Source organism: Vigna umbellata, chromosome 8 (genome assembly GCF_029865625.1).
Source record: "Vigna umbellata cultivar VRB3 chromosome 8, Vumbellata_1.0, whole genome shotgun sequence".
Lineage (NCBI taxonomy): Eukaryota > Viridiplantae > Streptophyta > Magnoliopsida > Fabales > Fabaceae > Vigna > Vigna umbellata.
In genome coordinates, this window is record NC_142172.1 from 33,247,790 (window position 1) to 33,308,737 (window position 60,948).

Here is a 60,948-nt window from a genome sequence, read left to right on the forward strand (position 1 = left end):
AAAAAAAGTTAAGTTATCTTCATTGATGGTGTGATTTGCTGTAATTGAGCCATGCATATGGCATGGTCCATAGGTCCCCACTAATTTCTGATAAACTTGAAACAAGAGGTCCCACTGATTAAGATTGAAACTTTAATGTCGTCCACTTGCAACAACAGCAATATATTTATGCGATAGACTAATTTACTTATAAATATGTAGCCGATGTTATTGTCGTTTGCATAGACGAGAGTTGATATAATATTGACGCAACCTAATGGATAGAGTCATATATATATATTTATTATAAGGTAAATTGAGAAAAAATAAAATAAAGAAATGGGAAGAGAATGAGACAATGGAATGATGAGAAATGGGTAAGCTCTAAAAGTTGGGGTCAAGCTTCATCTCTACATACCAAACCAGTAACGGCAATTTTGTAGTTTCATTGCTCTCATACTTTGTCATTATTTCCAAATCATGCCTTTGTTACTATCGATGATTATTGGCCTGTGTGAAAGAACCAGACACACTCAATCAATATATATATATATATATATACACATACATACAAACAATAACATAAATTCAAACGAAACTTCCGATTCACGTACAATTCATACAATCATACAAACAAGACCATTCCACATGTAACCAATAAACAAGAACCTTTGTTTTTTCCCACTTCCTTTGCTTCTTACTACGTACCCTGTGAGGACAATGCGTGTTTAATCTCTTTGTACATTTGTTATGTATTTTCACGTACTGTTGTGATACAATTATTGATTTTAAAATAATTACGACCGTAATTTTCAATTATAAATATATACTGTATGAATAGTTATAAAAAAAATGAGTACACGAATGATTAATAATGAGAGTAATGTTTATACAGTGTGATGACGAAACACACAGAACATAACACAAGAATGTTATTTATTTTTTCACGTGCATCGAGGTACAGGGGATAATGCGCTCTTATCCTTGTTCCACTGTAATTCCGTAAAGGCAATCTTTGTGTTATGGATGAAAGATCCTGATCAATCATTTTGAGGAAAAGTTTCACTCATGCAGAATTTAAATATGAGAAGGAAGTTGCACTTAGCAGATGTGGGACATTCGTCTGGTTGTATCACTGTGGTGTGGGGGCAAATAATCTGTACATTTTCTTTCCTTTTGTATGTAAATAAGCTTTATTCATGTCTAAAGCCACTGTACCATCCTCCATTCATCTATCTCTATATACACTCCTTATTTATCTTCACATCACTCCTTACAAATTCATTTTAGTTAGTTATAAATTAAGGCATGCTATTACGTTTATTACACTTTATATTAATCTAACAAATAAAATTTAAAAAGAATTTTCAATGCAATTTAATCACAAAATGAGATGTATCTATATACTAAGTTTCTTCACTTTTATAATAATATATTAACGTGATTTCTTATACATTTTGATTAATAATATTACAAAATTGACTATGATAGTTTATAAATTATACCAAGTCTTGGATATTCGTCTTAATAATTTTTCTGTAATAAAAAATAAATAATCATTAATATGAATTTTGAGTACCTAAATTTTTTATATTCGTTTAATACTATTATTTTTTTTCTTTCTTGAAAAAATATAAAACATTATATTTTTATGATATTTTATTTTTATATTCGGCTTCATAATATTATTTTTTAAATTCATATGATCATTTATTGTCATTCTATGATGATATTATGAGTTATAATGTTTCTGCCTTTCCCCGAAAAAGTTACCATACAAAAAGAACATTTTGTTAATAATTAACCTACTTCTGAATTGTAGATTTCTTGTTAGCTTATTCCTTAATCTATTCCCTGGTTTTTTCTTTGTTGGCTGTTGGGATTGTGACCCTGTTGAGCAAAATTTTTTAAAAAAAGCTGTAAAATATTTGTGCATTAATCTATTAAGAGGGAAAATGATAGAGGGTGATTTATGAAAGCTGAAAAGAGAAGAAAAGCATGGAGTAGGAAATAAAATAATTGTGAGAGGAAAGGTAAAAGGAGTTATATACACACATAAGGGGGACAAAAAGTGAAATATTATCACATGCATGAATGGTTTACAGCGGGTTTTATAATTATGAAGATGTACATCTTTTTCTTCTTTTTCATATGATCTCATACATCAAACTGTACGATATGACTCGAAAAAACACCTCAATCCATGAATTTATGATTTAGATGCTGCATTTGCCGACAAAGAGCAAACAAATAATTCCCAAACCCTAATAATAAAGTCCACATAATTTAGGGTTTGATGAGTCACTGCATTGCCCTTAAAAACCCTTCACTCACTACGTCACCTTTCTGACCCTCTTTTTGATTCCCAAATGGGACCGACGTCGTTGCAAATGATATGAATCTGCCCAATTCCTCATGTGCAACTGCTTATACGTCTTTGTTTGAACTGCTAAAAGTAAAATTTTCCATCAAAGCTTTTCCTTTTCCTTTTCACACACACATATCAATAATATATACATGTAAATATTTCATAATAATAATCATTCTCTTTCCTTGTCTTTTGGTATATATGGGAATGGGGGAAAGAGAAGATGGTTCAGATTTTTTCTTTCTTTCTTTATTTTCCTTTTGCAAATGTGATCAAACTTAGAATGCCATGGTAGATCCACTTGGAGATTATGAGCTCTTTTTGCTAAATAATGATAAAAAGAAACACCAGTTGGTTGAGTTGGATGTGCAATGATGGTTAAAGCTTTTAGCCTTTTACAACACTCCTTATTAGTTCTTCGTTATTTCAAAATTTGATTTTTTTTTATTTCGTTTCCCTGTCCTCCATTGATCACACTTCAATTATAAAAGTGGTAAAAAATTATAATGAATGATTAAGTAAAGCTGATACACTTTTTTGAACAGAACCCTGGATTCTAAATATATATATGTTGTCTCCTCTCAATAGACGAGTTAGCATAATAGAGTGGCTTTAAAAAGTTTACACGTACGTTTTGAATCATCTGGCACTTAAATATTTGTACAAAATTTGATTTATTTGGGTCTGAATTAGGTGATCGAAGATGACTTTTACTAATATTGTACAAGATAATAAAATAACTACTCTTATTAATGAATGGGGGTGGAATTCTGTTCAAGTAACATCCTTGTGCAAATCACGAACGTTATTTTGTATGCTAAGGATTTAGGCATGATATACTTATATTTGTTGTTTTCCTATGCTTTTATAAGTTGTTGTCCCAAAATAAATAATCTAGAATATTTATTCTTTCATCTTGTCACTCTCTTAATGGCGTTTATATACATTTATTAAAAAGGAGCATTTTTATTTATTTTAAATAAAATTGAGACCAAATTAAAATCTTTTTAGAACTGTGTTACTACATTGAACAAAATGCTTAAATATGAGAAAAAAAAACTATTTAACAAAAAAAAACTCAAACTATCTCACAAGTGTCACCGATAATATTGGTAGAGTTATGATAATGACTATTTTTTTTTCCTTTTTTTCTTTCAAATTGGTAGTTGTAAGGTAAGAGATCTAAATTTTAATATTTCCTTTTCTGTGTGCCACCAAACAAGTGTAAATAAGTGTGTGAGCAGCCTCAAAATTAAGAAAGCATTGCTCTTTCATCACTGAAAATAACTTAACCCACCTATAAACTATCATGGTAAAATAATTTTTTTTTATCAATCATATAACTATTAAGAGTACTTGAGATAGTTCAATCCATTTACAGAAAATAGTATTTCTTACTGCATCAAACTTCTTCTCAATTATATACGAGATATATGTATCCTTCCTAAACTACTAACCTATCCACCCATTAATGTCTTCATCCCCTTTTTAATACAATGGACCAAAATCCTCATTTTACCTCCCAAAAACATTACAACCCTTTTACTTCATCACCTTCTTATATGTGCTAGCCCCCATTTTCTTTTCTCTATTCTCATGTGGATTCTTTTTTACATTACAAGAATATTTACACTACAAAATTACTAAGATATATTTTTATCAATATTAAATTCTTTGATAAATTTTTTCTATAAAATTTTACAATATATACCTTGGTATTTGACTGTCAATTTCCTGTAAATTTCATCAGTAATTTATTATTCTTTTTATAAACGAATTTTTTTAAGGTAAAGTCATCAATACATTGAGCGATAAATTTCTCGTTTAGTTGGATGAGAATTTTTAAATATTAAAGGAGAGTTGGTTTGTAGAAGAAGAGAAGAATAAGAGAAGGAGAAGGAGGAGAAAGAAAAAGATAAGTCAGAGTCAATGACAGTGGCGGCAATGACAACAAAAACATATAGCAAATATGCAAAATAACAACTGACATGAGAAGAAAGAGGGAAAATAAGAGGAGAAAGAAGAAAAAAGAAGAGAAAGATGAGGAGGGAGGTGGCAATGACAAATGCTGCTACTACTAACATAAGAGAAAGAGAAAGAAGAAGACCTAGTTGCAAGTTTTATTGATGAATTTTATCGGTGATCAGAATCTATAGATAATTACTGACGTATTTGTAGTTGTTTGTAATTAGATTTTGTGATCTATTGTAGAATTTATCAACCATCATTTTACTAGTAAATTTTTTTATCATCAATAATTTGTCCATGAACTCAAATTACTTATGAATTTTTGTTATTATCATCTTATAATGTTATTTGTAGTTGAGTGTCTTTTTCCCTAGATACTAATTAAAGCTAAGTATGTGTTGTATTGAAGAGCATGTTGCTCATACAGCTAAATCCTTTATATGCTTATTCTTGTTGAATTCTCCAAAGATTTCCATTTCATCTCCCAAACTTCCAACATAACTTATTTCACTTCCAGCATGTTTTCACTTGATCATATTGACCAACTACATATTCCAGCCAAAAATTCATGCGTGCTTACCACTTTGGTATATTAGTAACTAATTTTAGTCACTTATTTCTACTTTAGGTTTCAAAGTTGTTCTTTTCAAGTCTTTTTCTTTTTAACTGTGGTTCCTTATAATGTATTAATTACGAATAATTTTTTTTTCTATCAGTTTTTGGACTAAATAGTATGGATTTTAATACATACAACATTTTTCATACGTCATTAATAATTTGATGTGTCAGAAAAACTATAAAAGATAAATTTGAAACCTAATCTACAGAGAAGAAAACAAAATTATATATGGTAATGAAACGTATGCAATGGACAACGACAAAGTCTAGTTTTAGTATTTCTTATACATTCGATTGATGCTGTTCAAAAGCTACAACAGGATGCATTTTGCACGCTATACGGAACTAAAAACAAACACCGACTATGAAATGGACCATGAATATTATACTAATAAGATAATAATTATAAATTCAATAAATTACATTTTCTTATCATTTCCCACATAGAACCCGCAACCCTAAAGTAGAATGCGACTTTAATGTTTTATAAAGTTAATATTAAAATACTTTAAATAATTATTAAGAATACCAATTTAAAATTCACACATGATAAATTGGTAATAAAGTAAAATATTGAAAAGGCATGGAGTAGGAAGAAACAGTGGTGTTGTTTGCAGCAGAAGAGTGAGTGGTTGATAAAATGATAAAAAGAAAGTAATAATGAAAGGAAAGATAATCCAAATAGATTCCCTTGTTGGTGTAACCTGGAATGATATAGGATATAGGACCCGTGAAGCTGAGTAGATGTAGGACATGAGGCCCTACGGAAATTGCCAGGTGGACCCCATAATGCATGTCCTTCATTTCGCACTTGAATCTTGAAAGTGAGAGATAAGAGCGGGAATTTGGGCTATGAAATTTCCAGGAACCTTTTCACTTTGTTCCTTTCTAACAATGGTTTTTCAATAATACCATTAATTATATTATTAACATCATTCTCTCTCCACTTCCCTTCATCGACAAGATATATATATTATACTTCTTCTCTCTATGCAACTAACTTCAAATCATTTTTCTTTTGAAACTTTGCAAGTTACACTCAATGAAAAGTACGTGCAATCATGCAACTCTTAGATACACAATAGAAAAAGCGTTTATCATCACTTAACTCTGCGTAATGCTTCTTTAATGTTTGATGCAAATTAGGATGTAATTTTTAGCTTTTGAATTGGTGTAACAAAATGTAGAAATAGTTCTTTGCATGATAAAACAAAGAGACCAAATATATTATTAGGTTTTCGCCTTTCGGTGGTCTCAAATGAACCAAAAGGTTAGGTAAAAAACCATATATATATATGTGACCAAATCTTTATGGACTTTTCTTTAAAAACTTTTCTCACTTATTCATATTTTCTTTCTCCTTTTGGAAATACTAAATTCCTAATTTTTTTCATACCAAGAAAGGAAAATGTGATTAAAAATCCATTCTTTATGCTATTACCACCTTGTGTTTATAAAAATATACATGAAGTCTGTACCATTCTTTCTGTGATTTTTTTTTCTTTTCTGAAAGACACTTACATACATTCACCCACTTTCATTGATAAAACTTTCAGGAATTTATTGTATTTCAGAAAATAAAATCTGAAACAATGGGTGTGAGGAGAAATTTGACAGGGTGCAGAAAGAAACTTCCCCATTCAATTCTTCTATTTTAGATGGGTTAGTCTATATCAGGAACTCGAATTGTCAAGCTTTTTTTCTCTGCAGTTTCCTAATTTCCAACTGCATCCTCATAGTTTTTTGAATTAATTATTTTACCATTCATAAAAATTACATTTGGATATTTGTTTTAAAAAAAATTAAATAAGTTTTTCAAAATTTCTTAAATGAGATTTTCATAATAGAATTTCTAGAATGTGGTTTCTAAATAAAATGCATTTTGAAACAGAATTTTTTCAATAAATTTTGTTTGAAACAAGTTTCTTTTTTTCTTCCTCCCTTCAAAGAGTACAACAAAGATGAGAAACAAATAGAAGCAGTGATAAGGACAGTCACAGTAGAACGGTAGAAGTGAATGTTTCAGCACGGAAGATATTTTGGTCATTTTATAGTTAGTATGGGGGTGTAGGTAATAATTATCAGAGTGCAGGAAGATAAAAAAGTGATACTGTGGAGTGTAGAAAAATTTGAAGGAAAATACCCAAAAGATCTGGAGTGTTTCATCCTACACCTCCAACATCTCATCCTGCACCTCCAAAAGTTCCATTTTTAACTTTCTGACATATGCACCTCCAACTTTTCAAAAAATTTTATTTTTTAATAAATATATTTTTATTTTCTTCTCTCTCTTATTAAAGACACTTTAATAAATACATTTTTATTTTTTTCTCTTTCTTATTAAAGTTTCTCTGCACCATTTTAATAATAATCTAATTTAATTTAAAATTTAAATATTATTTAATATGATTTTATATTTTAATAATTATTAAAATATGATTTATATCATAATAATAGTTATATTAAATATATAAAAATCAAATAACAAAATAAAAGTAATAATGATAAAAATAAAAAATAAAATAACAATAACAATAATATAATATTTGCTTTAATATATTCAAATATATTAAATTATATTAAAATATTACAATAAATTAAAGAGTTATTAAATTTTAAATAAAAACAAAATTTTTAAAAACTTATTTATTGGATAGTTTTTTATTTAAAATATAATATATATTTTTATAATAGTTTTATTAAAATTACTAAAAATAATAATAATAAAAATAATAATAATATTTAAAATCACATTTAATATATTTAAATATGTTAAATTATATTAAATTATTAAATTAAATTAAATAATTATTAAAATTAAATAAAAAACAAAATTTTGAAAACTTCTCGGATACCCATATCCGATTCATACGTTATCGGATTTCTATTTCCGATTAAGAAATTTTAAATTTATTTTCTATTTAAACTTTAATAATTATTTAATTAAATTAACATTTTAATATAATATAATATATTTAAGTATCTTTTATGTGATTTTCAATACTATTTTTATTTTTATTATTATTAACTTTATTTTAGTTATTTTATTTTACTTTTTTAATAAAATTATTATAAAATATAAATAATATTTTAATAATATTAAATTAGAAAAATATAATAAATAATATTATTATTTTTAATTAAATTAAATATTTAGTAAATTTTAAAAAAAATCTATTAACATATTTTACGGTATCCAATAAATAAGTTTTTAAAAATTTTGTTTTTATTCAAAATTTAATAACTGTTTAATTTATTGTAATATTTTAATATAATTTAATATATTTGAATATATTAAAGCAAATTTTATATTATTGTTATTATTATTTTATTTTTTATTTTTATTATTATTACTTTTATTTTAGTTATTTGATTTTTATATATTTAATATAACTATTATTATGATATAAATCATATTTTAATAATTATTAAATATAAAATTATATTAAATAATATTTAAATTTTAAATTAAATTAGATTATTATTAAAATGGTGCAGAGGAACTTTAATAAGAAAGAGGAAAAAATAAAAATGTATTTATTAAAGTGTCTTTAATAAGAGAGAGAAGAAAATAAAAATATATTTATTAAAAAATAAAATTTTTTGAAAAGTTGGAGGTGCATATGTCAGAAGGTTAAAAATGGAATTTTTGGAGGTGCAGGATGAGATATTGGAGGTGTAGGATGAAACACTCAAAGATCTGTAACTTATTTTGCACTAGGTCCAGTTCATTTGGGCCATAGATCCATAAACTGTAAAAGTAGCTCCTAAGAATGAACTTATTTTCAATTTTTACATATTTCTTTTATTCCATTCTATTTTATCTACAAAAAAATTAAGACTTTGTTATTCTCACTCCCAGCTTTTTTTTTAAATAAAATATGACGAAAAGAAAATACTATAACGATAGAAACAAGAGTTTGTGTGTTAAATTTGTATGAAAACTTATTGTGTATGATTTTTAAAAAAATGTAAAAAAAAAGTGTTTGGCTATGTATATAGTGGAATCAACCTCCAACATTATATTTGTTAAAAAAATAATGAACTAATACATCAATATAAATCACTCTATAATTATGGAAACCATGTTTACTGAAAAAAAAAACTTGAAAAAGAGTGAGAAATCGCATAATTTATTAAAGAAAAATATAAAATTCAAACTTTTTAAAAAAATATGATCTTTGGAACACAGTTGTGTTTTGGAGTTAATTATACACATAACAGATATTACAGACATTTCGTTGTAAAGTTATTTATTTTTAATTAATGGAAAAATTGATATAGCTTTTAAAATATATATTTTCTTCTGAATTACATAAGATATATTTTTTAACTGATTATTAGTTAACAGAATATTTATGCATTTAGATTTGATAACAATATATCTTATTCTCACATATTTTCATTTATAATAAAAGATCAAAGATTACACAATTATTTTTATAAGGAATATTTTGGTATGAAAATTTTATTCGAGTGTGAAAAGATTTAAGCTTAGATCTACTTATTTCAAATATTTTGATTAAATGGATACTATTACACGTTTAAAAATTTGAATAACTTTAATAAACATTTTATACTAAAACTTATATGAAAAGATTTAAGCTTAGACCTACTTATTTCAAATATTTTGATTAAGTGGATACTATTACACGTTTAAAAATTTGAATAACTTTAATAAACATTTTATACTAAAACTTATAATTATAAAGAGTCGGATCAATAATTTTTAAAATTGTTACGTGAGTACCATTTTTAATTATTGAATAAGATGAACATCTTATATAAATACAATCTTAATTGTTAAATAAATATAAGATGAATATAATGATTAATAATGATATTTTATTTATTAAAGTAATCATAGCAAACAATAAAAAACAAAATGAGAAAAAATAGTAAGTTAATGTACTAAAAGAGTTTTTATAAATAAATATGAAAACAAACATCATACAATATTCATTCATAAAACAACCCTATTATATGTAATACTCATTTTAGACTAAAATATATGGATAAAGAATTAATGTGAAATTTTGAGGAGTCATGCACTTGTAGTAGTCTATACTTCTCTGCAAAGTCATTGCACTTGACCACACACAAGGTCAGTCCGTTGATGTCTTTAGCCAATGTCCCCTAGACTATGACCATACACCTCTCACCACATACTCCATTTTACTCTACCTGAGCTTGAGTGATTATTAAAATGATATGATTATCTCCAACGTTTGGACTCTCACATCAATGCTTATACTACTAAAATGTCACCATAGAATTTATCAGAGTCCATAATAATCATACATAGAAACCATGGTAAATCACTTTAAACAAATCAAAGAATTAGAAATTCACCGAAAACATACACTAGCCCTTAGAGTGACGCTAAATGTGAAATCTCTCGCAAAGGAGAGCATTTTGCGCCATAGACTTTGAATTTGAATCCTTTGATCGCTACTAGACATGGCACATATCAGAACATCTTCACTTGATCGCATCTGTAGCAAAACCACCAATTTCAACTTTAAAAACCTCTTGTAGGCAACCATGACTCATTTACCATACTAGCTACACCAAGGAAAACTCAACCCCAAACAAAACTAAAACCCTTAGTTCAAGCATGACTTTCATAACCCGCATTGTTGGAAGTCTCACATCGACTAGAGATAAGATCAAATTATAATATATAATTGGGGTGCAAACCTCACCATACAAGTTAGTTCTTTGGGATTAAGTTAAGCTTAAAACTACTTTATAATATGGTATCAGAACTATGGTTAGAGCTTTTTCTAACGAGATTTATGTGGGCATTCTGTTCCACCCATTGTTGGGCCACTATCGGACCACCCATTAATTTTACTCTCACGCTCAAGATGTTTATACCTCGGCGTGATTCTTTTTCTCTTTTTTTTTATTTAACAATTCAACAACCAATATCATCAATCAATAAATCTTCTCTCTTTTTTATTTAACAATTCAACAACCAATATCATCAATCAATAAATTTCAAATAGATCAACATGCAATTCAACAGTTTTAAAACATTAAAAATTGTAAGAAAAACTATTATCTTTCCTTACTTGACAGATGATTAAACAACTCTAAAGATCCTGAGACAACTCTAAAGCTCAAGGAACTTCATTTTCTCATATAAGCAAAGAGTCTTATAGAAGATTTAGATTTCACATGCAAAACATAATAGCTCACATGCAGAGAAAGACACACAACTAAGAAAAAGAGTAGAAACCAACGTACTCTTTTGCAGAAAATGATAATATGAAGTAGAAGATCTCACCTTAATGATCACTCAAAATGTCTCTGATATTCAAACAGATGAACAGGAGATAAGAACTTCAAGAAAGAAGTCAGAAAACTCTAGAAAAATAGTTTATAAAGATATGACATGTTTTAAAATAATAGAACTTTATAACAAAACTATTTATATTAAAATCTTTTAATATTAAAATAGCTTAGTTTCACTATTTTTAAACCAATAATACTTCTAAAATGTTATTGTCTAAATCTTTATACTTGGATCTTTTAATAAATTTTATTTTATTTTTTATTAAATCACACTTATGTTTTAAAAGATGTTAATATTATTTTATTTTCTTTATATTTTTAAATACATTTTAACAACTTCTACATCATAGATTTTGTTTTTTAAATTTTCTTATTTTTATAAAAATAAATACTAAACATTTATTTTTTTAATTGAAAAGATATTTTATTTTCATCTTTTTCATTCATTTGTAATATTTTTAATTTTGTATTTTTTTAAAATCAAACATTTTTTTATATTTATTTTAAATGATGTGAACGGAATTGTAGGTTGAGTAATAAATTAGTTTGATATTCAACTCTATTGTTTTGAATTTTCAAAACACTTAAGTGAACTTTTGAATCAAACTTTTAAAACAAAAGTTATACTAATTTATATATTATAATTTGACTGATAACAATGACATATTAATTCCAAAGAATTTAATTATGATAAGTATGATGTAATATTAATAAGTAAATTTACGTTTAACTTAATAAAGTTATATGTAATCATCAACCTTTGACATGATAATAATAGTAATAATAACAATTATACATAATTACTTTTATAAATTATATTCATAATCTTTTATCAATCCCACAACATTATTGATTAGTTAAAAATTAAGAGTATGTTTACTGAATAATTTACATGTGATTTTCACTTCAAAATGATTTGTGAAAATACTTCCAAAAAAAGCAGGTTAATGAAAAAAGGTGTCCGTATTTATCAGATCATAAATTATAAAAAAAATATTACATAAAACAATTTGTTAACACCAAGGAAAAAAATTGATTTGATTATCTCATCATGACAGGAAGAAACCAAAATTTACTTAAAAAAGAGATTATGTGAACAATCCATATTACTGATCATAACTACGTGCTAGACATCAAATCAAATTCAATTTACTAACATACTATCAGGTTTCATCCCTGAATGTCATCTAGATTCTCATATTGCACTTTCTTGAACCATCAATCCACAATCATTTTATATTCAGGGGTTGCTAGTACTCTTCTCTTAATTGACATTTGATGACATGTTGAAGATTAGATAGTGGAAAACTGAAAAAGAATGCTTTAACAAACTGAAATATAAAATCTTGAAGAAACATGAGGACTTTGCTAACACATGAATAAACAGAAAAAGAAAGAAGAGCATATTAAAAAAATGGAGATGTTTATCTGGTTTACTATATGAATTCACTCAGTTAAACCAAAAAAGTGTTCAGCATAGCTTGAAGATGGTTTCAAAAGTCATTTTCATCCCACTAATTTGGTATATAATCAAGAAAAGTCACATAAAAGTACTACCGGATATTATTCCTTTGAATAATGATATTCATGCACGTTTCATGAAACTACAATTGTCAGAAAATGTAAGAAAAAAATCAATGTCATCAAGTTTCTCATATGGGAAAATCCTGTACATTATGTCTGTTAACTTCAAAATGTAATAAGTCAGAGAGGAGAAGCATACATTTCCAACCTCATCATGACAAGAAACTATGAAATTCCTAAAATAAAATACCTCTACGATTTAATATAATCTAAAGGCTGGCAAATACTTTTCATTGACACAAGAATATCTATTTAAATGCTGTTCTTTTATTGAATGAGTCCAATGATCCGAGCTTTGACTACACAGCATTCTTTATACCTCTGTCATGAGCGCTATGGTTGCAAATTTTATTCAAGGGGTCTTTAAACGAGAGAGTGTCTTTTCTTTTCCCTTTCCTTTGTGTCTGCAAGAAAGATTCCAATGCTCTAACTGTTAATGGTCTGTTCCTTGTGCTCCTCCTTGGAATTATATCTTTTGGCTTCAGGTCCTGCTTGTCTTCCTGAGTTTTTGTCATCATCAATTCAGCATTTCCAGACATCAGTAGAACTTGAGATTCATTCAAGTCTATGGTATGTTGTGGTTCACATTTCTCCACTATATCACAAGAAATGCCTTTGTCCACACAAGCTCTAATAATATTTCTTCTTTCGTGTTCTAATTCTGCACTTCCTTTGTTGACATGTGGAATGCATGATGACTGAGAGGGTTCCTGTTTTTCTGATCCCATGATTCTTGCGGACTTCATAAAAATGTGGTCTGTCTCAACATCAGCTGGTGGAGAAAGTTTTAACAGTTTGATGGGGGGACCTGCAAGATCTAAATGACTTAATCTTGGTCTTCGTTTGAATTTACGCGGTATGCTTCTCTTTAGTTGATTTCCACTAGCCACACAGATCATCTGATTTTCAAAGTTTTCTGGCATATTGTTTGCATCATCATTAAGTGACTTAACATTCACTTCCTTTTGGCAACTAAAATCTGTGTTGTCTTTTCCTTTATGGCAATCGGCACTATTATTATTCTCTTTGCTGGGTACCATAGCAGCTTCTGTCTCTGCCGGATACATGTTGTCAAAGTTACCTTTACTGTGGTTTGCACAGTTAGTAGAAACTTGGTGCTTGAGGTAACACTGGTGATGGTTGTCAGGTTGACCATCCTTGTTAGATCCCTTTTCTGCTTTTTTCTCATTGCAGCCACCAACTTTTGTTTTTAGAACTTCCAGTTTAAGAAGATTTGGTTCAGCTATCACTTTGCTCAAGACATCTCTGACAGAATCAAAGTAATGATCACCTTTTACGAGTTTTCTCTTGGAAAACCTTTTAACACCAGGTAGAAGAAAGACCACAACATTTTTGGAACTAAGATGGCCTTGATTCTTTAGTTTCTCCGAGTGCCAACCTTTTGCCAGTAAGCGGGGCCAAACAGCTTCCCAGAATATATCATTACTTTTGGTCTTGCTGGATTGATAGTCTCCGGTCAAATGCTTGATTATATCACAGGGTCCAAGAGAAGACCAAACTTTGGTAGCTTGTATAGAACAAGCCTGAGTTTTCTTACCACATTCCATGGCTGGGCTGGTAAGGTCTTCCTTCCCCTTACCAATCCCTACAGCTTCCACAAGAACATCAAGTCCAACAGTAGACTTCAAAGAAGAGACATATTTCTCTAGAGAAGTCCTCCCCTCCGAATAGGACTTGGAAACCTGGTTATAAACATAAGCAAAGTGAGGAGAGAAGGGAATAAGAGTCCATTGACAATAAAGGTCTAAATAATATCACTGGTCCAAAATTAACACAAAAATAACTCGTAAATCAGATGTTTTTCCCAACCACTATATCTAGCAAGGAAAGCATTTCATATTAAGCAAATAAAATCCATAGTAACTTAGTGAAGTTGTAATACACATGTATTGGCGAGCATACACAATTCACTGTATTATCCAGCTTATCCTTAGGAAAATGATTATTCAGTCACAAAAATAAATAAATCACATAACACAGAAGGAAGTTAAAAGTAGGATGTCTATAAAATTACATGAGAATAAAAGATATTGAGATCGTAGGATGCATTGACACAAGCTAAGCTAATAATCAGGTAGCTGAAAAATACATATTGCAGTTCATCAACAATACTGAGCACAAGGGACAGAAAGAGAAAGAAAGGTTTTATACCTGTTGCAAAGCATCTTTACGTTCTTCTGAGACACGGCCAGTCAACCGAAACAACAGTTCAATATGCTTCTGACCAGAAAAAAGTTTGTCTCCTGTTATACATTTTCTCCCTTTTATTTTCTTGCAGTCTGACCATCTACAGTATTCATCGGACTTGTAAAACTTTCCATAGTAAAATGACAGTATTTCTCCCATCTCTTTGTTCTCTAGAAATCTTTTTATCTGAACAAAGTTTTTCCCGAAGATAAATAAACCAAGGAGAAAGCTTTTTACATCAGCATCACTCCACGAGTTATTCCAATTAGCTTCTGCTACTGGTACAGTTATATTGAATGCACCATCATTCTGTCCAAGATATCTCCACCCTTCATGTCCACTATCCTCCACTTCATTATGTGCAAGTTCTGATTCTTTTATCACGAAAGGAACTTCCACCTGATATTGATGACCAATTCGAGGACTTGACTGTGGTGCTCTATCTATGTATCTTACATCAAGAGCACTAGGAGGAATTAGCTTCCTTTTAGATGGACGCTCCATAATATTGCTGAAATCCTATCCAATTGATACAACCTGCCAAGCAGTATAGGCTGTTAAACTCATACTATAACTCTTTCAGCAATTGAAATATTATAAAGGAAATGTACATTAGATAACAAGCAGAAGAACAGGATTCACACGAGGCAAAACATGTACATTAGATAACAAGCTGAAGAACAACAGGATTTACACAAATCAAAACATGTACATTAGATACCAAGCAGAAGAACAGGATTGCACACATGCCATTTCCTATTTTCCTTGCCAGCAATTATGCAAAGCATCATACCTATTGAAGGCATTGAGATCTTATAACCATTAGCATGCATTTATTGAAGTTATTTTGCTAAAATTTTCATTTTCCTTTTTAAAATTATGCATGCATATTTTGCTATCTAACAGAATATTAGATACCAACTTGTCTTCACCTTACACTGTCACCATTATTAAATTCTCTAAAACTCAAACACTATATTAACTCTTTGTACTGAATGCTTGACTACTAAAAAATAAAACATCCTAGTTGCACACTGACAGATTTGAAAGGCGACACAAAAGACAGTGATGAATCAGTTAAAACCAATCAAGTGTAAATTTTTTTAATATAAATAGTATAACATATTAAGTGAAAGACGAGAGTGTGAATTTCAACCATAAAATTTAAAATGGGTGATTAAAATAGAACTCAATAATTTCAATCCCTCATGTATAGTTTTATTGTCAAATTTAACTCTCCTACAGAGACTTAAGTACATTATACATACACACACTTCCCCAATCTGCAGTAGGTTGATTGTCTACTATTGCTTTTGGAGATCAACTTATTGAACATGACTATAGTACAAGAAATAAGGAGCCACTATTGGGGAAGGAATTTTTCATGTATCATAATTCCAAGACTTCATTTTTTTTTTTCTGAGCAAAGGTAATCAAAACCTAGCTCAATTTAAAACCATCAACTGCTAGCTACAGAAACTCGAACAATGGCTCAAAAAACACACAGAAAACCCTACCATTCTCTTTGCCCAAAGCAAATTAAATTTGCCTACCCTACTCCTTCTCGAACACAGTATTCTTCCCTGACTGACACAACTTCAGAATATGATAACATTATATGACAAACACCGTGTTTATGCGATCTTATAAGCACAGGAAAAAAAAAATACCCTTTATGAAAAAATGATACCAATATAATAAAATCCATATCCTCTCACAAGTTCGTTCTGGATCAAAACTAAGAAGTTGATTACAGATTAAATAATTCAATACTCAGTCGTTATGCCTGAGAAAAAAGTATATGTAATCATGGAAAGCAGAGAATAATCAGTACGATGACACAGAGGTTGAGTACAACCCCACATGAGATCACAGCCATATATAATGGTAACAATCAATGGAAACATTATTCTTTGCCAAAACATATTTAAAAGGTTGTTTCTTGACATCTATAAATGACAACATGACATCATGATCATACACACAGCTGCACATGATGCTTGATAACAAGATGGATGAACATTTGTTGAAAACGTGAAAAGCAGACAAATATAATGCATACAAGAAGGCGAGTGACGATATTTGAAGATAAGTTGCACATACATTAAAACGTGTCAGAAAAGTTAATACACATTTCCGAAAAGAGAAGCTAAAGGTAACGACGTAAAGGAATGAGAAGGGAGAAAGAGATAACCTGATGGGTCTTGAAAGGCTAAATTCGATCACAAGCCAGCGATGAAGAGAAGAGCGAAGGGAAACAAATATAAAGCACAAGTGTGTAAACAAATGAACACTCGCTATAGTTATATAGTTATAAAACGTGACCATAGTTATATAGATGTTCTTAAAATTGACCCTGAGTTTACCTTATTAGAAAATCCTTAAAAATTTGAATTCATAGAATAAAATATAACATTTTTTAAAATAAATCTAAGAGTGATTTTAAATTAAAAAAAATCTAAATTTGTTTAATCGTTTAATTTTTTTAATTTAACCATATATATTGACATTTTTATTTAAGCAATTTCAATTTTTGCAACAAAAATAATTAATGGATTGTACTTTCAAAAGCTATTATTTGAAGTTCAGAAACTTGTTTATAATTTTCTTAATTTTTAAAACAATATTTGACGTTGTTATATATTTTAGGATTAAAATGGTGATTGATAAACTTAAATAATTTATAAGTGTTATATTTTATTGTAGATTTCGTTTATACGAGTTTTGGATTTAATCGGTATAGAATATTTCATATTATCTATAAGATCTTTTTATTACATTACTTAATTAACATTGGTGTAATATATCACTATAAAAAAGTAATTTTTCTATTAGTAATGAAAAAAAAAACCACAAATTTGCCAAAGTCATTCAGTGCAATATTATTATATCTTAGCTTCTAACAAGAACATTTAATAAATCTGATAAAAATCTTTAATAACAAAAACAACTATGATATGATTGGAACATTAGTTTAAAATAACAGAAAAAGTTATAAAATAATGACAAGTTCTGATTTTTAGTTTCTTATTTTAAAATGGTCTTACTAATAAATTGTATTTAGTTTTCTTACTGCTCATGTTTCAGTTGATATCTTATCTGTTCAAGAAAAGTTAGAATAAAATTAACTTATATACAAAATTTCAAGGATATAAACATTAATTACATACCTAGTTTACTTTAAAATTATATATTTCATTATATTAAATGAATAATATGTTTTGAATCAATTTTAAAGAGGTCTAATATATTTTTATTTATTTTTGTTAAATCTTGGCCAAAGTCCATTTCCTTTACATTTATTTTTGTGAAGTCTTCCCAAATTTTTCTTAGGGTGTTGCTTCCTCCACCATCAGACCTTTCTCCCTCCACCTCTCCTTTACTATTTTGCCCCTCAGTAAAATTTTATTTTTAGGGTTATTATTTTTTAATTTTACCCATTCACAACCTATTTCACTAATAACCTATTCTAGTCCCGTACATGAGTAAAATATTTTTCTTTCAGGACGTTGCTCCCTTCACCTCCCCGTTTTCTCCCTCCACCTCCCCTTTCCTCTTTTACCCCTCACTCTATTTTTCTATTCCTGATTTATCCTTCACTAAAAGTTTAGTTTTAGGGTTAAAATTTTATAATTTATGTCCATTCCCCACACATAACCTATTCATTATCTATTACGTTCATACTCTCGTTCTTATTCGTATTGGGAATTGTTGCAAGCGTACGTAACAAACTTGAATCTAACTAATCTGGAAAACTCTTAAATGGATGTGAGCATCCGTCAACAATGGATGTCAACATCCGTTTAGGATCGAAAGATATCAAGGCATCGTTTATGTATATAAGATTGAAAAGCAAATAAGGCCGTTGTGGTTTAATGAATTAGGAGGGAATGTGAAACAGTTATGGGGAAATAAGCACTGTTAAAAGAAAACGAATGAAGAAAAGGATGGAGGTTTACAGTTTTGTAAAAGTAGTGTTAGAAGAAGAAGATATGGTTTTGGTGTTTAAATTATAGTGGCAGCAGGACGTTGGGGTTCAAGTGATTAAGAGGAGTAATATTTTATTGTGAAAATGAGCATGGTTTTATAGTCATGCAGAGAAATTAGTAATTAAGTATAGAAGAAGAGGGTTACTGGTTAGGAGAGTTTGTAGTACAAATAAATAATTGAATAGCATGGCTAATTTAACATAAAAAGTAAGTTGAAGAAATAGTATGGTGGGAAGAAGAGAGAAGAAAGTGTGACGGAGGTGAGAAGAAGAGGTGGATGTCAAAAGAAAGCTTTGAGGGGGGGGGGGGTGGGCTGTGAGCAGAGTAAAAGTGAATATGTATGGTTTGGTAAATAACATTAAAAGTGAAAAAGTAAAAAGGTTAAAAAAGTAAAACAAAAGGTTGTTTTTGTAATTGATAAAAAATTGAAGAAAGTTGGAGAGGTGGAGGGAGGAAACGGGGAGGTGGAGGGAGCAACGCCCTTTCTTTCATTTTAACATTATACTTCTTTCTCTCTTTCTTTCATCGTTGTGAGATACTACAAGTTGCAAAAGTTGGTGGTGGTGGAAAGAATTATCAAGCAGTCTAACTCTCGTGGTGTATTCGCTCTCGTGGTGCAGTGCTTGTCGTGCTTCCTCCAGGTGCGTATTCGAATAAACCTTGAAAACAAACCCTAAAATAAAAAACGTAACCTTTAAACGGAGGTGACATCCTTCAACGGATGTCACCTCCGTTTAAAGGTTACGTTTTTTATTTTAGGGTTTGTTTTATTAGTATACATTCGTTGATGTATACTTCCTCACGTTGGTCGACGCTCTGGACGCTCCTCCACACCACTGCGGCGACATTCCTTCACACTACGACGGCAATGGAAGCTTTCAAACCAAAAAAAAACTCGAAAGAAAAAGGAATGTAAGCGCGGGAGGTGGGGAGGTGAAACGGAAATGGGGAAAGGGGAAGAGAGTTCGGTGGGTGGGTGCTGGGAAAGTAAAATTAGGGTTTCAAATTATTTAAAATAGGGTAAAAGTAAAAATCTTTTTAACTTAAGGATATAATTGTATTTAAAATAATGTGGGGAGGTGGATGAAGTATAGGGTGGTGGTGTTGCTCCCTCCACCACCACACCTTTCTCCCTCCACCTCCCCTTTACTATTTTGCCCCTCAGTAAAATTTTATTTTTAGGGTTATTATTTTTTAATTTTATCCATTCACAACCTATTTCACTAATAACCTATTCTAGTCCCGTACATGAGTAAAATACTTTTCTTTCAGGACGTTGCTCCCTTCACCTCCCCGTTTTCTCCCTCCACCCCCCATTTCCTCTTTTACCCCTCACTATATTTTTCTATTCATGATTTATCCTTCACTAAAAGTTTATTTTTAGGGTTAAAGTTTTATAATTTCTGTCCATTCCCCACACATAACCTATTCATTATCTATTACGTTCATACTCTCGTTCTTATTCGTATTGGGAATTGTTGCAAGCGTACGTAACAAACTTGAATCTAATTAATCTGGAAAACTCTTAAACGGATGTGAGCATCCGTCAACAACTGATGTCAACATCCGTTTAGGATCGAAAGATATTAAGTTTAGAATTTTTATGCATATGGGTTTTAAGGCATCGTTTATGTATATAAGATTGAAAGGCAAATAAGGCCGTTGTGGTTTTATGAATTAGAAGGGAATGTGAAACAGTTATGGGGAAATAAGCACTGTTAAAAGAAAACAAATGAAGAAAAGGGTGGAGGTTTACAGTTTCGTAAAAGTAGTGTTAGAAGAAGAAGATATGGTTTTGGTGTTTAAATAATAGTGGTAGCAGGAAGTTGGGGTTCAAGTGATTAAGAGGAGTAATATTTTATTGTGAAAATGAGCATGGTTTAATAGTCATACAGAGAAATTAGTAATTAAGTATAGAAGAAGAGGGTTACTGGTTAGGAGAGTTTGTAGTACAAATAAATAATTGAATAGCATGGCTAATTTAACGTAAAAAGTAAGTTAAAGAAATAGTATGGTGGGAAGAAGAGAGAAGAAATTGTGACGGAGGTGAGAAGAAGAGGCGGATGTCAAAAGAAAGCTTTGGGGGTGGGCTATGAGCAGAGTAAAAGTGAATATGTAGGGTTTGGTAAATAACATTAAAAGTGAAAAAGTAAAAAGGTGAAAAAGGTAAAACAAAAGGTTGTTTCTGTAATTGAAAAAAAATTGGAGAAAGTTGGAGAGGTGGAGGGAGGAAACGGGGAGGTGGAGGGAGCAACACCCTTTCTTTCATTTTAACATTATACTTCTTTCTCTCTTTCTTTCGTCATTGTGAGATACTACAAGTTGCAAAGGTTGGTGGTGGTGGAAAGAATTATCAAGCAGTCTCCCTCTTGTGGTGCATTCGCTCTCGTGGTGCAATGCTTGTCGTGCTTCCTCTAGGTGCGTATTCGAATAAACCTTGAAAACAAATCCTAAAATAAAAAACGTAACCTTTAAACGGAGGTGACATCCTTCAACGGATGTCAACATCTGTTTAAGGTAAAACGGATGTCGTCCGTTTTACCTTAAACAGATGTTAACATCTGTTGAAGGATGTCACCTCCGTTTAAAGGTTACGTTTTTTATTTTAGGGTTTGTTTTATTAGTATACATCCGTTGATGTATACTTCCTCACGTTGGTCGACGCTCTGGACGCTCTGGACGCTCCTACACACCACGGCGACGACACTCCTTCACACTACGGCGGCAATGGAAGCTTTCAAACCAAAAAAAAAAACTCAGAAAAAGGAATGTAAGCGCGGGAGGTGGGGAGTTGAAACAGAAATGTGGAAAGGGGATGAGAATTCCGTGTGGGTGGGTGCTGGGAAAGTAAAATTAGGGTTTCAAATTATTTAAAATAGAGTAAAAGTAAAAATCTTTTTAACTTAAGGATATACTTGTATTTAAAATAATGTGGGGAAGTAGAGGAAGTATAGGGTGGTGGTAGAGGGAGCAACTTCCTTTTTCTTATTGCTCTCACTTGTCCTTTCTACTCTCCTTCAATTTATCTTTTTAATTTGTTTTCATCATTTCTCGTCATTTCCAATAACAAATTTTACCTACTACAAAATAGTTCAGTACGAAACATTTTTATTTTATCAAAATTTAATGTAAAGTAGTTTTTTTTATTTACTTAAAAATACTAATATTCTTTAGTTATTTATATTATGCAAGTATGTGGTAATTTTACTAGTTTTTATGATCGAAAGGTATATTTTCTTCAACTCTTTTGATTTCACATGTTTTGGAAAACTTTGGTGTTATTCTCACTTTCTTTTTTATTTATTGGAATATAAGCAAATATTAGATAAGAGTTATAAGATTGATTTAGTGATATAATTTAGAAAGTAGAGTGGAAGATGTTATGGGTTCAACTCTCCCTGTTAATATTTGAGAATGACAAAAAAAAAAAGTGAACAAATATTTTATTTGTATAACTCAAAAGAAAGTCTCCCCTCACTTGTTATTTTTTCACTTTTCTCGAGCCAACCATCCACATTAAAATTTCATCTACTCTTGCAAGCCTCCTATGTGAATTGAAAATAAAAAGAAATTGCTAATAAGTGATAATTCAACAATAAAATAAAAAAAAGTGTTCTACAAGTACTTTACTTTCTACCAAAAAGAAAAAGTCTTATTCATTTTTATTATTTACATCGAAATAACGGTTCTTATGGTGATGTACCTGAAAAATACTAGAAGGAAAATTGAATAGTATTAATGAAAAAATTATTTTCGCAACATATAACACGTTGTATGCTTAAATGCTCGCCCTAATAAACATTTGTAATTGATTGTAGCTTTTTATGTGCTACTCAGAATATATATTGTAGAGTTTTGTAAGAACCTTCTTACTTGAAGAGTAATCGTTTAGCTTGAAAAGTTCTTGTATTTAGAAATAAAAACACAGCTGCAGGTTTTTATAAGAGATGCGTTTAGGTAAGAGAAGAGATAATTGTACAGTTATTTTTATATTGGTTCATTCCAACTGAGCTACGTCCCGTCTCCTCCACAGAGAGTTCCACTATAATTTTCACAAGATTACAACTGATTATTCGCACACTCCTAGTACTAAGCAACCTTGTCTAGATTTCCTTTGAGTATTTGCACCACTCTTAGTATTAAGCAACCTTGTTTAGATTTTCTTAACTCAATCTGAGTTCAGTTGTAAGTATTTTAATTTTCTCCAGAATTGCAATCAAAGATTGCTTACAAGTCGTTAAGACTATACCTCTTGAAGAGAGGATCTTTCTTTTATCTCTTTCTTACTATCAGTAAGCAGTATGATAATGAAGCTCGAGAGTATTTCTTTTCTTCTCTTTTCTCTTCTCTTATTCTCTTTTTCTGTTTAGATATATTCTTTTTCTTGAGCTCTTTCTCTTCTTCTCTTTTGAATGGATGAATATTTCATTGTATGCTTTCTTCTTGCTATTCTCTTGATTTTTCTTTTGAAGGTTCTTCTATTTAACGGCTTCTTGAATAAATGCCTGTTAGACTAAGCTTTTGCCTTGATTCTTGAGCAGGTCTTTTATTTGCTACAAGTAGTCTGGGTGCAATTGCGTCTGGCATAACGAGCACTTTTCTTAGACGGTTGTTTCCATGTTCGTTCTCTTGCAACAAGGTTAGAGCCATGTTGCGATAGAATTTTATAGAGAGACCACCTTTCACATCCAATGGATGAACCATTTTATAGAGAGACCACCTTTCACATCCAATGGATGAACCGCAGTGAACTGAGATAGATGAGTTCTACATGGTTCAACTATGCATATGCGAGGTGGAGTGATGCCCTCGTTACACTATTCGGGTGTAGTGACATCTGGAATGCATAATGACTGAGAGGGTTCCTGTTTTTCTGATCCTATGCTTCTTGTGGAATTCAAAAATTGTGGTTTGTCTCATCAGCCGGCGGAGAAAGATTTAGTAGTTTGATAGGAGGACCTGCAAGATCTGAAAGACCTGATCTTGGTCTTCGTCTGAATTTATGCCGCATGCTTCTCTTTAGTTGATTTCCACTAGCCACACAGATCATCTGATTTTCACAGTTTTCTGCGATATTTTTCCTTTATAGAAATCAGCATTATTATTATTCTCCATAGCAGCTTCGGTCTCTCTCGGACAAATGTTGTCAACCTTACCTTTACTGTGGTTTGCACAGTTAGTAGAAACTTGGTGCTTGAGGTAACAATGGTGATGGTTGTCAGGTTGACCATCCTCGTTAGATCCCTTTTCTGCTTTTTTTCTCATTGCAGCCACCAACTTTTGTTTTTAGAACTTCAACTTTAAGAAGATTTGGTTCAGCTATCACTTTGCTCAAGACATCTCTGACAGAATCAAAGTAATGATCACCTTTTACAAGTTTTCTCTTGGAAAACTTTTTAACACCAGGTAGAAGAAAGACCACAACATTTTTGGAGCTAAAATGGCCTTGTTTCTTTAGTTTCTCCGAGTGCCAACCTCTTGCCAGTAAGCGGGGCCAAACAGCTTCCCAGAATATATCATTACTTTTGGCTTTCCTGGATTGATAGTCTCCAGTCAAATGCTTGATTATATCACAGGGTTCAAGAGAAGACCAAGTTTTGCTAGCTTGTATAGAACAAGCCTGGGTTTTCTTCCCCCATTCCATGGCTGGGCTGGTAAGGTCTTCCTTCCCCTTACCAATCCCTACAGCTTCCACAAGAACACCAAGTCCAACAGTTGACTTCAAAGAAGAGACGTATTCCTCTAGAGAAGTTCTCCCCTCAGAATAGGACATCGAAACCTGGTTATAGACATAAGAAAAGTGAGGACAGAAAGGAATACGAGTCCATTGACAATAAATGTCTAAATAATATCACTGGTCCAAAATTAACACAAAAATAACCCGTAAATCAGATGTTTTTCCCAACCACTGTATATCTAGCATGCAAAACATTTAATATTAATCAAATAAAATCCATAATAACTTAGTGAAGTTGTAATACACATGTATTGGCTAGCACACACAATGCACTGTATAAGCCAGATTATCCTTAGGAAAATGATTATTCAGTCACAAAAATAAATAAATCACATAACACAGAAGGAAGTTAAAAGTAGGATGTCTATAAAATTACATGAGAATAAAAGATATTGAGATCATAGAATGCATTGACACGAGCTAAGCTAATAATCAGGTAGCTGAAAAATACATATTGCAGTCCATCAACAATACTGAGCACAAGGGACAGAAAGAGAAAGCAAGGCTAAATACCTGTTGCAAAGCATCTTTATATTCTTCTGAGACACGGACAGTCAATCGAAACAACAGTTCAATATGTTTCTGACCAGAAAAAAGTTTGTCTCCTGTTATACATTTTCTTCCTTTTATTTTCTTGCAGTCTGACCATCTACAGTATTCATCGGACTTGTAAAACTTTCCATAGTAAAATGACAATATTTCTCCCATCACTTTGTTATCTAGAAATCTTTTTATCTGAACAAAGCTTTTTCCGAAGATAAATAAACCAAGGAGAAAGCTTTTTACATCAGCATCACTCCACGAGCTATTCCAATTAGCTTCTGCTACTGATCCAGTTATATTGACTGCACCATCATTGTGTCCAAGATATCTCCACCCTTTATGTCCACTATCCTCCACTTCATTATGTGCAAGTTCTGATTCTTTTATCATGGAAGGAACTTCTACCTGGTATTGATGACCAATTCGAGGACTTGACTTTGGGGCTGTATCTATGTAGCTTATATCAAGAGCACTTGGAGGAATTAGCTTCCTTTTAGATGGACGCTGCATAATATTGCTACAATCCTATCCAAATGATACCACCTGCCAAGCATTATAGACTATTAAACTCATACTATAACTCTATCAGCAATTGAAATATTATAAAGGAAATGTATATTAGATAACAAGCAGAAGAACAGCATTCACACGAGTCAAAACATGCATTAGATAACAAGCTGAAGAACAGGATTCACTCGAATCAAAACATGTACTGGGAGTCAAACATGTACATTAGATAACAAGCTGAAGAACAGGATTCACACACCTGCCATTTCAGCAATTATGCAAAGCATCATACCTATTGAAGGCATTGAGATCTTATAACCCTTAGCATGCATTTATTGAAGCTATTTTTCTAACATTTTCATTTGCCATTTTAAAAATTATCCATGCATATTTAGCTTTCTAACAGAATATTAGATACCAACTTGTCTTCACCTTACACTGTCACCATTATTAAATTCTCTAAAACTCAAACACTATATTAACTCTTTGCACTGAATGGTTGACTACTAAGAAATAAAACATTGTAGTTGCACACTGGCAGATTTGAAAGGCGACACAAAAGACAGGGCTTTAGCACAGTGATGGATCAGTTAAAACTAGTCAAGAGTAAATTTTTTTAATATAAATAGTATAACATATCAAGTGAGAGACAAGAGTGTGAATTTCAACCATAAAATTTAAAATGGGTGATTAAAATTAGAACTCAGAATAATCTCAATCATCATGTATAGTTTTATAGTCAAAATTAACTCTCCTACAGAGACTTAAGGACATTATACATACACTTCCCCAATCTGCAGTAGGTTGATTGTCTACTATTGCTTTTGGAGGTCAACCTATTGAACATGATTATAGTACAAGTAATAAGGAACTACTATTGGGGAAGGAATTTTTCTTGTATCATAATTCCAAAACTTGATTTTTTATTTCTGAGCCAAGGTAATCAAAACCTAGCTCGATTTAAAACATCAACTGCTAGTTACCGAAACTCAACCAATGGCTCAAAATACACACAGAAAACTCTACCATTCTCTTTGCTCAAAGCAAATTCAATTTGCCTACCCTACTCCTTCTCGAATACAACATTCTTCTCAGACTGACAACTTCAGAATATGATAACATTATATGACAACCACCGTGTTTATGCGATCTTACAAGCAAAGGGAAAAAAAATGCCCTTTATGAACATCATACCAATATAACAAAATCCATATCCTCTCACAGGTAAGTTCTTGATCAAAGCTAACAAATATAACCCTTTATGCCTGAGAAAAAAGTATATGTAATAATGGAAACCAGAGAATAATCAGTGCGATGACACAGAGGTTGAGTACAACCCCACATGAGATCACAGCCATATAATGGTAACAATCAATGGAAACATTATTCTTTGCCAAAAATATTTAAAAGGTTGTTTCTTGGCATCCTATAAATGACAACATGACATCATGATCATACATACACACAGCTGCACATGATGCTTGATAATAAGATGGATGAACATTTGTTGGAAACGTGAAAAGCAGACAAATATAATGCATTCGAGAAGGTGAGTGACGATATTTGGAGATAAGTTGCACATACATTCAAACGAGTAAGAAAAGTTAATACACATTTGCGAAAATAGAAGTTAAAGGTAACGACTTAAAGGAATTGAGAACAGAGAAAGAGAGAACCTTAATGGTCGAATTCGTTCACAATCCAACAATGAAGAGAAGAGCGAAGGGAAACAAATATAAAGCACAAGTGTGTAAACAAATCAACACTGGCTCTAGTTATAAAAAGTGACCTTAGTTATATACATGTTCTTGAAATTGATCCTGATTTTACCTTATTAGAAAATCCTTAAAATTTGAGTTGATAGAATAAAAGATAACATTTTTTAAATAATTTTAAGAGTGATTTTAAATTTAAAAAAATCTAAATTTGTTTAATAGTTTGAGTTTTTTAATTTAACCATATATATTGACATTTTAAGTAATTTCAATTTTTGCAACAAAAATAATTAATGATATTTATTTTTGCAACAAAAATCTCCAATGTTTTCTTCTTTCTTCGCTCTTTGGTTCTATTTTTTTGTCTTCAATTGATTTTTTAATACGAGTATCTAATTTTATGTAATATTACAGTAGATTATTCAATTTTTTATGTTTGATATGAGATTAATCGTATGTTAAAGTATATTATTGTATTGAATTAGTCTTACTTTTCCATTGTTTTCATGTTTGTTGAACAAATGTATGTTTTAAAAATGAATATAAGAGGAGACAATAATTATAACTTATAGTATTGAATCTTTAATTGTCCGGAGTTTAACCACTTTTTATAGTTTATTAATGTGTATAAATGTTAATACACATGTGTTAAAATTCATTAATATTTTGCAACTATGTTATGTATTGATCTTTGGATGCATATTTGATAGTGGTTTTTAATCACTTTTTGTTTCATGTAACCTGAAAACCCATGCAAAATGTTAGTAAAATTTTGAAATTTTAGATATGTTGTTTTAAATTTATATGTTCAATAAACTAAAAAAAGGAATCTTTTTGAATTAGATAGGGTCAAACCTTGAATACAAAAGTACTCAAAGTGATCACTGCTGAAATTGTGTAAATAAGTTTTTGTGTGTGTGTGTGTATGTGTGTGTGTATGTTCAATAAACTAAAAAAAGGAATCTTTTTGAATTAGATAGGGTCAAACCTTGAATACAAAAGTACTCAAAGTGTGTGTGTAAGTGTGTGTGTGTGTAAAATTATGTGGAATGTACAAATCATTTTATTTTTTATTTTAAAAGTAACTCAAATTATATATGTTAATTCTTGATTTTATTTTAGGTGTTGAAGAACCATATTTTTGCTTGAGTTAGATTGCCGAACAATTTTTGATGTTCGAAATTAGATAAGAAGATAGATTAGAGTTAATAATAGAATTATGTTTAAGCTACTTTGTTATTGTATTGATCCTAAATTAGACTTTAATTTGAATGAGTTTTTTTAGTAACTAAAATCATGGTAACTAATATTAGAAATCAATTATACTCTAATTCATAAACTAATTTAGACTATAGTTTTTAAATTAATTTTGACTTTAGCTCATAAATTAATTAAAACTTTTTTATTTATCCAGAAACTATTTTATATATTAATAATTTTTAGTTTATAAAATAATATATAAATGAGTTAATAAGATGTATTTTTTTTAAATTAATCATTATTTAATGAATTTATTTTAGTGATTTTTTTTATATTTATCATTATTCTTCTATGACATGGGGCCCACACCATAACCATAAAATAAATTAGTAAAAGGATATTAATGACCCTGAATTCAAAGATAAAAAGGCATGATAATAAAGGCTGCTATACTTCACTAGCTTAGTCAAACCAGATGAAATAAGCATATAATTTTTCACATGTGTTGCTTTCATGTTTTCAATCTCTCACTTCCTTCCATGTACTCTCAAAAGTGTTATAGAGATTATTTTTTTTCCCACTTTTTAAATTAAAAAAAATGATGGTATGGAGAGAATTAAAGGTAATTTTTTTTTCTGTGGGAATAATGTTATAGTTGAATTTATTAGAAGGTGTGATACAAAAGGTGGCTGGTGTGACATTTATATTTTAATTTAAAGCAGGAAATTGGTAATGGAAAAGGAGGAAGAAGAGAGTGTTTTGAAAATGGGAGTCAAATGAACTCATCATTTAACAAAAGTATCATAACAACTAAATATATATGTAACAACAAATGAATTACTTTTACTATCTTATTATCATTAGGCCTAATGAATACGAGTGAATTCTCGTTTTTTATGTGTTCCATTGTTTTACAAATTCATGTCTCTAAAAAATATATATATATATATATATATATATATATATATATATATATATATATATATATATATATATATATATATATATATATATATATAATGGGAGAAATAAGAAGTACTTGTAAGTAAAGATTGAAACTAAGAAATAAAATGAAACCAATTCAATGAATGAATAAATAAGAGACTAAAATTGAAATTGAGGATAATTTTAAAAATAAATATCGACCTTAACAAATCAGTTCAAAAATGTATATACTAAATAAATGTATTCTCTTTATATATAGGTGTTTATATATAGGTGTAGTATTGTTCTTAATAAATAAATTAATAATTATATTATTAAGGGTAAAATAGAAAAATTAAATATGTAGATAAGAAGCCATTATAAAAAAAAAATTACTTAGCGCATTTTAGATACCTATATATTTAAATGAAATGTTTATATTTTACTTGATCTAGTATTGATGTTACAATTTATATTATCATTTATCCTTAATTAAATGTCATCATTGTCAAAAAAATAAATTTTATAAGCATTTTTTTTCTCTTTATTGATATACAAACATGTACTGTATATGTTTTGTACATAATTATAGTTATGATTAATAGTTAATAAGCATTTTAACAATTTAAATTATAATATTATTACATTTTATGATACATAAATATCTTTAAATATATATAAATTATATTTGAAATTTTGTAATATATTTTAAAATTATATTGTAGAAGTAAATTTATTTATTATTAAAATAAAATGTAATTAGATATCATAGATATTATATATAATAAGTTAGTGTAATGATTAGATAAGCATAGCTGAAAAATATGCATAGCTATATAATTCTTATAGGCAACCGAAAAACTGGTTACTATATTTTTTAATTTTAGTGACTATAATTATCAATACATCCTTAAATTGGTCCCCCTTGGAGGTAACCAATTTTTTAGTAAACTAATATTATTGATCAAAGTTTTGGTGACTATTTAGTGACTAAATTAAAACTGCTTTGAATTAGAATTTTTGCTACCATATATTTTTTTGTCGCAATTTCGGTTATTAAAGATTTTTGTGATTAATTTAACTATTTTAGTGATTGAAAAAGGTAGTTGCTAAAATCAATTATTTTTATAGTGAAGGTTCTAAATATCACAATGTAATATATTAAATGATGATTGAGGCATTTTATCGAATGAAGTGAAGGATAATCTTCTAAAGTTAGCAAAAAGGACAAATTTAACAATTGAAATAGAAAAAAATAATATGAAATATAAAAGTGGACAAAGTGGACAAAGAGGACGAGTGGACGAAGTGGACAAAGAGGACGAGTGGACAAAGAGGATGAGTGGACGAAGTGGACGAATTGGACGAAGTGGACGAAGAGGACGAGTGAACGAAGTGGACGAAGGTTAAGAAGTGAACAAAGTGGACGAAGTGAACCCCTCAATTACTCTCTCCCAAATTCATTCAAGTGAACAAGGCCTAAAAGAAACGTTCTTATGAAAATAAAAAAGTGTTTCGTAAGCCCTCCACATGAATCTATCGAGCAAATTCATATTATCTTGCATATATATATATATATATATATATATATATATATATATATATATATATTCAATCATAAATTCATAAGTATTGTGCTTCCTTAAAATTAGTCATAAGTAAATTTTAAATTAATCTAATTATTCAGAAAATGAAGCATACACACGTGAGAGATCATGATTCAACTCCTTTCACTAACACAGGTGTGATAGGTTTGAAATAAAAAGTGAGAGAAATTGTGAATTCTAACTTTTCCACTAATAAAATACTAATAATTAACAGATTAAAAAAAACTTTACACTCTCATTAATTAAATTAGTATTGTTTCTAATCGCAATGAAATTCCAACATATCATAAGACTTATACACAAGATATTTGAAAAGCAGTAATTAGTAACACTGAAACCAAACGAAGGAGAGGACGTTTGCAGGAATACAGAATACAATGAAGGGGCTTGTATTGTAGAGCGAGCAGTTGATAGAGGAACGAATATGAATATCATGCTAAAATCCAAATCAAAGTTTCTTCTGCACAAAATGGCAATTAAGTTTTAACTTTTGTATTTAGTACCTTGGAACGTGGAACATTGAATTTTGAGTATTGTGCATCACTGAATCATTGTCAAAGAAAAACAACTACAGGATAAAACAAACACAGTAATTTTTGTTTAGGGAATTTCCCCTGTACTTCTTCTTTTTATTATAATATTTTTAATTATGTAATTAACTCTAGCAATATAATCTGAACATATTTAAAGTCTAAATATTTATGTTCCTATTTAAACCAAACTTTGTATAAGATGTACCAACCTTTGGAAAGCATGAGACAAAGCTATACAAGATTCGCTCATGAAGTACAATCCAAAATGGAGATCAAACAATCAAACAAACCCCACTACAAAACTCAACCAGCCCAATGAAGGAAAATGTCCTCTTAATATTTATTCTGCTTTTAATAAAAACTTTCATATTGTATCCACGTTAATACTAATTTTTATTTTAATATATCTAATACTCTTAAGAGTTTGAAATAAAAGAAACTTACCTATATTTTTTACATTAAATTATTTGAGACGTATTTAAAAAAAACACACGAATATTTGAGTTCTAAATCAAAATAACACTGCAAATACAGCGATGAAGTGTATATATATATATATATATATATATATATATATATATATATATATATATATATATAACCATATTTATTTTTCGTGTTAAGCGAATATTAATTTCGCATATTTTAATTCCAGCATTGATTTGAGAATAAATTAAAAACTTATTAAAGGAAATGAAGCTTATTATTTTGGATGTATAGTATCAAATGTTTCTCCAAGTAATTTTTTTTTCTTCAGTTTCCTGCTGCTACTCGTATATTCCAACTGATAAGTATACGTTAAATATATTTGGGTGTTGCTCCCTCCACCCCCACACATCTCTTCCTCCACCTCCCCTTTACTATTTTGCCTCTTCCTCCACCTTTCCTTTACTATTTTGCCCCTCAGTAAAATTTTATTTTTAAAATTGTTGTTTTTTAATTTTATTCATTTATAACATATTTCACTGATAACCTACGTAGTTTCTTGTATGAGTAAAATATTTTTCTACAAAGCTTGGTGATCGTGAAAAGAATTATCAAACAATCTTCTTCTTGTTCTCGGTGCAGTACGTGGTGCAGTGCGTTTATGGTGTAGTGTCCTTGTCGTGGTTCCTCTCCAGGTACGTAGTCATAATCCTTCCAATAATCCTAAACCCTAAATCCTTCCCATACTTCCAATAGTCCTTTTAATATCCAAGCCTATAATCCTTGCATGAGCCGCAAAACGTAGTAAAATAAAAACGAAACGTAAAAGGAACACTGCCTATGGACGGATGACATCCTTCAACGGATGTCAACATCCGTTTAAGGCAAAACGGATGTCGACATCCGTTTTACATTTATAATACACTTTTATGCATTATTTGCTTCTAATGATTAACTGTATACGTGGATGGGAGAGATAATGTGAAAATCCCATTTGTATCTTGCTGTCTAACACAACCAAATTTAAATGAAATACTATCCCTGACAATAAATATATATCTCATTCTTCCTAATCAAAAAATGTTAATAGGGTATATGATAAAAAAAAGAAATGAACAACAACGAGATATGTAGAGGCAATACCTCTACAATTCTTCCTTTAGGAAGACCACCACCTAAAGCACAGTCCAAGGTCAAACAACCACTGGGAAAAGTTTCACTGCAAACATTCAAGATGAAATACAAAATCTGTCATGCCGTTTGATTCACAGAAAATAATGACAGGGTATATAAACTGATGTTTCTCAACAATTTAGGTGAGGTAGAAAACATATATGTGGAGAAAATGCATACACCAAAGCTCCACCAGCACTGCCCAGTCTTGTAACACTTCCCTTAAACGGATGTCGACATCCGTTTTGCCTTAAACGGATGTTGACATCCGTTGAAGGATGTCATCCGTCCATAGGCAGTGTTCCTTTTACGTTTCGTTTTTATTTTATTTGTTTATTTTATTTACAGTAATTTATATTTAAATTTATAATTTTAAATGTTATATATGGTTAGTTTTTAAACGTAATAATTTTGTTAAAATATGAATTTGTTAAAATATGAATTTGTTATAGGTGGAGAAGAAGCTTAACGGAAGAGAGAAAGGTAAACGAAAATGGAAGAGAGGAAGAGGTGCAGAGGGAAGTAAATCAGAAGTTTTAAATAAATTAAAATATTAAAATAATAAAAATAAAAAATTTTAACTTTTGAGGATATAATTGTCATTTTAGAAGGATATAATTGGCATTTTAGAAAATTGGGGAGGTGGAGGAAGAGACGTGTGGGGGTGGAGGGAGTAACACCCAATATATTTCTATACTTTAAGTTAATTCGATATTGGATCAGTTTAATTAATGTTCTCATAAATACATAATAAAAATTTCAACAATCATAAATTTTATTTATATTAATAGGTTTAGGCTTTTGGTTATATTGATGACAATTTGATCCGCGGGCACGGTTATCTGTGGATAAAATCTGTGGCGGACAGTTACGATAACGGATAACGGATATTTTAATACCTGTTTTTAAACGGATTGGATACGAGTAGTATACTAACCGTCTCGCGGGTACCCGCTACCTGCAAAAAATTAAAAAATTTAATAATTTATATATCTTTTAATTAAATTTAATTAAAAATAAAATAAAATTATATTTTATTAGGTTAAATTTAATTAAAATTAAAATTTAATTTATATTATATTATATATTTTTTTTGTAATTTTATTTTAAAAATGTATTAAATATTTTTTTTACGGGTATCCGCGGATTTTAAAATACCCGCAGGTATTTTTTAAACAGATATTCGCGCGGGTAACGAGTCAGATTGTGGGTAGACACTACCCTTACCCGACCCGCCCGTTGCCATCCCTAGTTATGATTGACTCAATCACAACCTATTTATATTAAATCTGATTAATAGGATAACTGAACTTGATCGACACATATTGGTTTTATCTCAACTTGGATAATCAGTTTCGTACAATTCGGTCGATATACAATTTTCTTTCATTTTAGATCATAGATATTTATTACTTTATATTTTTAATAAATAACAATTCTCTTATTTTTTTAATAGAAGACACTTATATTATTTTAAATTATCATAGTTACTAAAATTTAAATTTAAAATATGAAAATAAAAATTTAAGCTTTAAAAATAAAAGTTCAAAAAATTGTAAACAATAATTTAAAATTTGTTTATTTTTATAAATTAAATAAGAGATGTTAGTGACGCAATAGAAACATAAAAAATATTACTGTTTTATTAAAAGCACAAAAAAGTATTTTATATTTACTTAAAAATTTAAGACACTAATTAAAATTAGACACGACTCACACACTAATTAAATTTATTATACTTCTCATGACTTTGCTTAGTTATATTCAACCTTTCTTTTACTACAATGTGACGACATTAGATTCAAAATCAGTTTTAAATTGATTTAAATAAAAATCAGAGTTTATAAATATCTTACTTTCCAGCACTTCTAAATAGTTCCTTTTGAAGTTATTGTAATTTACTTCTTGTTCTGTTCTTGGGCATCTCGATCATAGAAAGCTTCACATCACCAAATTCTTAGATAATTAAAGTTTGGTTTGTTTTAAACCACAACATTTACTTTAATTAGAAAATAAAATATCTAGACACACCAACATTTAACTTCCTAAAATTTACTCTTTTTACAAATAAATACTTTAAATTGTAATTCATTCTCAAACTTTATCCTATTTGTAAAATACATTTTGAATTTTAATCTTGTTCTAATTAAGATATTTTTTTCTAGCAACTTTTGAGTTAAATAGTAATAACAATAATACAAATAATTTAATAAAAAATTTAACTAAAAAATATTATGCTTTATTCTTTTATTAAGTCATTAATTTGTTATAATTTGATGGAATATTGCTTGAACCAAAAAAATCCTAGACTATAAATACGTCCAATGTACCACATACAATAATAAGATACGGAAAATAAAATAACAAGATTAGATAGAACGAGCATATAGAATAGGATTCTTTATTTTCTTTTTTCTTTTTTTTAATATCATTATCAACAATGAATCTAATAAAAACTAGTTAGAAGAAAGAATAAAATAGAGTTCATCATTTAAAATTAATGAAACCATATTTATTTTTGCCACATTTATTTTTGTGTTAATATACATCATATGAGTGATGTAAATTCATGTTTTCCCATTACATAATTGTTTGGACTATGGGATTAAAGTTTCCCACAATTAAGAACAGCCGGTAAATTAATAAGTTTTGGTTAAAATGAATGAAAGATTTTCTGGTCATTTTAACTTGAATGTGAATTACTTTATCATGTATAATTCGATATTATTATTCAACAAAGCAAGCAATACTTTCCTACAAAGTTACAATAGTCAATCAATAAATCATGCCATTAAAGTTGAAAAAGTCCAACCTTATACACATGTGTAGAAACATACTTGTAATAAACAAATTAAAACTTTTAGAAGAGTTCACTTTCATTAATTAATATAATAACAAAAAAATTAAGATTGATCACATATTATAAATTATAATAACATAATTAAACCTGACAACTTTTAAAATAGCGTATTTTACTATCTTAAAAGTCTTACCTACACTGATTATAATTAAATTCTATGCAATGTGTGTCTTTTTATGTAAAAAAATAATATATTTTATATCCGATCATAATTGATCTTGAAAGACCTTATATATCAAACTATGCTCTTTCTGCATGGATGAAACCTTGAAGAAAATTTATGTAAAACAGTGTTACTGTAGGTACACATTAATTCAAAAGCAAAAGTTATTAAAATGGTGAGAGATGTATTGAAACCGAACCTTTTCATATGTTAAGAATCTAAGCATCAATTGGATTAGTTAATATTCAACACGAGGAATCTGATAAAGAATTAAAAACCTAAGGAATTCGAATTTATAAAAGATGAAATGCCATTGCCACAAAAGATTGTGAAAAACATAATTTAAGCTAAAGCAAGAGGTATTATAAAAGAATTATGGTATGTAAAGACTTCTTTTTAGGTATGTTTAGGTCGGATCTGTCCCAGAACATGAAAATGCACAAATGTGCTCCACTTATGTGAGCAGTAGGAACACTCAGATTATATTATTCTCCAATAACTAAACAAATTATAGATTAAAAATTACTGTGTGGGGACAAACATTGTACCTTAACTCATAAACTTCTATTCTAAAACACACAAAAAATTCATAGTAGCAGTGGTCTCAGATGTAGAATATGTGATTTGTAGTGTGCCACTCAGCTTTATGCCCACCCAAAATAGAAAGTAAACAGACTTCCATATTTTTAAGCAGATTTCCCCAGGAAAAACTGCAATCACATACATATATATGCCATTTAATTCATGAATTATCATTAAAAATTATCATGGATTTTGTCATCTTTTTCTCGTATCTTCTGCCATCTTAAGCCAAATTGTTCTTTAATTATTTGAGCTCATTTTTTCATCTGTTTCAACTTTAACACAAGTATTAGTTACAGTGGTTTTATGAGTATTGTTGTAAATTATGATGTCTCCATTTAATTATTTGGAGGATATATATGTTGTGTGTTTGGATATATGCAAGAGAATTTATAGTTTTTTTTTCCTCTTTAAACTGATGTAATATTATAATTCAACCATAAATATATTAGTAATTTATATCTTACTTAGACAATCTATATTTTCAACAAAATAAAAGCTATATAATACTAATAATAATGTATGTTTGAAAAATATTTCAACTACCTTTTAAATTTCTTTATTATTAGCTAAAATGTTCTTTGACTATATTAGTAGTATATATTTAGTAAAAAAAATATTTTAATATTTTATTATCTTTTTATCCTTAAAATATTAATTAAACTTATTCTATTTTTTTTTCAAAAATTAGGATTCTATTATTTCTTTTTACACTTTTTTTATCTTAAGAATATATAATTAATGAACAAAATTAAAACTTAAAAAGAAAATTAAAATAATTCATCTTTAAAAAATACAAAGAAAAAATTTTAAATTATCAAAAATATTTTTTCCATAAAGGTTAGTCAAACTTATATAAAAATTTCATATAAACATATTTATTTGTGTAATTTTATATTTATTAATTAACCGTATAAATTTCCATTAGCTTACTTTTTAATTTTTCATGTAATCCTTACCCTGTCAATTTTTCTATTGTTAAACATAAACCAAGAACGAATTTCATTCTGAAATCGAAAAACTCATCATTACCTGTGTAAAATTTATTCATCTTTTTCATTTATTAAGATGTTTTTTTCCTCTCTAACAAGATATATATTGCAATGTTTTTATGAAAGGACCTAATTATAATTCCTTTAATATATGTTGCGGTACAAAAAACATACCAGCATTTTCACATGTGACATTTGTATCGTGTTTCACAAATTGGCTTGAGTCACACAAACATGTATAAACAGATAATCTATTTAAAAGAATCAAAGTTTTTGTTCATACATAGATCAAAATCTAAAGTGTGCACTGTATCTATCTATCTAGCTATCTATCTGATTTTATAGGAAATGGATCAGGAGGAACAAGATAAAGCTTTGCCCATTGCAAATGTGGGTAGAATCATGAAGCAAAATCTTCCTCCAAGTGCAAAGATCTCCAAGGAAGGAAAACAACTAATGCAAGAGTGTGTTACAGAGTTCATAAGTTTTGTGACTGGTGAGGCATCTGACAAGTGTCACAAGGAGAATCGCAAGACCGTTAATGGGGATGACATCTGTTGGGCTCTAAGTTCCTTAGGGTTTGACAACTATGCTGAGGCCATAGCAAGGTACTTGCATAAATACAGGCAAGCAGAAAGGGAGAAAATCCAAAACAACAACAAAAAATATGAAGGATCAGCAACAAAATCTCTCAACCAAACTCAACTCATCCTTGCTCCACCACCACCACCATCACTCTCTAGGGTTACTCATGACAAGCTTCAAAACCCTCCCACCACAGATCAATCGTAGTTTCTGTGTTTTTCTCAAGATCGACCAAGGATCACGACAACAACCCTTCTAATTTTGTTCAATATTGTGAGGTAATTTTGCAACTGCACATCTGCTCAAATAAGAGGACTTCCCTTTCTACCTTCTTTAAACACTCTATCACTACTGTATTCAGCTTCTGTAATGTTGTATATTAATTATATGGGTATTGGTTAAGTTAAGAATAGTAGCTCTAAATTTTCTACGATAATCATTAATAAAAGTGATCTGATTTAGCATGTGTTGGGCAAGGCCCGTTTGCAGAAGTTTTTTACTTCCAAATGAAATCTTGGGCTGATTATTATTATTTGCCATGAGGTTATTATGAACAGTAGATTTCTTACATTCAATAACTATGGATTCAAGCTCAAGGGGAATTTTTTGTCAAATATATAGGGTTGATGAATTTAGGTTCTATAGTTAGATCCAGCTTTATGTACGTTCCTGGTTATTTGTTAATTATACCAGTTAACATTTTCATCATTTGAAAATCTATGTTTTACCAGTGATCTTATATGAACACAAAGGATTAATTAATAATGAGTTTTGGACCAACCAATAATAGAATCTGGTAATGGTAATGGTAACTAGCATCTAACATATTCTCCAAACTTTGCTAGGTTTTGAAATGGATTCAAAGGACAAGTACGTATACTCAATTCATAAATGAAATTCTTCTTATCATTTTTTTAGCATTTTGCACTTCAAAACTTCACTTTCTAGTTAATGAATTAATCGACTTCAGTCCATATCATCTGCTGCAGAATTAATTACAACCTTCCCGGCCGGTGATTGATGTTAATTTATTTAGAACATTGTTTACACAGAACATATTTAGTAGTTCAGTTTGGAGGCTTTGAGCAGTTATTTAACCATAGCAAAATCCAACATTTCCTTTCTACGTCTGCAATATGAAGTGAATGAACGAAGTTTATCAGTTCAACTAGATATGCTTGTGATTGATCCCCAACTTCTCCTTAACTGATATTACACATCATGAATTGTTAAATAGACTATATAGTATTGCCACTACAAGAATTTAACCGCAGGAGAACCACAAGTTTGTAACCCAAATAATGCAAGAAAAACTTAGGCAGTAACAGTAAAAAGGCTATGTATAAAATAATCCAAGACATACATGTACTAGGTTTTGATTTTCTAACCCTAGAACCGGGACCACTATCTCGTTGCTTTACATGTGCATAATTAACCGTGAAAATCGAATCATATCTCAGGCATGCCTGCATTCTTCTATATTTCAAATGAACAGTTAGGACATTCTCCCATTAAAGTTGACAGCAAATTCCTTCTCATTTTAACTTCTGTCAGAATTAGGGTTTCAGCAATGGCCTGAGATTTTCACCCAAGCGTTTGGGACCACTTCTCAACTACTTTACCTTATTGGATGAAACTCCCTCTCTCTCTCTCTCTCTCTCTCTCTCTCTCTCTCTCTCTCTCTATATATATATATATATATATATATATATATATATATATATATTTCCTCTCTGTGCACACACACAACACACACACAAAATAAACTTCACCACTGAGAGAAACATGTTTCCCGTCTGAGAAAGGCAAAACTAACAGTAGAGGGAGATCGTGGTTTTAACTTTTTACAATGGGCATTTTATATTAATGGCTAAAAACCGCAAAACCAAAGAGATTACAGAGCAGTTTAGAATTAATATTGTGAAGGTTCAGAAACCGCAAAACTTTTTGGACTATCCATACGAATGCAATGATGTAGTTGACCATATTACTTTGAAAAGAGCAAATAATCTCTAAGACTACGTATACATACCACCGGGTGCTGGAGCAGTAAGATATGGGTTGATTTCTTGATAGAATAACTGCATACATTAAAATTTGTAACCGGTTATGAATGAGGGAATGATTTGCACAATTGAACACTTTGAAATGAACAGTGTTCCCATGGGCTCCGACCACGAAATTGCGGCATCGAGATCCATAACCTTGCTGCATAGCATTCCTTTTGAGGGAGTGGGGACTGACACTTATCAACCATTATGGCAAACACCGTCAGATGTGCCTTTTTTTCAGGATCATGGGGGTTGTAGTCCATATAAGTTGCAGAGCCTCAACAACACAAAACCTTAACCAATAATATTTATATATATAACAAATTTAATTGCCGCGAAGCTCATTTTCAAAATGTTAATATTCCACGGATTTTAATGAATGCCTTTGGCAGTGCTACCACCACTGATCCATGCAGGAACTCTGAAAGTCATATTGTTAAAAAGCTTTAACATCGTTGGAAATATATATGAATCTGAAGTTATGAATTCTTATGGTTACTTCACCAGAACTTGTTAATTAGTTCTTCACCAAAATTTCAAGCTGAAAGCTTCTGTAATGTTCGAATTATATGCTTTAAGAAGAGATCAATGAGCTATCAGTATATTCATCACTGATATGGTATTTCAAGCATGGAAATGTTCCTTCTCTTCCTATTATCTATCGTATATGAGAAAAACGAATTGTTGACGAGTCTATTTTCACGCTATGATAATTGTTCATGTGCTGTTAATTGGATTTTTATCATGAACAGTCAGTTCTCTGTTTACTTCGTGGAACAACCGGCTAGAATCCATGCGAAACTGAAATTCATCAACCATTTTTCAACCCTTCTCTTTGAAAATCTAAGAGTTCTGACATCAGAGCTACCAGTGTGATCATTGTCTAAAAGTTCAGTACTATTTGCACAACGATATGAATTCATTTACATAGCAAGTTTTAATTAGGCACGCTGGTGAGATCTGAAAAAAATAGGTTATAATTATATCTTAAGCTTTGATGTAAAGACGTTGTTCTTTGTTTTTATTTTGAATCATATGAGAAAAGCAGCATCTTTCAGTTGCTATCTTGACATTAACTTGTATCTGTCAGTGTTGGAGGCTTAACATCTAACCTTTTCGCAAACAGCAAATTAACTCTTGCAACCAATCAAAGTTATGCTACTCACAAAACCTTAAGGTTCAGTCTGATTAAAAAAAAAAAAGAAAGAAAATCATTTCCAAAAGAAGTTAACTCTAAAACAACTAACTATACTGCAGAAAGATAGATGAAAATCTTATCATGAGAAAGAAACTATATTTTGTATTAACTCAAACAATATACTAACTAAAAATCAAATCAAATCAAATGCCTCCTTCCATCAAGATATAGAACTCGAATTGTATATAACCAAATGTTACATCAAATATAATTTCATCATTTAATATATCCTCAAAATAGGAAGTTGAATTGCATTAATCCAAGACAAACAACTCAGGCCGAGACCACCGTATTTAGAAAAACATGAATATCAGGGTTTAATAATCGAAAAAGGGGACTAGCAGAAAATCAATGATATGAACACAGAAAATAACAAAGATTCAGAACTGCTGATCTCTTCAGCAACTACTGATACCATTTACTCTTTAAGCCAACTGTGAAGATAAATCTCCATACAGGGAGGACAAATCTCCAAGTGTGAAGAAGAACTGTGCACATTTGTCAATAAAAAACCTAATTTTAGTAATCTTGATTTCTGGTTTTCTTCAGCAAATCTTCATGCGCCCGGTTTTCATCAAATTTTATGTGCTGAGAATCATCGGATTCTAATTAGATTTGGGTTTCGCAAAGACATTTGAGCACTGAAACTGTGCAAATGATCGAAGAAGATTAAATAAGATGAAAAATGAGATCTAGTTAAGCCTCTTCCGAAGGTAAACTATCCAGTTAAAGTTAAACGAAGAGATTCCTGACAGTAAGATAAGATTAAATGTAATAAAAGGAAAATACATAATTATATAAGTTCAAAATAATGAATAAGAAATTTCAATATATATATATATATATATATATATATATATATATATATATATATATATATATATATATATATATATATATATATATATATAACTAAAAGTAGGGATAAAAGAAAGATTGGACACACTGGTGCAAAAATAATACTTTTTATGTAAGGTGATTTGGGTCAAATTATGCTGCTTTGAAAACCACGTGGTTAGTAACAATGTACAAATGAAAATATTTCACCTAGGTTAATCATTTAATATAAAAAATATATATTTTATGTATGTTTAGATCATTAACAAACTTAGAAAGATAGTTTTTATTTTTTTTCAATGTCTGATTGAAGTATCAATCAATTTATAAAAACCTTTTTTTTTTATGTTAGACCAAGTTTTACCCTATGTATAAAGAAAATACAAGATATTTTTTAGTCTTTTAATCCAAGAACCGAGTAAAAGTTACATTTTATAGAAGTTCTTGAAATAACCAAGAAAAAGGTTTTTTTTTTAAAATAATTTATTTGTCATGTTTTTAATCTTATGGATATATTATTGATAAAACTTTTATGTTACTAAATAAATTTGTTATTTCGATGTAAGAAATAGCATGTGTGACATTTGATAAGGAAATTTAGGATATTTGAGTACGGATAGAAGATAATACAACATTGTACACGGTAAAATTTATATATATATATATATATATATATATATATATATATATATATATATATATATGTGTGTGTGTGTGTGTGTGTGTGTTTAAAACCTTTTTGAAAAATAAAGACTTTACTAATTGCATAATATTTATTGTAAAAGGTATTGTTAAGGTATCAATAAGGACAAAAGTAGCTAGTAAGGGTAGTATCAATTAACTACATGTTTATTTTGTCATGAGAAAGAAGAAAAATGTAGCCATCTATTATCTCATAGCTCACATCACTACCTAAAGAAATTGAATGAAAAAGGAAATATGGTTTGGAGGGTATTATGGATATCAATCATCTCAAGTATATGGAAGCAAAGAAACCAGATGATCTTTAAGCAAAGAGAGATAGATGTCAAGGAAGTATTTTGTATGGCCAAATTAAAAGTTAGGAATTGGTTAAGATACAATTAAAAGTTAGGGATTGATTAAGACACAAATTTTATTGCATGACATTATCCTACTTAGACTAGTACCAATGTTGGAGTGTATAAAAACACAGAAATAGTCATGAATATGGTACATAATCAAATTAGGAAATAACTATGCACAATGTAGAAGAACCATGATTAAGGTTGATGGGAAATTGTATTTGATGATTGTATAAAGATAGTGAGAGTAACACTGGCAATAATATGCACCACTATAACTATCATGAAATGAAATATGAAGTTGCATAGCAATACTAGTATAGGGGCAATATACAAGTGGGTGAATGCATGTATAGTATTTTCTTTTTTTATTTGGCAATAGCAAGACATGAAGACATGAGTAGGACAAAACTGAAGCAAGCTTATGATGCTATAGGTGTTCTTTTAAGAAAACTTACTTGTAATGTTTTGGGTAACATATATTGGGTTGGGACCTAATATAAATATAAATGGTTGATTTAGCTAATATATATATATATAGGAAGGATTTTCTTCATTTGTACAAGTGATTACGAAGTGTTTGTTTCTGTCATCATGTGTGCATGTCACATAACAAAACCAGTGTTATTGTAATTTGAAATATAAAAATTTCTATAATGATTCTTAAGTTTCACTATGTAAAGTCTAAAAAGTCTAGAAAGCTTTTAGTAATGAAAGATGTAGAAAATTATATGATGGAACTATAATTAAATAAACTCTTAGAAGAAAATCTAGATATTTCCATTAGAATTTTTAAATAATACTTTTTGTATTTGATATTTTCAAGTAAGGTAATTTGAGTTATCTTTCTTACTTCTTTTCATTATAGAATTTTTGTCAGATCATACTACTTTCACACCCAGTAATTTTTTACACCCAACTTACGATCATTATTTTATCTTATTTTTTATTTTTATTTTTATAAATAGAAGCTCTGGAGATCCCCTTCAATCGTTATAGGTTGAACTTATAGTTGTGCGTTTAACTAATGGCTTTTATCTTTAATATTGCCTTACTCGTATTATAAAGAGAATGTATATGTAATTTCAAAATATTTGTTAGTAAACTCATATAGTGTAGAGAAATAATCAAATAATACTATAAAAAAATGTAACATTTTGCAAAATTGTGTAAGATTAAGTTAGATTTATTAAGATACCAAATACATTAAGAATGTATTCTAATTAAATCTATTTTGACAATCAACATGAAAAGCTGATTGTGGGAATTCAGTTAAACATTCTTATTTAGAGATAGGATAGAGATTAATTAAAATAGCATTATTTATGTGAAATTATAATAGGTAATACCCATTAGATGTAAGATTTTTTCTTCCTTCACCCTCAGATTTCTTCATGCATCTTAATGGGTGTTAGAAAAATCTAAATTAGTATTTACTTGTGAGGATAAACTTTTGAGAGAGAGTGCATGGATGATTTTGAAAAGATTTAAGAGTAAAGTGTATTGTTTTTTTGAAAAGATTTAAAAGTGATTAAAAGTGAATTTAAAATTAAAATTACTGAAAGTTTATAAAAGATTCGACTAATGTGATAGGTTAAAAAAAATTAAGAGATAGAAAATAGAAATTATCAAATTGTTCTAATAATATAAACTGATATTTACGAGTAATATAAAAAAAATTCACTTGTAACAAAGCATGTTGGGAGAAAATGGTAAAAGTGCATAAAATAACCACAAATCCTCTCTAATAAATAAGATGGAATTTGGTGAATCTTACAAATTTATCGTTGACCTCTCACGCAAATCACTACCTATGAACACGAGAATCATTTTATTTTTGTCTTCGCTAGTATGCAACTACAATAAAATCTTCTCAAACAAACAAATTACAATGTAAAATATATTTCTGAATTTAAAAATATATTTTTAATTATATTGTCTGAAATACATTTATGAATTTATCAATCCAAATTATATTTTAAATTATGTAATAAACAACGTTCCTATGAATCATTTAAAATTTGTCAGTTGAAAGAAAATAAGAGTGATGAAAAAAGAGGTAAAAAGTAAAGGTGTAAATTCATTTTCTGAGAATTTAAAGTGTTAAAAAATTCCAACCAAGTTAGATTGTATGTATTTTGGATGGACAACCCAAATAAAAGTGAAATTGGACCAATTTTATCTTAATTAGCTTAATTCTAATAGCGTTAGGCTACTTATTAAAAGAATAAAAATTAACTAAAAATTATAAAATAAGGAATAAAAGTATAACATCTCAATTAAATAACATAATAGTATTAAAACAAAACATTTCATTATAATATTTAAAAAATAGATATTCCAAATAATATAAAATATTAATACAATCATCTAAAAATAAGATTATAATAATATAACATATAAACATCTTTAGCTTATTTTTCTGCTAATTGCAAAAAGAAAAAAACAACACACCATATTACCAACAAACGGTTAACTTTTTGACAAATATTTCAAATCATTGTAAAGTAGTAAAATAGAAGTTTAAGTATATTTTTTCAAAGGATTGGTGTTTGTTTGACTAATTATGATTATTTATTAATTTTAACTGTAATTAAGATCTTTTATTTATTCAATTCAAGAGAAAAAGCATATAAAACTACTAAAATTAAAGTTAAAATGATTCGGTAAAAACTTCACTAGGGATGAATTTCATGAACTAGATTTTATGCAAATAATATATCTCTAACAAACTCAAACATTCACATACTAGTCCTAATTTCTTAGAGGCAAGTTCTAAATCTTTATGTCAAAACAATAATCCCTTAGCTATTTTAATATAAGATTTGCATTAAGATAAGATGTCTAGAATGAACAAGAGATTAAGTTTGTTCCTAGAACCAAACCTCTTAATTGTTCTATTTATTTCAAAGTTCGAACACATTTTCCAATTATTAGATACTATCAAATAACATAATATTTCATCATGCACATGAATAATAAAGATAAAATATATGAATAACGTAAGAGATTATTTTACATAGGAAAAATTACAAAGAGCGTGAGTATATTACATTCAATCCCAATGAAATAGAAGTTTAGCTACTCTTATGCAGCTAGAACACAAAAGTTGGATGAAATTGATGGAATGAACACAGGAAATTGGAGTCTTTTTGCCCAAAAAGTGTCTGTTTTGTCTATAGTCTTGTTTGTGTTCCCACATTAAGAACTCCCTTTTTTCCTTTAACTCTCGACATTTTTAACCACTTCAGAAATTATCTTCTCGTTGGGTGAGTAAATACTCTCGTTGGGCAAGAGTTAACTTTTGTTTCATATCCAACTGCTCTATCTCTTTGAGCAAGACAAAATTCTCGTTAAGCATGTGTTTGGCATATTCTGTAGGCGAGATATTGAGTGGTTGAGCGAAAAGGTCCTGGCAAGAAACTTTCTAATCTTCTCCAATCTTCCATTTTCCTACACAATAAAACTAAGAAAGATAATCATATCAAACTAAAAGGAAAACATAAAAATCATACACCTTTCCATAAGAATAACACAACATATGAATGAAGACAAATAATAGGTTCAAATAAGTATGAATAATAAGTATGTATCACACTTATCACAAACACATGAGAGTAAGCTAATTTCAAAAGAAACATCATATATCAATTAAACATGGTGTATCAATAAACAAAGTAATCCAACCAACTATAAACATATAGCACACAATTAAAGACACTTATAACTCAATTTATCCGAATACATACATTGATATCCAACTCTGACAAGTTATGCACTTGTAATGACCTCTACAGCTCTATAGAGCCATTATCAATGGATTTCACCCTACTACACATAAGGTTAATCTTTCTCCCGTCATAGACCCCGAGAAAGCCCTTAAAATATGACCTTCTGTAATTCTCACTGGATAACTCCTTCTACTATATATGGGTTTGAAGGGTTATTGGAGTGTAGAGTGTCAGGATAACCTCAGTACTGAATCCCTACATCAATACATACATTAAAGAAACGTATCGCAAAAGGATTTCCTCCTTTGAAACTGAAAGAGAACTATCTTTTGATTTAATACAAGAAGAACTTGAGGGTGGACCTTTGCAATTCAAAAGACTTAAAGACATGAAGATCATGGATTGAAACACAATTATAGAATAAATTTTAAGCAATTAAAACATCTATAATATCTTTTAATTTTGTAAGTTTGTTGGGCGATCTGCCTATCTCGTTGGGTGAGAATGTCAAGTAGTCGTTGGGTGAGAGAAGTGTTTCGTTGGGCAAACATTACATTTCTATTTTGAATTTTCAAGTTACTTTTGGGCTTGATGTCTTTGAAATTTCTTTTAGGGTTTTTTAGGTGGCTTAAACATTTATGCCTATATATAGGAGCACCAAATACATTGTAGACACCTTGAATGGTCATAATATGAAAATTAGCTTTTCTTTAAGAGAGAATTCTTTTGGTTCTTAGATTAGAACTCTAGTTCTTATCGAAGATTGAATTCTTTGTGATAAATCTTGCTTGACTTATCAATTTGTTAGATTGTGGTTTCTCCAACTCTGATTCTTATCAAAGATGACAATCTTTATGTCAAATCTTCATTGACTTATCAATCTATTAGATTGTGGCATCTTCAACTCTATTTTATTCCGCATTTGATTTATTTTTCTTTGTGCCTCTTGAAGATTTAAATTCAGAAGCGATAGTACTCTTTTAAAGATCTAGCGTATCATCTGGTATCTAGAGCAAGGCGTATCACCTGGTATTAAAGCAAGGTTTGTGGTTTGATTTCCTCTTTTATCTTATTTTTTTGTCATATAAAGAAAACCCAAAAAAAAATTGAATGTTTGTGTTTTATGCTTTGTTTTAAAATTTTGTTAAAAGTACTATCTTGTATTTTTTTCACTCAAAATCCCCTAACGCTTGACAAAGAACTCGAGTAACTTAAACAAAGAGTGACAAATCAATTTTAAACAATGAACCAAACAAAACTAAACCAAACAAAATTTCAAAGTTGAATGTTTGTGTTTTATGCTTTGTTTTGAAATTTTTGACAAATCAATTTTAAACAATGCTTTGTCCAGTAACCCTTGACAATGCCTTGGTGTCCATAATTGTAAAGCTGAATGGCAAACTTGCTAGTCTTAGAAGGGAACACAATTCTGTTAGAAAATCATTGTCAAGGGATAGGACAAGTACTTTAAATGGGAATAAAACTCATCAATATCCTAATTGGAACGCAAATCTCATGACTAATGAAGACCTCAAAAACTACATTCAGTACTTTAAAAGGAAGGAAGAAAGGACGTTGCAAAAACTTGGAATGTTGATAAAAGAAAATAGAGAAAAAAAAAGGAACAAGAAGAAAGAGGAAAAAGAATAGAGAGAGAAAGAAAGAAAAGAGAGTAAAGCAGGAACACGAAAAGAACGAGAGGAGAAAAAAAATAAAGAGGAACAAGAAGAGAAAGAGAGGAGTAAGAAAAGAAAGAAAAGAAAGAAAACGAGGAAGAAGGAAAAAAAGAGAGGAAAAAAGAGAAAAGAAGTAGCAAACAAATAACAACATCTTAACTTCTCATTAGAAAAACATACTAACTTATCTTTTTTTTTAATGTCTAGGAAAGACTTGGTCGTTAAGGAGAAATGACAACAACAATAGAAAAAGAAAAGGATGATATTGCCTAAAAACAACTTGTTTATCAAGGAGCCATAAGATCAACAATGGAAAAAAAAATAAAGGAGATGTCAAAAAAGGAAGACACAAACATGAAAATATATGCACTTGACTTAGCTTGTTTGTCCATCCCAAAAAAACAGGTTATACCATTATAATACTAATAAGCAAAGACTCTTATTAAATACTCTAAAGGCACATGCAAGCAGAGGAAGCTTACATGCAAGGAGAAAATATATTTTAACCTAGAAAACGAAAAGAATAAAAGGACAACTTAATCTATCAGAGATTATGACCGGCTATCCTTTATAACTCAATACTCAATCACAAAGATGGTTTCTGATTATCAAACAAATATGATAGAAAATCATAAATTTGAAAAAAAGACATAAAATTCTAGAGAAATATTTATAAAAAGATAGTGATTTTATATAAAATGAATTCCATTTATTAAAAATCTATATAACATTTTATTATTAAAATACTATATAGTGTTCTCTTTTTATAAAAACTCTTTTTAATAAATTTATATTTTTAACTTTTTTATTATTAAAAAAATTATATAAATTAAATTTCAAGTTATATTTATGAAAAAAAAATTCCTCATTATAATTTAAAATATTTTTCATTTCTTAGTAAAACAAATTAATATTTTATTAAAATAAAAAAAATGTAATTCAAACAATAATTAATAATTATAACACTAAATCAATAATCCAGAAAAGTTTAACACAAACAATAACCTAAAAATCTTAAATAAATTGTGCCGAAAATATAAGTGGACATTAGAATTAGAATTTTGTTTTAAGAGGAAATATATTGCCAAATATAAATTTCATCTTGATAAATTATTTCGAAATATTAATATAAATAGCTTAAAAGTTATTAAAAGAATTATCTTAATAAACACATGTGAAATTACTTTATCAAAATTTCATATATAATGTAGATGAAATGTTTTATAAGCCTTACTTGTAGGTTATAAAATATGTACTGGAAACCAAATCAATTTCTCTTGAATTTCTATTTTTTTCTTGAGCAATTTCAAAATATCCATGGATATGCTTCTCCTATAGCCTCAATGAAGGAGAATTGGTAGCTGGAATTCGTTTACACCTTGAGGGAAGGAAATATATGTATTTATTTTCTTCTAAAACTTGAACTGGAATGCTATCTTTGAGGCAGCAACTTCGGATAATGTAATTTTGTTTGCAGGTTTATTTAGCTTTTGACTGATTTATCTCATGTATCAAAACACAGGTATTGATTAAATTTTCATTTAAAATCTAATTAGTTTCAAAACTTTGTTTCCAAAACAAGTATTTGAAAAATAAAAAGCTAAGAGCTGGGAGAGATTTTATCACCTTCCACTGTTATATTGCTTCTATACTTCAATTGCACTCTTCTTTTTTGCATCCCGATCCACGAACTGTTTGAATAATCTTGCGCCTCCAATTCTGTTCAGTAAGCACTACTTGACATTGACCACGTTACACTAATCACTCCCATAAATGAATGCTTCATTGATACAAGAGAATTGTACGATAATTCAGATCCTGAGAGTAAAGAATAATACTAGATTTTAAGTTCAGACAAACTTCAGCAGCCTTTTAAGTTCAGTCTTAGTCAACTACAGCTTCGAAAAAGAAACGAAAAGTAATTAACTCAAACATGCACACTGAAACCTATCCATCAAGCCTTCATTGACTGCATCAATAATTAGATATTATTCCTTCAGTATTCTTTTGTACATGATACTCTTAATTTCCCAAATCATTGGTTAATTTACGGAGTCTGTACTCAGCTTACCAAGAGCAGAACAGCCACTAACATATTTGATAAAAATGAAGCAAAATCAACCCTTATCTAAAAGAAGTAAAAAAAAATGGATCAATTCATTTGATTAATTACAGCTTCCACAAATCCCCACCCATCATCAGCATCAGGTCCCACCCAATATCCAGATATAACTATTTCAGTACAATAACCTACACCCAAATTATATGAATAAGTTTCATGTAGAAATCTTGTCCATGACATCAAGCAGCGAAGACAGCTTCCTTTCAAGGATAGTGTAAGTTTATTCGAACTGCTAGATCCGACAATTTTTTGAGCTGCATAGTATACAAAGTCAGATTAAAATGAATATTTGAGAACACAAACATGATAAAAATTTTCAAAAACACTCCCAAAACAATTATCATATAACCTCCAAAAGTTGGCTATGTTTGTATTCTAAGTTGAAGTTCAAGCTATCACAGGTATGTATGATAAACACCCGTGGTTATGTGGGTGTATGTAGTGTGGCTAACATTTGCCCAACATCATAAAATTATTCAGATTCCAATTTTGCTTTCTAATTTCTCATATTCATCACAGCATCTAGCCATGGACGTTTCTGATAAACAAATAAAATCCTAGTGGATGGGGGTAGCAGAGGACAACATAGACCTAGAAGAGAAAATTAACCCCGCCAAGAATGGACCCATGATAACTATGAAATCTGAAATAAATTCATGTCCAAGGAAGCCAAGACATTATCACTTTTACTATACAATTAAAAATCCAAAAAAAAAAAAAAATAGACAAAATTATGTACCGGAATGCTGCTTAGAAAACTTCAATATTGTATGTTTCACATAATCTAAGTATATCTAAATTTCACATAATCTAAGTAAAGCTAAACCATGTATATATAATACGCCGGTTTCAAAATCTAAGATGTCTGTTTGTCCATTACTTCGCCTTTTAAGAGTGAGGAAGAATGGCAGAATGAGATAGGTCCTCTTTTAATTCACAAAATTTGGCTTTTCTATTTAACCTCTTATTTTATAAATCTTCTTCCTCACTGATGATCCACCTTCACAAAAAGTAGCAACTAAGATGCAGATTCAAAACTCTAATCCAACCCAACCATCAAATGGCTGTAATAATTCCACCACAAAAGCGAACAGTTCACTTCCAATAAGATAGATGGATTAGATTCATTTTTGTATATTTTTGTATTAGTGTCAGTATCCATACTACACAGAGCATGACTCAACAAAAAGATTGCATACTTTACAAGTTTAAAGCAGACATATTTAATAATTATCAATGAAACATTACAATTTCTATTCTGCCAAATACTGAAAGATCCTGACAGTGAGTTTTAGGTAATAAATAAATAAATAACTACTAAGCGAGCCTGAGAATACTGGAGTTACACAGCGAAGAAGGAAGACCCCATCCCCAAACTCTGGTGTGTAAAGAATTAAAATCAAACTCCCAAAGTTATCAAACATTATGAAGTAAAATATAGTAAAGAGTTCTATCGATCAAGCTATTAACGGAGAAGCACACGGTTAATAAATGAGAGGTAGAAAAGAAAAACCTGTACGAATTGTTACTTTGCTTAGAAGTCTATCCAGAGCAAAATTTAGTTGATGTTGATGCACACCCTGATAGTAAATCATCAAAAGTAACCACATTTCATTCAACGTGAATATACAAAGAGAGAAGATAATTAGAAAAAAACAGGATCACAGAAACAAAGCAAGTTGCGTAGCATAGAGTTGTCAAGCAAGTAGAATTGTCAATTTTATACACAAAAATACAGAATTACAAATTGAACTGTTCATCCATTTTGAGATTTAATTAGCATCAGTACACCAAAATGAAAAGGAAAAGAATCACGAAAAGTAAAAAAAAAAAAAATCACTAGTGGAAGAAGCGAACGACAGTGTATGCTTTGGTACATTGTGGAATGAAGTTTAACGAAATTTATGAAAGCTAGGGTCATTTTCTGTTATGTGGAAAGTAGAAAAGGTGAAGAATTGCCTCATTGAGGGGTGAAGCGCACAAAGGAAGGGTGAAGGTGGAGGAGGCTAAGCACGCCATTTTTATTTTCAAGGCTTCCACTTCGGACCTGCGGGAACCTTCGACCATCTAACATTTGCTCAAGAGAGAAGCATCCATTCTGATTAGGCCCATGGACATGTAGGCTTGGCATGCTAGATACCGCTACTAGTTTTTTCTTCCTGCACCTCCCTTTTTTCTCTTCCTTTTCCAATAAAACAATTCATCTCCAAAATACCTTTCATTAAAATCTATAAACTCACACTGAGTTTTAATGAAGAGTAATTTGCTTTCTTCGTGAGTCTCCTTGAGGTGTTAAAAGATGTAAATTGTTTTTGAAAATATAATTTTAGTCCTAAAATCTAAAATATATTTATAAATTAAAAAATATATCTCAGATTATATAATCTTGTAAATATCTAAATCTGAAAATGTATTTCAGATATTTAAATTACACAATTCAAAATGTATTTTTAAATTTGAAAATTATTATAGAATTTTGAATTTTAAAATTTAAAATACATTCCTACATTGTAGACGGAATATTCTGAAATGTATTCCAAATCGAAAATGCATTTTTCTATTTTAAACTGTATAATTTAAAAATATTTTAAATTGTATATTATTTAAAAATATTTGTAAATTGTATATTATTTAAAAATATTTGTAAATTGTATTATTTAAAAATATTTTTAAATTGTATAATTTAAAATACGTTTTTGAATTTTTAATTATACAAATTTGAAATACAGTTTTCAATTCTCGATTATAAAATTTAAATACATATTTGAATTTTTAAATTGTACAGTTAAAAATATATTTTCAAATTACTCAATTCAAAATAATTACAACCGATAGATAGATAATTTAGATTTCCTCAACACCTGTGAAAATGCCGAAGAAAGTACTGGTGCTGAAATATATTACACTCATATAATTAATTAAGAGAAAAATGATAATTTTATATATAAATTTTTTACATTTGACACTATTCTATTTTACTTTTTACTCTTTTTTTAAAAAAAAAAAAAAAATTTTATGAATATTTTACTCCTATTTTTATTACTATTCTATTTTACTTTTTTACTCATAATTGGAACAGGCTATTTTATTTTATTTTTCATGTTTTTCCTTTTATTGTCAAAAATATTCCTTTTTTGAAATTAATTTCAAAACATTATTTCGAAAATAAATAAATGTGCCAGATATAGAAATGTATAGAATAATTCCAGAAACTAATTTTGAAACTGTAAAAAATTTCGGAATGGGAGTCATATGCTGGTAAATTGGAAAACTCTCTTCAATTTGAAGGTACAGGGACAGAGTCATTCAAACTGTTGTATAGGTATTAGGTACTAAACAAAACTCATTATAAAATAAAGCATATTTAATTTGAAAATAAGAAACATTCATATAATTGTCAGATTTAATGGACAGTTTATATAACTAAAATTAAAGACAAAAGAATAGACATACAAGGGTTTTCAAAATTGTAGGAATGAGGGACTAAACCGATTAATCAATAAAAAATTTTAACTTTCGATCAAATAAAAACAATAGATATAAGTTATTCACAAACAGTACGATATCCATCTTTAAGAATAGAGGAATTGGGGGAAAGGGTCATGTAATAAAGACTACACTGTAGTTCATCAGGGAAGAAAGATACAAGACATAGGGTACCATAATTAATAGCTTTTAGCATAAATGAAAATATAGGTGAAAATATGTGTACTTCGACAGAAATATTTGTTGATCGTTTCCGAGTAAAATGTCAACGACAAGATATAAATGTCAATTGAGGGGCATTCAGTGAAGCAACAAAATTAGACTCACTGGTAAGTAAAATAGGAGATCCTTCAAGCAAAATTAGGCAGGTGTTTTCAAAAGGCTCCTTGCCCTCAGATGTTCTTGCATCTAGGATCAGAAACGACAATAGGAGATCCTTAAAACACAAAAAGAAACTTAAAAATTCCAACCCATTTGAAATTATTATAATGCTAGGCAAGAGATGCCATATTTTGTGCCTCATTTGAGCTCCTTTTGGACTTGTGCTTTGATTTCTTCTCCCGCTTCTTGCCCCTGTAAAAAAAAGCCAAAGTTATTAATTATACAGTACAACAGGTTTTTTCTTTTAGGTAGATTTTTAGGACCGGCTTGTAATTCAATATAAGGTTGAAAGAAGTACTCGTCATGAGAGCTATGACCCCAACAAGACTTCAGTTTTCGGTTGATATGCTTCAATTCCTTCTCAGAAGGAATTTTGTACTTTTTAACCTGCATACCACAATGGTCCACACGTAAAACAGAAGAAAACCACGATTCCTGCCCAATACAAAATATTGATTCGGGAATTTGACATCAGTTGTTGAGTTTAATGACAAATATCAGAATGAGAAACAATTACACAGGAATCAATTGCATGCAGTGATTCAGCAAGCTCGGCCATTGTGTGCATGGAATTCTGACCTTGAAAAATGCTCTCAAGATAACTGCAATTAAGTGCCGGGATAGAGTGAATATATACTACAATAACACATCTCAGGCAGGCCATTTTGTTACATGATTTTGTAACAGATAACAAAAGGGAAAAGAACAGGGGGAAGGTTCAGAATAGATTATCGGAAATAAACATGTGAAGCAATTATAAGTACCTATCAAAGTCAATGACATTGTGCAGTGCATTTGAGTTACCCAGAGCAGCCAAGGCCAACTTCATAAGACAAACAGGAAGGTTAGATTTTGATGTAAAATTGTTTAAAACAGAGCTAAAGTAGAATATTGAGTCTAGATTGACTAGAAAATGTTTAGCTGGAAATCAGTAATTGAGAGGTATTACTTAGGTTACTGTTTTTCTGATGATATGGAAAACCTGGCAAGCATATTTCAAATTTTGAAACAATCAACTGAAATTAAAAAATAATGACAATGGTTAATCGATTTACATTAAGTGATTAATGGTTGACTACTCTTTCTTAAATTTAGTTCATAAGACTGGGTTGTGATTTGTGACATGATTACTTGATTTTGGGGTATAAACTGACTTTAATTACAAAACATGTAATCCTTTATTTTAAATAGTTGATAAAGGCAAGAAAGAGCAAGGAAAATTTGTGTCGTGGCTGCTGTTAAACAAAAACATAGCTCTATTTATCTATCAACTATCTAATAGATAGCTAAATAGATAGATTTTTTCTAGAATACCTGCCCAGGAGGAAATAAAAGTGTTGCATCTGTAAGCATCATTTTATCAACTTCCAACCTTGCTGTATCTTGCAAAGTCTGTATAACATCAACCAAAAATTATCAAATGTCAGTGAACATGTCCAAATAAAGAGGATGCATTAAGTTTTTATACCTAGGGAAGAACAATGGTTAAACATGTACAAAACATCGCTTACAAAACATTGCTCCATAAGAGAAAGGAATAAAGGAACCCATCACTACACATGTTAGAAGTTCATCACGAAAAAATCAGATGTGAGAATGGCTCATGTGGACCTCTTCACACCTTTCATTTGATATGGCCGAGTGTATAGAAAGAAATTGCCTCAATACCTTTTATTTTTATAGTTCTTTACACTGCTCAATATTTTGAAAAATGCCAATTAAAAAATAGAGCAACATATGTATATTTCAAGAGCGGAATAAATGGATAGAGACCATTTTCAACGGCAAGATGTACAGTTCCCAACATAAATTATTTAAATTTATTATGTTTTAGAATAAACTTTAGTTACAGAAACGAAATGACTGAGCAGGTCTGTTACAGATAAAAAAATGATTCTGGTACAAAATAATCTAGTGATCAAATTTTAGAAAAACAAGTAAAATTATGTTTGTTTACAATCATAAAATACACTTCTAAAAATAAACTGTTATTACTAAGAAGCTATTCAAAATACCTACTAATTTCTATCAAATTATAGATTTTTTTTTCATCTTCTAATTATATTGAAAGGTTTAAACAAATGCGTGTAAAACTTTTAGCAGTGACTAAGTTAAAAAAGTTATTTTTATGAAAAGGATAGTAACATACAGCCCAATAACCACCAATTGTCACATAAATTTAGGGTGGGAGGGAGGAAATGTTACAAAACACAGCCTACAAATAAAAAGAAAAAAGAGTTCCATTTGCTCACAGTCACAACAACTATGGGCTCGGGAAGATATCAACCAATTTCTTTGGGCAATAGGAATATAAGTACCTTAAGCATTTGAAGCTGATCATCACCACCATTGCAAAATCCCTGCCTATGCCAATAGATAAAACTTAGCATAAAAAAATCACTAAAGAACACAGTTTATATCAGCCAAGTCAAGAAATTACTAAGCCAGAAAAAGAGAGAAAGTGTCATATTTCTTGACTTTGTGAGATGCAGAAATAATTTAATAAAATTAACATTTTAAAAAAATCCACTCGTGCCAACCAGACCAACCTCCATATCAATTATAAAACCTTCAACCGAGCGATATGGCGCATACACAATTAGATCAAATTCCAAACTCTGCAAGACAAAGGTTTCATGTCATAGATGAACAAAAACAAAAAATAAAAAATAGATCATTTTCTTATTTGGGGCCGTCCATGCCTGATAAACTATCATCTCATTAATGAGAATCATTTGATGATCCTGTGAGATCCCCTTACCAAGCTCCTCAGCCGACACATGATTTTCTTCTATCTTACAAGCAGCATATATGCAGGTCAACCTGAGAAAAATTCAATCTGATATAGTGAGAAGCTAACAAGTAAAAAAGAAAGATTGAAAAAATATATATAAATAATCATACCAATCCAACAAACTTATGACAACTAAACAGGTAACCACTCAAACCAAACCATAAAAAAATAAGGAATAAGATCAAAAGGATAATAATATTAATCAAAAGAAAAAACTAATGACTAATCCACAGAAAGTAAGCATCGCACCAGGTGCAATCACCCTACCAATACCAACAAATAAATAAAGTAACGAATTCCCTATAATTATCAATTTAAACTCCAATTTAATATGTTCAAAAATACAAGTGTGATGCATCCATCATCCTTAGATTAGAGATCCTCATAAGTCTGAAAGCAAATCTTACATAATATGTTTTGGTTGATGTTCCATCACCGACCATTGTAGATAGAATCTTTTAAAATAGATAAGGGCTGTTGCCTGTATATTACAAACTAATCAAAAATAATTATAATAGAAAACATTGTTTCCCTAATCAACTCGTTCCACAGGCTTGCATACCTGGATCTTATGAGGGAAGCGGAAGTTGTTACATACTTCTTGTAGCTTGTTTTCATAAAATACCCGTATGCATTGTTCTTCTTCAATACTAAGAGGTTTTGTCCGAGAATGCTTCTCACCTAACATAAAATACAACCCTCGTGAACCGTAGAAAATAGAAATTCACAGACAATTAGGTGGAACAAAATCGTAATGAAATACTTTGAAAACGATTAGAAAATTAAAAGACGAATTACTGTCTACATATTGAGAGAAAAATGAATCAAATTTGTAGAAAAAACATTACCACCGTCTTTTGCAGTCATCTGGGGTTCAGGATATGACAATGATCCATCAACATCTACTTCCATTAGAGTTGCACCATACTTGTTTAAAAATTAATAGTCATCATCAGCCAAATACCAAACTTTCAAAAGATACCATGAAATATCAAACAGTTACTTTTGTGGAGCTCATTTAAATTTATGACTCCCAAAGGCTCTTTTAAGGTTATTTCAATAAATTTCTCAGGGTACCATATCCAAATAAGCTCTTCAACTAACTTATTCAAGCAAGTTTTATCACCAAATTTATGACATATGCTCCCATGTGACAAGAGATTCTTGAATAAATGTCAGGTGGTGTATCCAAACTCACCAGCCCAACCTCTGTCTACAAGGTCTAAGGGAAAAGCAGCGCCCAAACAGCCACATTGTTCACAAAAATATGCAACAACAAATACTATAAGGTTGTACGGTCCAAAATCTTGCTGGCTAAAAACTTGCATTAATTTATGAAGATACTTATAAGGCAGGGGAAAAGTCTGTATACCTTCTCTAGAATGTGTTTGGCTCTCTGATTAGCTGCTTTATATTTCTCAACCTAAAACCAAAATAGATTTAAGAAAAAATGAAAACAGTAAACTGTACAAATAATATCACAGAAAATAGATTTTCCTATTTTCCCTAAACCTCCCTCCTCCACAAAAAAAATTATATCAGCCTCTGTTGAGGTAACAAATGTGACTATGAATCTTGTTTTTAGATGAATAGCAAAGGCAGAAGCCAAAAATTACCAGCTGTTGAGGGGTAAAAATCCACTTCACTCGATGAGTAGAGGTCATAAAATCAGCCATGAAGAATCAGAAGTCCTAACTGAGGTGCTTTTGTTGTTTGATTCACAAATAAAAAAGGGCAGGCAATGAACGTTCTCCAAGCTGAGATAAAGTCAGATAAGTATTGTTGAATACCAAAATCCAAAAGTAAAACTAATAAAAGAAACAACCATATATGTCTCTCTTTAGAATGACATATTGCAACAACAATGAAGGACTCTGCGGCCATCAAAGTATAAGAAAAAAGCTTTTCAACTGATTCTGGGATTTTTAATTGTATTTGGAGAAAGTTAAGACAAAGGTATTAGGACTAAGTTAAAACAAAAAGTATAGGGGTTAAGCAAGAAGATGAGGAGATTGAGTCATTATTGCAGGATTTTGTATTAAAATGCATTACAAAATACAGTTGTTCCGGCCTCCCACATAGTATCAGGAGTGTAGGAAAATACACAATAATCAGAAGTAAACATGATTTCCGGTTAAATAATCTTCCAGTGTCTGAAAAATAATATATGATACCACACTACTATAGGGATACAACAATTTTTTTGAATTTAAGGATAAGATATGTTGGATGGATACTTATAAAAATATATAGAAAAATCTATATAGATGCAGGTAAAGAAAGAAAATAAATAATCTGTTACGATCATCCATGAATATGTAATAGAAATGGGCCAGATTTTAAAGAAAATAATGAATTTTTATGATAAACCCTACTGTTGAAGCAATGCGGTGGCAGACTTGGGTAGGATGGAAAATACAAAATGAATGAATGGTTTAAACAGGGATTCAGTACTTTAATTTACAAGGGAGCTCTGAGAATTGACATATGGGTTCCAGCCCTAGCATTGAAAAGAGAAAACGAAAAGGGACAAGTGCGACAATAGTGCCAAAGTGGTAAAAAAAAAGACAGTCGAAATTGGAGAATAACAGCCAATAGAACCAAAATCAACACAAGAGGAGCAGAAAAATTCAAAATATAAAGATTAAAAAAATTAAATAACATAACTGAAGAAAGTAGGAAAGTGATTTTACATGACAGAAGAACAGCGAAGAAGAAAGGGTTTTGAGGAGATTGTCCAAAACCAGTAATGTTGGCAGAGAGTGAGAGAAGAAGGAAACACTATTTCTCTGAAAAATTATATTTTTTAAATTGGTGGGTCACTTAAATACTTCACAACCTCTGTTTTGTTTTGGATTATTAACATTTTCAAATATATTATTAACTTTTTTTAAAAAATAATTTTAATTAATAAGAACAAAAATAAGATAAATCTCTTCATTATCATATATATATATGTGTGTGTGTGTGTGATTTTTTATTTTATAACATAGGAAATTATATGTTCTCTTTATAGAATAATTACTCTTATAGACATAAATATATCAATTATTAAAACCAAAATTATC

At 29.7% G+C, this 60,948-nt stretch overlaps 3 protein-coding genes and 2 pseudogenes across 3 annotated transcripts; 1 reads left to right on the forward strand and 4 right to left on the reverse strand.

Annotated features, from left to right (window-relative positions):
- Positions 1-12,856: 12,856 nt before the first annotated feature.
- On the reverse strand, positions 12,857-15,556 carry LOC148194511 (uncharacterized). The gene is made up of 2 exons (XM_088097903.1): positions 14,990-15,556; positions 12,857-14,520 (listed from the first exon to the last, which is right to left on the reverse strand). The coding sequence occupies exons 1-2, from the start codon at positions 15,527-15,529 to the stop codon at positions 13,117-13,119; spliced, it is 1,944 nt and encodes a 647-aa protein (XP_087954029.1). The 5' UTR covers positions 15,530-15,556; the 3' UTR covers positions 12,857-13,116.
- Positions 15,557-23,831: 8,275 nt separating this feature from the next.
- LOC148194512 (uncharacterized) lies at positions 23,832-25,831 on the reverse strand (annotated as a pseudogene).
- A 12,493-nt stretch (positions 25,832-38,324) lies between these two features.
- LOC148194513 (nuclear transcription factor Y subunit B-4 pseudogene) lies at positions 38,325-38,963 on the forward strand (annotated as a pseudogene).
- A 12,082-nt stretch (positions 38,964-51,045) lies between these two features.
- On the reverse strand, positions 51,046-53,311 carry LOC148194514 (uncharacterized). The gene is made up of 3 exons (XM_088097662.1): positions 53,179-53,311; positions 52,733-52,799; positions 51,046-51,473 (listed from the first exon to the last, which is right to left on the reverse strand). Exons 1-3 carry the CDS (start codon positions 53,284-53,286, stop codon positions 51,250-51,252), a joined length of 399 nt encoding a protein of 132 aa, XP_087953788.1. The 5' UTR covers positions 53,287-53,311; the 3' UTR covers positions 51,046-51,249.
- A 1,698-nt stretch (positions 53,312-55,009) lies between these two features.
- LOC148194515 (cyclin-H1-1-like) lies at positions 55,010-60,679 on the reverse strand. Its single transcript, XM_088097661.1, has 14 exons — positions 60,574-60,679; positions 59,497-59,637; positions 59,253-59,303; positions 58,729-58,807; positions 58,443-58,561; positions 58,288-58,361; positions 57,789-57,909; positions 57,636-57,704; positions 57,405-57,446; positions 56,401-56,478; positions 55,851-55,909; positions 55,604-55,688; positions 55,385-55,473; positions 55,010-55,278 (listed from the first exon to the last, which is right to left on the reverse strand). Exons 2-14 carry the CDS (start codon positions 59,554-59,556, stop codon positions 55,197-55,199), a joined length of 1,008 nt encoding a protein of 335 aa, XP_087953787.1. The 5' UTR covers positions 59,557-59,637; positions 60,574-60,679; the 3' UTR covers positions 55,010-55,196.
- Between the last annotated feature and the right edge of the window lie 269 nt (positions 60,680-60,948).

Coding starts and splice junctions, on each gene's coding strand:
- LOC148194511 (XM_088097903.1), bottom strand. CDS start 15,529: ATGGAGCGTCCATCTAAAAGGAAGCTAATTCCTCCTAGTGCTCTTGAT. Junction 14,521..14,989: donor GTAAAGATGCTTTGCAACAG/GTATAAAACCTT, acceptor GTTTATAACCAG/GTTTCCAAGTCCTATTCGGA.
- LOC148194514 (XM_088097662.1), bottom strand. CDS start 53,286: ATGGTCGAAGGTTCCCGCAGGTCCGAAGTGGAAGCCTTGAAAATAAAA. Junction 52,800..53,178: donor GCGCTTCACCCCTCAATGAG/GCAATTCTTCAC, acceptor ATTTACTATCAG/GGTGTGCATCAACATCAACT. Junction 51,474..52,732: donor CAAAGTAACAATTCGTACAG/GTTTTTCTTTTC, acceptor TATACTATGCAG/CTCAAAAAATTGTCGGATCT.
- LOC148194515 (XM_088097661.1), bottom strand. CDS start 59,556: ATGGCTGATTTTATGACCTCTACTCATCGAGTGAAGTGGATTTTTACC. Junction 57,705..57,788: donor ATGAGATGATAGTTTATCAG/GCATGGACGGCC, acceptor TTTGTCTTGCAG/AGTTTGGAATTTGATCTAAT. Junction 56,479..57,404: donor ATCAGCTTCAAATGCTTAAG/GTACTTATATTC, acceptor GATGTTATACAG/ACTTTGCAAGATACAGCAAG.